We start from the raw sequence: 72,089 nt of genomic DNA, 5'->3' as shown, positions 1-72,089 counted from the left end.
GAAGGAAGGGATGAAGTGTGTCTGGTAGGAGACTTGAGAGGCTGGGTGAAGTAGTAATGGATAGAATGGGAGGGTTAGGATAGCCAGATGGGTGGAGGAAGGATGGAGCAGGAGGAGGAGGAGGGAGATGAGGTGAATGGAGGGCTGAAAAGTGTGAGGAAGGAGAGAGGGCGGGATTGAGGTGAGAGGCAGCCTACTTGAGTGTGTGTGTGTGTGTGTGTGTGTGAGACCGCGTTGCATAAATGCTATTCAAACTCAGGCAGGGAGGAGGGGGCGTGCAGTCAATGGAGGGTACAAGAGGGAACGCAGGGGAATGAAAGGAGAGTGCAGGAGAGGAATGCAGTCGAGAAAGGAATGAAAAAAAAAATGGAGGTAATTCCTGGAAGGTGGGTGCGTTTAAAACAGTGCAAGAGGGGAACGCAATTCAGTGAGAGAGAGAGAGTAAAGATGTGGAGAATGCTGACGGGAAGTAAACCGGAGAAAGCGACGAAAGAAGAATGTGTGGGGAATGCATTTTGAGAAGACAGTGCTGGGAGGGGAATGTGGCTGGGGAAAAAGGAATGAAGGGAAGAAGTGCGGGAGCACCTTGCAGTGAAGAAAAGAAAATGGCAGGAGAAATGGAGTGGGGAAAAGGATGAAACGAAAATGGGGATATTGCAGTGAATAGATTGTACTAGTGGAATGCAGTGAAGGAAAAAAGCTATAACAGGAGGAAGTGAGGAATGCAGTGAAAAGGAAGTGGAAGAAGGGAATACATGGAGAGAAGAATGAAAGAAGATGGAAAAGTGCGTGGTAGGATGGAGAAAAAGTGAAGAAGAAGGGGGTGAGAAAGGGAATCAGAGAGGTAAATGGAGTGGAGAAGGGGGGTTGGAAGTTAAAACTGGAACACTATGCACCAAAAGGAAAAAAATATATGGGTTGGATGTGGGAATGTAGCTAAAATATGGACAGAATGGAGAAGGGAAGTGAACAATAGAATGTAGAGTAACAGGAGAGTAGATGAAAGGAGAGAAGGAAAAGATGAGGGATGGGTAGAAGGAGAGGGTGTGAAAAGGGGAACGGAAAAGAAAAATGGATGGATGGAACTGAGGGTAGGGTGTGGAGAGTGAAGAATAACAGAAGTATGAGGGAGAGAGAGAGAGGCTAGCAGGTTAAGATGAGCCTGTAGATGTGCTAGTATGTGAGGTGTGGTGGCCTGGGTTACGTCACCACCTGTCCCTCACCTTCGCTACCTGTGTGTGTGTGTGTGTGTGTGTGTGTGTGTGTGTGTGTGTGTGTGTGTGGTGCTACCTGCTTCGGTACCCTATTCATAAAATCTCCTTAAGCTGTGTGTACGTTTGATTCTGATTGTACTGAGCCTGTGATGGTCGGGTCCACAGAACTTAAAACACCTTACAAGGAGAATGAATATGAAAGTGATAAAGTGCGTCTCAAAATCATTTCTGTTCATTGCTAAGGAGAATTTTTTAAAAGGATGGGTTGTTTACTCTCCATGGCCTAGCATCCACAGCCCTGGTCCTGAGGCAGTGACCTACATAGGGGTGGAGGACACGAATATAAATGGCAAACTTCCCTCGCGTCTGTGTATGTGCAAGGTGATAGAGAGTGGCTATACATCATACCAAGCCTCATGACCACCGTACCGCCCACTAGATACATTAAACATCAGTGGATAGTGGTTTGTGGAAAGGTTTGAGATGGTAGGGCAGGGAGGGAGAGGGAAAGGAGTACAGCATCGGAATATGGGCGTTGTAGAGAGGGCGGGATGAATGGTGTGGAAGGCGAGGGAGAAAAAATAAAGTCTACGCTGTTTTCATGTACCTCTCATCTTGTGTTGCAGTTATAACTTGAAATTGGCATAAAATAAGCTGAGTATTACGCCTATGTTCACCTAGGAAATATAACTCTGCTTAGTACTATCGTCTTGTGGATTTTCTGAACTGTCTCTTAAGTTCGTCTGTTGTCTGGGGAAGTGATTAGCCGGTTCATCTCTAGTGTAAATTTTTGAAACTTTAAATGTGTTTGAATTTCTAAACGTGTGTGATGAGTGAGGTTACAAAATTTATGTACAAATTTTCGTTTTAAAGAGTAAATATAATTGATAACTATACATGATCACTGGTCGTCACTCTGTATGAGTTTGAGGTGTAGTGTGTAGAGTGTAAATACGAGGGTAAACTAACAGACAACCAGGTGAATACAGAATAAAGTGTAGTATACCTAACACAACACTGCCCTGATATGGGGTGTAGGAGAGGCGTGTGTGGGATGCAAGAACAGTACCAATATTGCAAGAACAACAATATCAACAACAGCAACACACCCTTTCACCCCGACGACTTTCCTTGCTAACGTCACTTATATTGTAGGAGCTAATGAAGGCTTTATAAGTAGGTGTAAAGTAGGATCTTGAATTTGGCTCTCTATTGTACAGTATTTTGTTTTTCTCTTGGAGGGAACTGTTATTGCGGAGTTATTGTAGGAGTTAATGAAGGCTTTATAAGTAGGTGTAAAGTAGGATTATAAGTAGGATCTTGAATTTGGCTCTCTATTGTATTTTGTTTTTCTCTTGGAGGGAACTGTTATTGCGGGCTCATGGCCTTTGGTTCTTTTTATAAGTATGGAATCTAGGAATGTCATATGAGGTAACTGGTAGGCTAATCTCCCTAGCCCCTCCACCTGAGCGATTTATTTTTAGATATGGCCGGTTAATATCCCTGTGCACGTTATTTTTGCAGAGCTTGGCATTGTTAGAAGGATTTATATATAACAATAGGACACTAAGGTGTAATGAGGAAAATAAATCGCTTAGGAGAAGGTGTTAGAGAATAATGGTCATGGTGTCCAACCCTCCCTCTTCCCTCACCACCACATACATTACCATCATCACACTCATCACACTACATAGGATAATTCACTATGGAAATTATTCATGACTTTCCGTGTCAATTATTTCGTTTATGCTAATGACCCACGAGTGATTAGAACGTTGGTTTATTATTATTATTATTGTTGTTGTTGCTATTGTTGTTTTTATTATTATTTCTACATCTGTAGTCACACCATAACTATGCTGTCATCACCATCATCACTACACTACACCATCCCGTTACTGTCATCACACTTACCCTACTGCCACCATCACACACACACACACACACACACACACACACACACAATTTAATTTCTTGCTAACCTTTTTCTTTCATTCATTTCTTTCTCTGCACCTGACCTGAGGGGGGGGGGGAGACGACCTGACACGAGATTTCACTTAAGTGGCTCTGATGGACTTGATTTAAATACAGCAGAGTTGCCTGATTTACTTTGAAAACCTTAAAATCTCCATGACTGTCACTTAACCTTAAATTTACCACTTAACCTTAAATTTACCACTTAACCTTAAATTTACCACTAAACCTTAAATTCACCACTTAACGTTAAATTCACCACTTAACCTTTAAAATACCACTTAACCTTTAAAATACCACTTAACCTTAAATTTACCACTTAACCTTAAATTCACCACTTAACTTTGAATATACCCCTTAACCTTTAATTTACCACTTAACCTTGAATTTACCACTTAACCTTTAATTCACCACTTAACCTTGAACTTACCACTTAACCTTGAACTTACCACTTAACCTTAAATTCACCACTTAACCTTGAATTTACCACTTAACCTTAAATTCACCACTTAACCTTGAACTTACCACTTAACCTTAAATTTACCACTTAACCTTGAATTTACCACTTAACCTTGAATTTACCACTTAACCTTAAAAATACCACTTAACCTTAAATTTACCACTTAACCTTAAATTTACCACTTAACCTTGAATTTACCACTTAACCTTAAATTTACCACTTAACCTTAAATTTACCACTTAACTTTGAATTTACCACTTAACCTTGAATTTACCACTTAACCTTAAATTTACCACTTAACCTTGAATTTACCACTTAACTTTGAATTTACCACTTAACCTTGAATTTACCACTTAACTTTGAATTTACCACTTAACCTTAAATTTATCACTTAACCTTAAATTTATCACTTAACCTTGAATTTACCACTTAACCTTAAATTTATCACTTAACCTTGAATTTACCACTTAACTTTGAATTTGCCACTTAGCCTTGAATTAAATACAGGGCTTATGTAGGCTAAATAAACACTGCAGTAGGGCTTAGATATTATTATTATTATTATTATTATTTTGCATTCATTTGCCACGTCATTTCCCACTATTAACGCCTTTCATCTCTCTCTCTCTCTCTCTCTCTCTCTCTCTCTCTCTCACACACACACACACACACACACACACACACACACACACACACACACACCATTATTAAGAGGCTCCAGTATGTCCAAATAGCCCATTATCACTTAGTATGAAAATGCCCGGACAAACACACTCTTCCGTGTATTTGTGTCCTTACCCCCTCCTCCCCCGCCTCACCCTGCAGGGGAGGGGGGAGGGAGGGGAGAAGGGGGAGTTGGGAAGCCGGGGAGTTAGGGTAAGGGAAGTGGTGGGTGATAGGGAGGTATGGGGAGATGGAAGAAGGAAGGAAGGAAGGGAGGAAGAAGAAGGAAGGAGAGAATAGAGGGAAGGAGTAAGGAAGGAAGACAGGGAGAATGAGTACGGAAAAGTTGGGTCATGTTCAGGGAGTGTTTTGTCTTTGCGAATCACCTGACTTCCATTTAGGGCTGGACCTAAATTAACACCTGACCACACCTACGCCCTTACCTGTGTACTGTTAGTGTTGTGGGTAGCGTGTGTGTCTTGCATCCAGCCTTCCTAACTCTCCATAGCCTTACCCTTGATGTGGGGAAGGGTAGGAGTGGGAAAGCCGCTTAGTATTCACAACTCCATTCACCCATCAAAAAAAACCCTACTGCCCTTACTTAGCTGAGAGACTTTATACACGCGACTCAAGAAATAAATTTGACAGTAAAACACGTTGAGGATGTGAAGGAGGGAAGAAAGATGGAGAATAACAGAGGGGGGAATGTGAAGGCGTGGTGGACGGAGGAGGAGTAGGGTAGTGTGTGGTGAAAGACAGAAGAAGGAGGAGGGTAGAGTGTGGTGAAGAACTGAAAAGAAGGAGGGTAGAGTGTGGTGAAGAACACAAGGAGGAGGGTAGAGTGTGGTGAAGAACAGAAGAAGGAGGGTAGAGTGTGGTGAAGAACAGAAAAGGAGGGTAGAGTGTGGTGAAGAACACAAGGAGGAGGGTAGAGTGTGGTGAAGAACACAAGGAGGAGGGTAGAGTGTGGTGAAGAACAGAAAAGGAGGAGGGTAGAGTGTGGTGAAGAACACAAGGTGGAGGGTAGAGTGTGGTGAAGAACAGGAAAGGAGGAGGGTAGAGTGTGGTGAAGAACAGGAGGAGGAGATGGGGATGTGAACGAGGTGAAAAAGAGGGAAATACAGACGAGGGGAGGAAGATGAGGAAAACAGAGGAGGAAGAGAGGGGAAATAGCCTATAGAGAAGAGGAAGGAAGAAATGTGAAGGACTGAAAAGAATGAGTATAATAGGAAAATGAAAGTTGTGTGTGTGTGTATGTAGTTTCCCCTTCAGTGGGTAGCCTTCTCTCCTCCCTACCTCCCTTCACCCCTCCCTACCCCTCTCCTCCCTACCTTCCCCCCTTCCCTGCCCTTCTTCCTACCTTCCTTCTTTCCCCTCTTCGTGCCCCTCTCTTCCTCATCCATCTCTCCCTCCCTCTTCTACTTCACTCCCTATCTATCTCCTTCTCTCTCTTCCCCCCCCCCTTCTTCCTACTCGTCTCCTTCCTCCCTACCCTCTTTCTCCCCCTCCCCTTCCCCCTCCCTACCCTCTTTCTCCCCCTCCCCCTCCGTCTCCCCACCCCTGTGCTCCCCCCCTTCCTCGTGCCTTGCCCGAAAGCGGGTCATGGCTTCGGGGGGGAGGGGGGATAATGGTGAGAGAGAGAGAGAGAGAGAGAGAGAGAGAGAGAGAGAGAGCATATTTGAATATCGGTACTGAAGATAAATAAACAAATCTCCAAAATGAAGGTTGGGAGTAATTAGAGAGAGTGAGAGAGAGAGTCCAGCTTATTAGAGCACTGAAGAAAAACAAACTAAGCTCGGCAGAATGAAGGGCAGTAATGAGAGAGAGAGAGTGAGTGAGTGAGAGAGAGAGAGAGAGATGAAAGAGGGTGTAGAGTTCGGAGAGGGGGGGTGAGAGAAAGAAGAGAGGGGTGGATGAGGAAGAGAGAGAGAGAGAGAGGATGGAAGAGGGTATAGGATGTAGAGAGAGGAGTGAGAGAGAGAAGAGAGGCGTGGATGAGAATGTAGAGAGGGAGGGAAGTAGAGAGAGAGAGAGAGATGGAACAGGGTGCAGGATGTAGAGAGAGGGGTGAGAGAGAGAGAGAGAAGAGAGGGGTGGATGAGGAAGAGAGAGAGAGAGGATGGAACTCGGTGTAGGATGTAGAGAGTGGGGTGAGAGAAAGAAGAGAGGGGTGGGTGAGAATGTAGAGGGGGAGGGAAGTGGAGGAAGAGAGAGAGAATGGGAGTGTAGGTGCAGCACAGGGATCATCAGTACGTAGCCATTGCCGTGAAAAGCACTTTTTTGGAGCGACAGACAAACTATACATCCACCACCGACCCGCTTCTCATAGGGGGTAAAAAAGGCACGCTTGGGGGAGTTCACGGGGAGGAGGGAGGGGGAAGGGGAGGGGAGTGAAGGAGAAGGCTGAGAGGGGGGTGGTTAGTAGCATAGGTTAACAGGATAGGTTGGGGGTTGATACGAAGGTGGGGAGAGGGTTGGGAGTTATAAAAATGTGGAGGGGGAAGTAGGCAGAATAGGAGGCTGGAGTAGTGGGGGAGGGGAGAGGAATGGGAGGAGAGGGAGGGGATGGAGGGAGGTGGGTATGGATGGGGGAGGGAGGGACTTATTAGGAATATGACGGAGGGAGGGAGAGAATAAATATATAGTGTCAGTAAATATGTATAAATGTTGCTGAGGAGGCGAAGGAGACAGTCAGGAAGTAAGGGGGAGGGGAGACATGTTTGTGGGGGGAGTTGGAGGAGGGGGAGGATGGAGGGGGTGGAGGTGGTGGTGTCTGGGGAGGAGGGAGCAACATTGAGTCGTAAAAAGAAGACGAGAAAGCTGTTTTTTTTTTTTTTATTGAGCTAAATGTAATCGCGCGGCACTGTTTACAATTATTTTCTTATGCATGGAAGAAGGAACCAAAGGCCAGAACACCCCTTGATTGTTCCCTCCAAGCAAGAAAACAAAAACAAAACAAGAGCCAAATTCAAAATCGGTGGAGTGCCTTGGTCGGAAAGATATGGGTTGGTATTTTGTAACCCTTTCTCAACGACGGGTTAGTAAAAAAAAAAAATGATTCTGAATTTAAAGGGCAAATTAACGACCTCGGGTAAGTAGGTTGGTAAGTAGCTTAATTGGTAGGTAGGTAGGTAGGTTGGACAAGGAAGAGAGGGTAGGAGTTAGTAGGTAGGTTGGTCGATAGGTTAAGCGCGTTGGATAAGTAGGAATGTGGAAAGAGGAATGGTAAGTAGGCGTAGTAGGCTGGGTGGTAGGTGTGCTGTAAGTAGGAAAGAGGAGAGTTAAGCATTGTAAGTAGGAAGAGAGGTAGCGAAGAGGTTGGTTGCTTTTGGTAGGAATAGTTGAGTATGTGCGAAGGGATGTTGTGGAAAGTGGCGAGGTTGGAGATGTTAGAGGTATTTATAAGTGTGTGTAACCCGGAGCCAGGATTCCGGGGGCTTGAAGGACGTGTGTATGAGCGTGTGGCCCGTGTGGATTGGCAGGTTGGTGGTAGTTTTCCCAGTTCCGTACCTTCTCATTCCACCTTTCTTGGTACAAAGATATCCCATTCTTAGTTGAGTAAAAAGGGTTAGGATGATGGTGATGTTGAAGATGATTTATGATGATGATGACGATGATGATGATTGGTGATAACGATGGTGATGATGATGATGACGACGATGATGGTGATGATTCAGAAATAATTGACGTGTAGGTAGGCTAGACTGGCACATGGTAAGTAGCTGTGAAGGTAGGAACGTAGGTAGTCAGGTAGGTAGGTTAGAAGTGTGTAGGTAGGTAGGCAGGTAAGTGCTGTAGCTGGACAAGTAGGTAGGTAGGAAGGTAACTCAGTAGGTAGACAGGTAAGAAGGTAGATGGACAGGCAGGTAGGTAGGCAGTTAGTAGGCAGGCAGATGGTTAAGTAGGTATGGTAGAATGGCAAAAAGGTAGGTAGGTAGGCAGGTAAGTAAGTAGCAAAAGTAGGGAAATTCGACATCACGTTGAAATTGTGGGAGGGAATGGGGAAGAAAGGGGAAAGGGGAAAAAGGAAAGAAAATGGGGTGAGGAAGGTTGAGGGAGGAGTGGAGTATGAGGAAACAGACAGCTGGAGGGGGGAGAGAAGTGGGGGGAGGGAAAACGTGAGTCAGAGGCGTGGGAGAGGGGTAAGAAGGGGGAGTTTAGGTCACCCCGTGTTATGAGGTGGGGTGATAATTATTCTCCCTTACGTCCTTCCTAAGATACTGTTCATTATCGGGGAGACATATAGATTGGAAGGGTGTACAGGCTTCATTAACCCCTTCACTATGAGAGGGGAGGTTTCCAAGGGTGATTTAAATAGTTTGACGTTAGCAAGTCCCCCCCCCAAAAAAAAAAAAAATAATAATGATAATAATAATAATAATAAAAAGTCCACGAGGAAGAGGTGGGTGGGAAGAGTCAGAGGGGATAAAAGAATTAATTTTTTGTCCTAGTTTTATCGTGACCTTGTTGTTGTTCATCCTGTTTTTGCGATTTTATTCAGTCGTAGCGAAGAGGTTGAGAGAGGTAGAGGTGTCGAGGAGGAAGCAGGTGTGTGTGTGTGTGTGAGAGAGAGAGAGAGTCGGGGTGGTTGGGAGGAAAGGAGGTGAGGGAGAAAGAGAGAGTCGGGGTGGTTGGGAGGAAAGGAGGTGAGAGAGAGGGGAGGGAGGGAGGTAGGTCAGTGTTTCCTCCCCGGTCACGTGAGAGAAAGTTGACCTTCTTGGTGACTTGATGCTGCCCCGCCTCACCATTATCATCATCATCATCCCCATCACCAGCATCACTATCACCATCACCAGCATCACTATCCATCAACATCACCAGCATTATCATCACCATCACCATCATCACTATCCATCAACAGCATCATCATCACCATCATCACTATCCATCAACAGCATCACCAACATATCATCACCACTCCTCACCAGCATTACCATGACCGTCATCATCACCATCACGATCACCACCCGTCACCATCATCACCATCATCAGTTACATTCATATTAAAGAAAGTGACACTACATTCATCTGTCAACCAGCACTTTCACCATCTTTCACCATTAGCACCATTCTCTATCCCTCACCATACCACCGTGATTATCATATTCACTATAACCACCATAACACCAGCTTCCATCCCTCATCATCACCACCATCACCACTATATAACCATCCTTCATCCCTCACCATACCTTCACCCTCATTGTAGCACCACCATACTCCAACCATACCATCACACCATCAGCCTCCATACCTCACTGTAATTACCTTCACCATACTTGAGCCATCACTATATTTCATCACAATACATCACAGCACCACACTACTCTCACCATAGTCACCTTCACCATTCCCTACTAATCACCACCACCCTCACCATACCGCCACACCTTCCAGCCGTCACTATACAACCCCCCCTCCACTCCTCACCACACACACCCTCACCATAGTACCAGCCTCCATCCCCCACCATATCACCACATCACCCTCCATACCATTACCCTCACCATACCACCACCCTCACCCTCCACCCCTCACCATACCACCACCCTCACCCTCCCTACCGTGGCTTACTCACCATCACACACACACACACACACACACACCTGTGGAGGAGGGCCAGCCACCTGTCTCAACACAGGTGCCTCAAACACCTGTCCTCCGCTCTGACCAATCCTCACGCTGCCCTTGACACCAATACACAAAATATTAAGGGAAATAAAAATATATATATATAGATGAGGCAGGGAATAGGGAAAAAAAAAATCATTGATGTTAACTTCTTCCATGTAATTTCTTCCTCATTTTATTCATGAAAAAACTCACCGATGCTGCCTCCTCTTATGTGATTTCTTCATTTATTTATTTTTGCTACCTCCAGACGCTTTTATTCAGCTACGGAGGCTTTTCTGTGTTTCTTCATGGATTCAGACGCTTTTTCTCAGTTTAGGAAAGACTTGGATCCAAAAGAAGTGCCTACAACCTTCACTGATCCTTTCGCTACGAGAGGGTTTTCGTGTGATGAGGAAAATCGCTTAGAATTAGCAGAAATGAACTCAAAACACGCCACCTGATTCAAATGTTTCTCGTTCCCAGTTGTTCTGATGGCGGGCGTGGGTAGAAAAACCAATGAATGGATCTTGAATTTGTCTCTCTCTTTTTTTTTTTTTTTTTTTTTGAAGGAACGGTTTGCGGGCTTCTGGCCTTTGATTCCTTCTTCCTTGCATTAAAAAAAAAAAATGATTTAGCATGTTTTAGTCAACCAAGAGTGCGTCATAACATTCTAGGTGTTAACTCGTGTGCCTATCCTTGTCATGGCCAGAACAGAATGTATATATATTTTCCCGTACCACAGCAAGATTTATTCAGCTGAGAGTGAGAAATGGAGGCCTGAGAGTGTTAATGATCGCTGCTAGTTCCTATGATAGTGGAATTGTGTGTAAAAACAGGCACTGATTTGGCGCGTGGTGTCAGTATATGAGGGAGGGGGGTGTGAGCTGGGGGCAGGGCAATGAAATGACGTTGGAAAGGGCGACATGGAGGCGATTTGTTTGTGGCCACCCTTTACGGGATTAAGGTGTCTGGCAATAGATAGTGTCAGATACTTGACAGCGTGTACGTGCGTGGATCTGAAGGGACGGGTGCTGATGGAAGTAGGTTACCTGTACGGAAGTCAATTAGCGCTTTCTACACCTGTCACCTGTTGATTCAGGTGTGCGTCTACCCCTTGTGAGTTAGGTAGGTGAAATGGGTACCTAGAGTGACGCTGGTGAAATGGGTACCTAGAGTGACGCAGGTGAAATGGGTACCTAGAGTGACGCGGGTGAAATGGGTACCTAGAGTGACGCGGGTGAAATGGGTACCTAGAGTGACGCGGGTGAAATGGGTACCTAGAGTGACGCAGGTGAAATGGGTACCTAGAGTGACGCGGGTGAAATGGGTACCTGGAGTGACGCAGGTGAAATGGGTACCTGGAGTGACGCAGGTGAAATGGGTACCTAGAGTGACGCGGGTGAAATGGGTACCTAGAGATTTTTTCCTTACTGGAGGGGTTATGGAGAGACTTTTTCCTGATTGGAGGGGTTGTGGAGAGACTTTTAAAATTGGAGGGGTTATGGAGAGAGTTTTTCCTAATTGGAGGGGTCATGGAGAGATTTTTTTCACGAGATAGATACAACCTTCCTTTAATCCTTCAAATCTCTAAGTCTTCCCTCAAGGTAATTATAATAATTGTAATTATCAGTAAGAGGCACCAGTAATTACAGGTACAGGTGTTAATTAGGTATCAAAACATATACCTGTATTTTTGAATTTTGTAATGTTATAAAGCTGGAGTTATTTATTTATTTATTTATTTATGGATTTAATTTCGGATTGTCGTTAGGAAATTAGTCGTCTTGAATTTAGTGGTTATTTTTATTATTATTGTGATTTTCAGATTTTGCTCATTTTAAAATAGGTTTGTAGTGTAGTAGTTAATAAAGACTACGATATTCACTACTTAGAGATATACCGTACTACTACGATATTCACTACTTAGAGATATACCGCACTACTACGATATTCACTACTTAGAGATATACCGTACTACTACGATATTCACTACTTAGAGATATACCGTACTACTACGATATTCACTACTTAGAGATATACCGCACTACTACGATATTCACTACTTAGAGATATACCGTACTACTACGATATTCACTACTTAGAGATATACCGCACTACTACGATATTCACTACTTAGAGATATACCGTACTACTACGATATTCACTACTAATTCACTACTACGATATTCACTATTTCGATATTCACTACTACGATATTCATTACTACGATATTCACTACTATGATTTTCACTACTACGATAGCCTGTTCACTACAACAATAATCACTACTGCGATATTCACTACTGTTATATACACTGCTGCGATATTCACTACTACGATATTCACTACTGTTATATACACTACTGCGATATTCACTACTACGATATTCACTACTACTATTTTCACTTTACGTTTAGACAAGATGACTGTGTGTGTGTGTGTGTGTGTGTGGTGTTTTTATGTATATTTTTTATGCTTGTGTGAGTTTGTGTAGCTACTTAAAATGGATGTGTGTGTGTGTGTGTGTGTGTGTGTGTGTGTAAAGGTGAACGGGGTGGGTGTGGGTGTGTGAGCGGTGACTAAGGCAACTGTGTGGGCGGGGAGAGGGTGGGTTGGTTCTTGTGTGGGCGTAGTCAAAGGTTGTGTGTGTGTGTGTGTGTGTGTGAGAGAGAGAGAGAGAAAGAGTATAGATATGAATATGGCAATTCTTTTTTACTAGGGTGAAGGGCGGTCAAATGGTAGGTGACAGCGACTTGGAGGCGTTTTGTCTGCGGCCACCCTTTGCTGGATTGGGGCGTCGGGCTGTAGATAGATAGATAGTGAAGGATGAGGAGGGTAAGGGGGGATCAGGGTGAAGGATGAGGGGGGTGAGGGGTCAGTAGGGTGGCAGAATTCACCTCATACTTTGGTAACGGTTCGCTGGCGCCCTCATCCCTACCCCCCTACCCCCACCCCATCCCCCTACCCCCACCCACACCCCTTCCCCCTATCCCCACCCTCACCCATCCCCCCAACCCCCCTCCCTCACCCCGGCCGTCCGCTCTTTCCTTTGTCCACAAGCTTCTGTTTTTTTCCGATTTATTTTTGCCTTAACATTCTCCTTGGTGGTACTTATTCACGTCTCATTAATTTTAAAAGCTTTAAATAAGACATGAGAGGGTATTGGTGTCTTAGGAGCAAGATAAATCGCTAAAGAAGAGGCGTTAGGGAGCTCTAGGTAATGTAGTACTGTCACACACACACACACACACACACACACACACACACACACACACACACACACACACCTTCATTATTGTTTGTCTGTCTGTCTGTCTTATATCCTTTTATCTATCTATATCTATCTATCATCCAGTCACTTCCACAACAAGCACTACAGTATAACTTCTATCATTGGAACTATTGAAGGCACTGTGAAAGCTGTCTATCTATCTATCTGTCTATCTATCGTTTTTACTGCCAAGAAGAGATTATTTTTTTGTATAATTGTTTTGCTTTCGTCAGACTCTCTCTCTCTCTCTCTCTCTCTCTCTCTCTCTCTCCGTGTGTGTGTGTGTGATTTGCATGAATGTATATGCACAGGAGAGATTTTAAGAACTTACACAGTGACTTTCCATCTTCCTGGTATTTAAACACACACACACACACACACACACACACACACACACACACACACACAGCCTGTATTTCCTAGCACAACTTCCTTAGCGATTTGTCTTTCATGTTCTTTATGCCCTTGTAATAACGACATAAATAACATAAAAACATAATTAGTGCTTACTGTGTTATTTATAGTCTGTAATATCGCCATAAAAACATAATTAGTGCTTACTGTGTTATTTATAGTCTGTAATATCGCCTTAGACTGGATAAGTATATGTAGATTAATAACATGGCATATGCAAAAATAAATAGCTAAGGAAGAGGTGTTACGGGACCCTCTTACGCCGATGAGAATACGGGCAGAACCTTCAGTTTTTTTAAATCTCACTTCTTTCCAACGGTTTTATTCGTTTAGAAGATTCAAAATGGAGAGGGTTAAATAAAATCAGCCTCATAGATAATAGTCAGTCTAAATTAACATCATCATATTGCTCTTGTAATTTTTGTTTATTATTATTATTAGTAGTAGTAGTAGTTTAGTAACATTATCATCATTCCTGAATCCCATTTCCATGTTCCCATAATTTATTTTGCGACCTCCAGGCGCTTTTAATTGACCTTTAAGAAAACCTATCGTAGTGAAGGAGTTAATGAATAATATACGTAATCAAACCACCTTGACAACTCCCCTAAACTGAACAAAATGAAGAACACACCAGGTCATCGATTTGAAGGGGTTAACTTCTCTATTTCTGCAACCACAAGGCAATTTTTTTCAGTAGATGGATTGGGCTTTGCATCGTCCAAGAGTTAATTAATAGAGGGTTTAATTAAGTGTTAAAAATAGTAAAAATAAAATGTGTGGTGAGGTTGGCCTGATAACGGAGGAAGGCCTGTTTATCTGCGCTGGTCAGAGTGCCCGAGCTATGAGTCACGAGAGAGAGAGACTTTTATTATTTATTTTGTGTTATATACTTTCATCCTTTGTCGAGTCTCTCCTTACATAGACTTATAAACCATCAAAATCAAAAAGAGAGAAGTAGAAAATAGCTTCTGTTCTCATTCTCATTTTTCTCTATATATTTTCCATAGTTAACCCTCAGATTATTAGCATTTTCCCGTTGTGCTCTAATTTCCTTGTACTGTATTATAATCTAACAGTTTTCCCCTTCACTCAGCATCCAAAAGTTACGGTTGCGTTTTTCGTTTTGCGTTCGTATTCTCTGCTATATTACGTGGCATCTTTTCCTCATCGTATATCTTTCAGTGTTAGCAAATCTCTGCAGTACCCTCATTCTCTTATATATATATATATATATTTTTTTTTTCATGGCTCTCCCAATTTAATATGGCTGTTAATAGATAGTCTTTATTCACATTAGGAAACGCCTTCTAATGGGTTAATGGGGACGTCCTAACCCCTTCATTACGAATATCCCTTTCTCAGCTGAAGAAAATCGTATGTCATTAGAAATACATAACGAAAAGTGTCATTGTGGTCAAGGGGTTAATTCTGTCCACACATGATTGACCCTTTCCCTAGTCATTGTTATTTCCTCTCACTCCTTTTTATTATTATTTTCTCTCCCCTTCTTACTGTTCTCTGTCTTCCTTCCATGTTATTTCCTTCCTTCCTACATTGGTCTCCCTTCCCTCCATATTTTCCCTCCCTTCCCTCTATACTATTCTCTTCGTTTACTCCTTATCATTCTCTCCCTTCCCTCATTTATCTCTCGGTTCCTAATTTCCCTCCCTGTCTCTGCCATCCCTCCACCTCTATGTCTGTGCAACGGTACAAAGCCGCCTGGTTCTCGGCCTGACATTTAAAGTTTGAACTGATCCCTGACTCATGAGATTACTTCACACCATGTTTTCTTTCACCCCTCGACACTGTCCAACTACCTCCTTTCTGGTCATGCATTTTTCAGTTTAAACAGCCCACCATTAGACGATATTATTGACGTAGGAATGATGTTGTGAAGGGGTTAATTATGTAACTCCTCCAGTTGAAAATCTCCCCCAGTTTGAGTAAAGGTGTCTGAAAGTAGCCTGAATAGAAGAAAAACATCATTGGATTGAAGGGGTTAAGGTTCAGTTGGCAGAGATACTTCGAGATTTTTTTTTTTTTTTAGTGGGAAATTTTCAGTGTTACCTTTTTTTTGGAACTTGGAAATTTTTGGTCATTGTTGTTATTATTATTATTATTATTATTATTATTATTATTATTATTATTATCATGTATTGGTGTTGTGATGAGGAGGGGTAGATTGAGATGGTTTGTACTTATGGAGAGGGCGTTGTTAACTTTAGGAGTAGGGTTGCGAGAGGCAAACCGAAAAAGACCTGGGACGAGGTCATTGAGTGTGACCTCAGGGATAAGGGACTGAGGATGGAGGCTGCTAGAGATCGAGCAACATGAAGAGCCGGCATTAGGTGACCAAGGCTGACGCATGCATGGATGTTGGAGCCTTTATAAATGAAAACGAAATGAAGCAAACCTGCTTAACTAAATTCTTTGCTGTATTGGATCATATTTTTCACTTCAACGCTCATTTCAGTATAGTTGTGTTTAGTGGGTGTATGAGAGAGGGTCAGAAAGTATAAACACGCAGTCTTAAACATGACTTCAGCACAGGAAATCGTATGACTGTGGCCTTTCATTTCCCTTGTTGTTTGGCATTGGTGTGAGTGCCGAATTTTGAGTAACTTTGGAGGTTTCCTAAGACAGTCACTAATTTCTTCTACACTTCATCTCAGTATCCTCTTGTGTGTTACTGGTGCTAAATGTATTGATGTTGATATATAAGCAGCATGCAAGGGAATGCCAGACTGTAGTATGCATAAAAATAACAGATAGAGATGTTGCAAAGCCTCATATGCCATCGCAAATCCAGGCTCAGGTGCGACGGATTTTTTGTTCCCCTGTACGAAAGTGTTGGTGTTATCTAATCTTAAGTTGTGATAGGGCTGATAAACTCCCTCCCTCGGTGACACTTCTTAGCCACCAGAGCTGCCTCACATACACACACACCTGTACCAGAAGACTCTAGCTGCCAAGACTTGACTCCTTTGCCCCTATGATGTGTTGATTTTGCTTTATTTTTTTTTCTACACCCAAACCATTTTATTCATCTTAGGAAGTTCCTCCAGTACTAAAGGGATTGATGAAGACGACATCAAATCCTTGCTGTCTGAAAAGCACTTAAGTGTAATAAAATTGTCTGGAAATAGTAAGAATAATGTAAAAAGGATGTCACCAGATTCAGTGGGTTAAATTGTTTTGTTAATTTTCAGGTGATAATCTAAAACAGTTATGTTAATGGTGATATCAAGGTTGTGATCCGAGTGACCACTGAAACAGTGCAGTGACTGATGGTAGTTGGATCTTGTGCAGTGTGATTGAAAGCATTTGGCAAACCAGTGAACAGCAAACATGAGCAAGTTGTTGCCAAAGATAAAGAAGAAGTTGAAGGGGAAGGAGGAGGAGATAGTGCATGAGTTAAGGAAGAAGGGGAAAGAAGAAGAGGATCAGGAATCAAAGAAGAAACGTATCAAAGCAGCCAAATCACACAAAGAAACAAGTCCATTAATTGGTGGTCCCCTGGCCTCGTCCAAGCATGACAAGAAGAGGAAAGCGGGCAAAAGTAAACCCTCTAATGACAGGGAGCGGCCAAAGGAATTTTTTGTTGATGGTGGTATTGTGAGGGAAGGCTCAGCTGGACTCTACGTGGATGAAAACGGAGCATTAAGAGAAGGACCTGGAGATCAGTTTACAGACATAACATTGGACGATGATATCAGGAATAGACAGGCCTCGGTGACAATGGTTGACATTCTGGAGGCTTCATACAGAGAAGGTTTTGAAGCTGAAACACAGGATTCTCAGGCTGATCAGAGTGTAAGAAGTGAATACAGCACACTGGACTTTGATGTTGATGGATTTAGAGTTGACAGCCCTCATGATGATGGTGAGAGTCTTGCTGATGAGGCAGTGAGTGTGGAATCAGGAGAGGCTGTATGTGAAAGTGATAGTAGCCATGTTAAGGAGGAAAGCAGTAGTGATAATATCAACTCCTTGAAAGATAAACAGTCTCAGATTAATGACGTACGAACTGATGAGTCAGAATCATTTGCACCCACACCAAGTGATTTAGTGATGGAAACTGAATCTGTAAACAGCACTGAGAATATTAATGATAACTGCCTATCAGAGGTGACGGTGTGTCAAGATGAACAAGAGTCTGTGAGGGTTCAGGATGAAGAGGTAGGGCAAGAACACATTCCAGCACAGGATATTGTTGAGGGAGATTTGAACATACTAAATACTAACCTGGAAGATGCAGAAGTAGGTGATAAAATTAATTCTGACATTCCAAGTGAAGCAACAAAAGATTCAGTGCATTTATCAGGGAACAAAGATGCTGAAGAGAGTGAAGATGTTGCTGGAGAAAGGTTGCTTGAGGATGAGGAGGATGCTAAGGCTGATAAGGCTGAAGAAGGAATAGTTAGTGTGAGTGAGGAAACTGAAAAGGGTGATGAGGAAGACATTGGCAGTAGTGATCAGCAAATACTGGAGGAGGTGAGTTCTCCAACCAGCCAGGACAGTGATGATGACTTTGACTCTGCCCAGGAGGACTGGGATGATGATGATGATGAACATGGTGGCGGTCCACAGTCACCTGGCATTCACAGTTTTGGTGAAAATGAAACACCCCAAGGAGAGTCAGGTGATGCTGAAGTGGAACTGATTGAGACCACAAATACAGGTATTGTCAGTGGACTGGAAGAAAAGGATGATGAGCAGGACAGCAGAGGATTCAGTACCTCCTCATCTAATTACCAAGATGCAGCCATGAGCAGAGAAAATTCTGAAACACTAGACATCAGTTCTCTTGCAGAAGCTATTAATGGAGAGCTGGAGCCTGAGGAGGATGGTTCACTTGAAGGCAAGAAGGCCTCAAGTCAGCATAGTAAGCTCACACGCAAAACTTCTAATATTTCGGTTGCCTCAAGTGATGTCTTTGATGAGGAATTGGATGAACTGCTTGATGAAGAATTAGATAGATTGTCAGAGGTGGAAGAGGCTGAGGCAGTCCTTGTTAAAGAGATTCCAGCCACAGGTACTGAGGCTGTGTCTGAACATAAGGATTCTGTCAGTTCTAATGATGATCTTGTGAAGGGTAAAGAAATTGTTGACACAAACAGCAGTCAGTCAGAGGAGAGGATACAACAAGAAATTGAAACTGGACTAACAAAGACCAAGGTAGATGACATTGTTCCATCAGCATCTGCACCTTCTACTGATTTGGTAAAAACAGATGCCACTTCTGTACCTTCACCGAGTGAGCAACCACTTTTAATTGATGATGCTAAGTCAAGTACAAAAGAAGACCACAGTGTAAATGAGGACATTGCACCACCTGTGACAAATAATTATGATTCTCCTTCTCTTGAATATGAAAGAGGCATTGCATCTCCGGTGGTGGATAATGAAGCAGGAAACTCCCAAGAGGACAAAGGACAGAAGACTGATGATGTAAAAACATCTCTGCTGTCTCCTGATGACACTCCAGAGGAGACCAAGGACAGTGGGTACTACAGTCTGCCAGTGTCCCCTGCTGTGGCCAGGGGCACTGACCCACCTTCCTCCACCCCCATCAACCCTGATGACTCCTTTGGTGACAGTGAGGAAGATGGTATGGTAACACCTCCAAGTGAGGTTGCAGCTTCACCTGCCAAGAACAATGTTCCCTCAGAAGCTGTAGCATCATCAAGGGATGAAGACTCTTCCTCTGATGAAGACACTACAAGTGAAGCAAAAACCATTGAAGAAAGTCCTGCTTTGGAGAAGGAGGAAGATCTGCAGACTCCTGAACAAGAGGAAAAGGCAAATGTACCGGGTGAAAAGGAAAAGAAAGTAATTGAAGAATCTAAGACTATTGGTGAAGAAACCTTACCGAAACTTAAAATACCTAAACAGCCGATTGCAATTGATTTAAAGGATGGTGGTGCATCACCCAGAAGTGGCAGCAGCACACCCACACATCACCCTCGACACAAGACTTCAGTGTCTGGCAATGACCACAGGCACCATAGAGATGAGGGTGCCCTCAGTCCTGACCCTGTGGGAGAAATGTTCCTTCAGCAAGCAGTGTGCCAGTCACATGAAGAAGTAAGTCACCAGTCAACTTGTACCTGTTTGAAAAAGGAATAGGCTTTGAATGAAACTGTGGATCTGTTGCTCATACCACTGTTTTATGGGGATACAAAGGAATGTTCTGTTTGATGTTTAAGCTTTGGTAACCTGCTAATGTTTTAAAGTCTATAATGCAAAATCTTTCACTGTATTTGCTGATTTGTGTTGGGTTCAAGTCACATTTACCTGACTACACTGATAGGCTACCAGGTAAGTACAGTACATTTATGTAGTTCTCTCATTTGGAGCACTGGATGTGGGATCGTTTACAAAAAAGTTGTTTATTGAATTAGAGCCTAATGGTGGTTCAAATAGTCTTTCATCAAGACTAGAGTGCATTGCCTGCCATTTTTTATTTGGCAGTCATGACAGGCACTGTGGCAAATAGGTCAGTGTATAAATAATACTTCACAAGAAACTTTCTCATGAATCACACTGTAACAGCATAGAATTATCCAGGAAAATGTTAGGCCAGTAGTTTGAAATTATTATTTTTAAAGCCCTGGCAGTTTCAAGTGAGATTGCATGAGGTTACCCAGAGATCAGAGAACTGAACAGGTTTAAAACGGTTCAACTGAGAAAAATGGTGGTGTCCTCCACCTCACCTAATGGTTCCCAGTCCTATGTAGAACCAGTTATAGCTTGCACCTTGTCATACTTGCAAGAAATTCTGTGAGTCATAGTTTTGTTCCAGGAATGAGTCTCTTTGGTTAATCGTCAAATTGACCCACTAGTTTGACAAAACTTGGCTATTAACTGAGCTGAAAGGGGTTAAGGATCTTCATCTGGTTACAAGAAATGTGCTAGTGTTGTGTGAAGTTGGGACTAATGTTAATGTTACTCCTCAGGCAGAGGCGCGGCTGGCACAGCGTCGGGCAGCACGTGCAGAGGCAAGAGAACTGCGGCTGCGGGAACTGGAGAAGCAACAGCATGAACAGGACAATGATGATGACAAGCTTCCCTCCACACCACAGGCATACCCGGGTAAGGCAGCTTTACTTTGTAAGGGTACATATGCTTAGTGTAATCACTGAGTTTGTATTCATTCCGGGTTTAATTGGCGAAGTTTAATTCACTTTGAGTTCCCCACATGGTATATTAGTCATACAGTACATGTTTTGTATGCAGCTAGAACACTGTACTGTATTAAGTACAAAACAGCAATAAGCCTCCTGTAATAATTGTCTTATCCTTATATTCCAGTTTTTACACCTGGATGCAGAGTTTTCAGTTTTTACTGACTACAATACAGGGCTGTACTGTATGTCACAGTGGTAAACTAAATTTCTAACTGAAGTGTTGCAACTCACTTTTTTTTTTTTTTTTTTTTTTAAATATGAAACTTAAGACAGGCATAGTAGTTGAATAAAACCCAGTTAGCTACCTGTGTAATAGTATGGAACAGCACTGCCTTTTAGGAATAACTGTAGTACACCTGGTATATTTGTGAGGAACTTCTGTTAGTGTGGATGGTGTAGCATCTTTTGAAGGACAGTTGAGGGATGTCTTGAATGTGTGGTTACTGTCATATGTTTAATTTCTGCCATCTCCAGATAGTTTTATTCATTTTGGGAATGTTTTGTGTTGAAAGGCATAATGAAAGTTTGCAGTATCTAGCTCCTTCTGTTTAAAAAAGTTTGCCCCAACTAAATAAAATCATCGGGATATAACAGTAATGTAATATTGACTATAGTACATCAGCTGATTATGTTAGTTAATAAATTTGATACTAAAATTGTGAAGACTTAGACATTAAGATTGTCAGTTGATGGTGGGGTAGGAAGAATTGTTATGGTATGTAAAGCGTAAGGGAGCAAGAAACATGGGTGACAGTAACAGTGCTCAGCAGAAGAGCAAGTCTCAGATACAGGATAATAATGAGTTTAGACCAATTTAACCATCACTGAAGTAACATCTTGAGAAGTTGAGAATTTGAGAAGGAATTCATCAGTATATTTTTGCCATGTTGTAATTTTGCTTTAGGTAAATTGTAGAAAAGTGTGTGGAAGAAGATGCTTGGAAGTACATAACAACATTTATATCCAGTCTGACCCCATAGCTTCCAGCATACTGTGGACAGATTTTTAAACTCAAGGACTGTTTCTGAAAAACAGCTAACATCGGCAACATGCCAAAAGAACTCAGGAACTAGTAAGATCATGAGGTTTGCTGTACATCAGCACTGGATGACCTGTTGTATAGAAACACATTTGGGTTTAACTCACCTTCTGATCAAGGTGGGTCAGAAACTGTGGATAATGATCATAAATGGCAACCTGAGAGTGGAATTTGGTTGCGCTGTGAAAGAGAGTGTTCCATTCTTGCCGGTGTCAGCCTTGTGTCTGCTCAGTCACTGCTGCAAACTCAGGGGTGGCCTCACCACCAGGTACTCTGAATTTCCATCACGCATCAGTTGGTGTGTCTGGCTACGCTGGTACTAACCCACTGTAAAATGGGGGGGGGGGGGGAATCAGGTTGATATAGTAAGACTGAGAGGGTCTCAGCTTATAGCAGACCATGTACCTGTGGCAGATTTGTATGTCCAATAGTGATGATTATAGTGCTAGTCACAAACATGCCTTGACACATTAATTTGAAAAAATAGCTGCTGCTCAGGGTTGGTATTAGCCATGTACATACTTCCTGTAAAGTATGTAATGTAAAGCATTGATAGGCATTGTGGCAAACATTTGGTATCTGTGGGGAATAATTCAAAGGCCGGCACTATACATCAAATAAGTTAGTGGTTGTGTAGGGGTTTATTTCACTTGACTAGTAAGATGTCCCCATGAATGTCACCAATGTGAATGAAATACACCACAAGCTAATAGAATGTGTCATACTGACTTCTCTACAGTATATCATAGTTTCATAGTCAGAGTGAATTTTGTTGTATGTAGGTTTAGATGTTAACAGCAGTGAGTGGCAGCCAACTGCAATCTTCATGAGATCTTATACTTAAGGTGATGATCCACTGTCATAGCCTGTGGTAAAGGTTTGAACTGGATTAGTGTTGGCCTATGTCTTAAGAAACAGTGAGTATTAAGTAATTGCTTTTATGTAGTAACAGGCATAGGAAACATGGTTTGGATTATACTGTATTAAGCTTTCTGTTCTTGTTGTGTCACATTAGAAAGCAGGTGCTGTATTTTAAACATTGTTGCTTAGTTTGGTTTGAAGAAAAGTTTTTCCTGGTTCATATTAAAAGTTGTGTCATATATCCCAGCGTGCAATCCTTTTCTGAACATATAATCCTCCTTACCCTTGGATCCTTAATATTTCAAAGCCATACTATGACTGAAACCAGAGAAAACTGCTGTTTCTTTTGTTTCAGATTAACTGAATTACATTGACAGGATTCATGAAAGCCATGCTTTACGACACAACATTTGTGGCTGACTGAACAGTATTACTGACCACGTATGCCAACCCAACACAACACAGTTGTAGTGCAGGCATTCAGTACTGTGTATTGCTGTGCATTGACTTGGTAATGATCACTTATAGGTTATAACCTCACCACAGGCGCTGAAGGTGATGATGACTACGAGGATGAGGAGGAGGAGGAAGGTACTGGTGAGGGGGAGCGGGAGGGTTTCTGCTACCCACTTAACTCCCAGGGTCATATTCTTGTCGGCTGTGGTGGCTCGTTAGCACCCCTTCCATGTTGTTGTTATTATCGAAGCCCCAGGCTCATCTGTGCATGAACCTGATGGACTGCAGGCTGAAGTTTCCCTTTATGCAGTCCATCCTCCTTTTGTAGGATTGGGAGGCAGGTGAAGGATGTTCATATAATTATGCGGCAGAGCTGCCTTGTTATATCAGTTCCATCATGAGACAGCATCCCTCTCCAGGCTGTTTCTGCATTGGCCACATTAATGTTTATTTCTCCATATTTAAAAGCAATAAATAACATAAACTAGAATACTGTAGTAATGTTGATCAAGGAAAATGTAATTAAGTGCTAGAGAGGTCACCAAGCCAATGAAAATACTGACTCCAGCTTGTTTAACACACCCCTCATGTTGCTAGTCATTGTCCGTGTCTTGATTGTTCCTGGGTTTTATTGTAATCCTGCAAACTGATCCTTAACCAGTTTCCCTGCTCTCCAGTGTTCCTGGTTATCTTGCTTAAGATCCTGGCATTGTTCTCATCCCCTGTGATCATTTTCAGAATGATATTTGATTTCAACAGAATATCTTGTCGTGCAGCGGGTGTTTTGATTTATTATTACATAAATATACATTTTAGCAGGTTTGCAAGCACTTGCGTAGAGCATTAAAAGGGTGAATATGCAGTATTTTTAAAAGACTTTGCTGGCTATTGTATGGGTTTCAGATGTGTTTGGAAGTGTGGCACAGGTAATTATTTGCAGTGTGGTGATAGTTTGTGTTGGGATGACCGTGTTTGGTATATTTGATAGAGCTAAATTAGTTGAAGTAATGGGTAGTTCAGTGATCATCTGTGTGAGGTTAGATAAAAGCTTTGATTAGTTGTTAAGATTGCTTGTTACTCATGTAGTCATACAAAGCAAATGTTAGCGTAGAAGTTCCAGTTAATAATTATCAGAAAGCATAATGGTGAAGTGGTGAGTTTTGATGTGTATGGGATATTAACTGCCATTGAATTTCATTTATTTCATTGAGCCTGGGGATTTCTTTTAAATTTTATTCTTAGCATCTCTTTACAATGTTATGCAGCATAGGTTGGAATTTTTTTGTAAATGGAGGGGTTAGTGTAGCTTTAATAAACCTTTTTCTGTACGTGATGTCTCTGTAGTTGAGTAAAGTTGCCTGGTAGCAGCATGATTTAAAGTAAAAGGATATTACATGGATGCAGGAGGTTAGATTTGTGTAGACTTTTTATCGTTTTAGGTTGAAATTGATCACTGCAAAGAGATTTGGCACTGTTTTTAAATTAAGCTCAGTTGAGTAGTTGATATTTTTTCAGTTTGTTCCTCCTGCCTCCAGACATTTATTCAGCTTAGGAAAGAGCCTATACAGAAGGGACCGATGAAATTTACATCAAAGCTTTTTAGTTCAAAAAGTCCCATCAGAGCTAAATATCGTAAAATTTTGGGAAGGTAGCAAGAATAAGCTAATGTACAGCTTCGGCCAAGTGTAAGTATCCACCTTCTCCCAGCCAAACCGGACATTTGTCACTGTTGCACTCATGGATAGGAGAAGTGAAGCAGCGCACGAGTCATCAACCTGAGTCGGATCAGCGTGTGTGTGTGTTTTATCACTTTGAACTACTTTCGTCGAGGTTCTGCAAAATGGGAACCTAGAGACAAAATATTGTTTATGGTATGCCTGAAAACGATAGATATTACAAGATTCCATCTGCTACAAAAATGGCATGAGCATTAAATGGCACATAAAGATACCGCGTGAATAGTATAGGTGACAGTATAATTATGAGTATTATATAACAATAATGTTCTGTGCCCATCTCTGTCATAAATGAGAAACACTGCCTTTTATTACCATCTCGCTAGCTCAAGTAACTGATTTGACTCTGGTTGATGAGTCTTGCCCTGCTTCACCTGTCAAATCCATAGTTGCGACGTTGCCACATGTACGGTTTGGCTGGGAGAGGCTGGATACTTACACTTGGCCAAAGCTGTACATGTCATCATATTGAAGTGCTTAACCCGTTCAATGTAAGGAGGGATATTAGGAAAGACTGTTCATACTGAAGGGCTTAACAAAGACTATTATTATTTAACTCCTCTTGTTAGATAAATTTCTCCTCACCTGAAGGAAGCCATGTACATGTAGCAAGAATAAACAATAAAAGGTTTCACCAGGTTCAAGAAGGTAATGGGCTTCCAGAAATTATAATTGTGGAGATCATATGAAAATTTATATTTTTTGTTTTTATGTAGCCTGAATTTTGACCTAGTGTGTGCCGGGAAAGAGTGTATCATTTTTGTTTTTATGTCGCCATGAATTTTGACCTAGTATGTGCCGGGAAAGAGTGTATTATTTTTGTTTTTATGTGGCCATGAATTTTGACCTAGTGTGTGCGGGGAAAGAGTGTATGGGTACCAGGTGGGATGTGTGAGCAGTGTTTTGGTGTGGGTAGTGTATCTCAAACCTTCAGCCCCAGAATGTCATTTGTATTTTTAGTCTTGCAGCCACCAGATGATTATACTCACATTAAGAGCTTTGTGAAGGTTTACAGAATGTTGGTGGAGAGCTGGGCCTCAGAGAAAAGGCCATCAAGTCAATGCCCAGAGCTGAATGCACAAGAAAAGAAAGAAATATTACTAGGACGAGTTAATGAAGTCTGTATCTAACACATCCGGTGCAAAAGGTCTCCATAACCTAACAAAATTATGTGGAGATAGAGAGAGTAAATAAGTGTCCTAGGGCTGAAGGAGTGACAAGATTGATTTTATCACATAATATGCACATCCTTTTGTATAGTATGTGTCTTAATATTTATAAATACTGAAGTTATGGCCTCCGTGCTTTGTCTTTTTAGACACTAGGAGCAGCTTAGCAATGCATCTACTTTATTTATAACATAACTTAGTGAATAGAGGGTTTTCAATGCATTTTGCATGATCTTGTCAGTGTGATTGTCTAATGTGTGTGTTACTTAGTTTTATTAGTAGAATTAATACTGTGTAGAGACATAGAGAAAGTAGTGCAGTATCTTAGATGTTACATGAAAGAATACTTGAGTCTGACATGAATTATCTGCACAGAAATTACAGTATGCTGTAGAATGTTATGGTAGTGAACTCACTCTTTCCTCAGATACATTTCAAACTTACTTATAAACATTTCCACACTTATGGTACTGCAGGTGTGGATCCAGAGAGGATGGGTCCAGGTGGTCACTTTCCCCATTCTTTAACTGTCCTATATTATCCAGGCCTTTAAAGTGAAAAAATTACCATTTGTTAGTACAGGTAACACCCCCCCTAATCAGAACTATTGGCTTGAAGAAGTAATGCATATTTTACATTTTGTATGATTTTAATCCTGCAAATGAAGCTTAGTCAGTAGTGGGTAAAGAAAGAATATATAGTACTATACTATTTATTTACTAAATGCTGGACCCACCCCTGTACTATGATTCTGGTGCATCTGGGTTGTGTCATTCTTTTACATCAGTTAGCTTAGATTATATTGCTCCTGTTGATCCAGGAGCATGTTTAGTTTAAAGAATATACATTTTATAACGTGTGGATTGATTTTATTCAGATTTTTGCACAAAATTGTGCAGTGTCATAAAGCCATGAAAACATTGTATCTTATTATTAAGGTACAAATAACATGTTACATGTACTTTATGAAATATTGAAAATGATTTGAAGGACATGTATGCAGTTATTGTTAATGTTCTTGCCAGTGCAATAGTGGTGTAAGCTGTATTGCCTATTGTCAGGTGTACAGTATTCTTAGTCAGTAGAAGTAGCACAGAAGTTAACAGTTTGCTATAAATGTGGGTTTTTTGTGATGTATAGTTGCAGACAAGCTGAACCTGCCACACTCCCACTGATAGCATGGTTGTATTTGGCAACCTTCGTGTGGTGAGATATTATATATAAACTCTTCCATGTCAAGAGGTGTTTCTGACTGGTTGATAGAGTGAGTGAGAGAGAGTCAATATTTATGTCCAGAACTTGAATGTAAAAATTGCTAATTTTTTAAATAGAAAATCCAGCAGTTTCAACACGACTTACACCAGTTTCAAGTATAATGATATGAGTGAAGTGTCCCCTGCTGAAATTGTCCAGCATATGCTCGTGACCCAAACCTGGGTTTTACTGGATGACACGACAAGGTAACTTTAGATGCATTAGGTTCCCTCGATGAGTGACACCTCAGTTCTTGCAGCTGAACAATCCGCTGTGAGCCTTAGACATGACCATCACCAGGCTAATAGTAGGGATGTGGTAGGTTCAGTTGTCCACAATTGTATACTGTATATTTATATTACGTGTCAGACGGTGATGGTGTATGTGTTGCAGAGCCTGGTGGAGCCAGACTGGGAGGAGGCGGGAGGACTGGTGCAGTTGGTCGAGGGTCAGGCGTCAACTGCATTGCTGGGGGTCAGTACTCTCGCAGGTCCTCAGAAGACTCCACCACCGATGAAAGTTTACCTGCCAATGTCAGGGAGATGAGGGTAGGTATACCAGGTATTACCACTCAGCCTTAAAGGGAGATGCCAAACACGTAACATATTCACTTCCCTAATTCCGTAATTTGTGCAATCATTACATTAATAAACATACATTTATTGTGGGGCATATGGCAGTGAAAATAAATATATCAGTCACCATTTGGGTGTAGCAGCGTGAGTAAGACTACATAAGTGAGTAGGCTTGATGTCATTGGACAAGGATGTCATGTAACAATCCTTCATGGCATCTGGAGTGAAACTGGAACTCTTGTGGGTGGCAATGTAATGAGGAGACAGCTTGTACTGTAAGATGACAGTGCATGTTCTTTGCTCTAGCTGGAAAATTTGAAATGCAGATGTCAAGGGCATAGCCTGAGCTGTTACATAGATGCCCTGATAAACACAGCTGGAACTGTGGCTCATACTCCACAGGTTACATAGGAGGACTTGCTTTCTTGGTATGTTCTTGCTTCTTCCAAGTGGTTTTATACAACTTAGGGAAGGCCTTTGTTATTGAATGAGCTAATGAAGACATATCAAATCTCTCAAGTCTGAAATGTCCTTTAAGTGCAGAGCCGAATCATCTGAAAGAAGTAAGAATGAACTAAGAAATTTTTGTTGTGAGTTGGTTAATTTTCACATTGTTGTCTTGTTATGCTTTAATCTTACAACCACCACACACTTGTACTTGGCTAAGGAGGGTTCATATATAGCCCTCATTAACCCTTTGAGTATGAGAGATCCCTCCTAAGCTGAATAAAATAATATCAAGGTACAGTTGTAAGAACCCCCCTCCCCCAAAAAAGTGATAAATTTGTCAGTTATATATTCAGTTGCCAGTTAGTCAGCATGTTAGATAATCGCATTGCCCTTGTTTGCTATCTGATCATCCTCTGCTTCATCAATAAGATTTCTTTGAGAAGCTTATCTTTAAGAAGAAGAGAGTCATGGGTTGTAATGAATAGCAGCCATAATTCTTTATGTTTTGACAAACCATGCCATTGTTAGTGGCTGAATAGAAGAAAATATTTTAGTAAATTGTCCTACAGAACAGAAATATTAACTACTTATGGAAGCAAGTACAAGAAATGATTCTGTGCTGTCTTTATACTGTATATGCTTTATGTTACAGTATTCCTTAGTTTAGGTATATTATTAATGGTGGATGCTGGGTCTGAGATGGCTGGTGGTATGTTGGCTTAACCCTTGTAAGGTAATCTTGATTTTATTACTATATTAGGTAACGTGGGGTCTAACAGACCCCACGGGAAAAAAAAAAAAAAAAAAAAAAATCCGTTTGAGATATTTCAAAATGCTTCAATACACAAATAATTCAACCCCTTATCTGTAAATAGAGCCAGAAAAAATAAAGTTTAATCGAAAAAATATATATTTTTTTAAAGTTTATACAAAAATGGTAAAATTTTAGGTATAAAAATTTTAAAATTAAATCTTGCAAAATTGAACAGTAATATCTTGATTCCTTGGGTGGTCTGCAGCAGACCGATGTTGGGACCTTCTGTATACAAAAGGAGAAAGACAGCAAATTGAAATAAAAAAATCACGAGGGCTCAACTAGGTTACATTATAGGTAATCTGGGGGTCTAACATACCCCAGTGGCTCTATAGAGCAAAATCAGAGCCAGGTACAGCTATGACCCCATCATCCCCATGAAGAGCATCACTAGGCAGGAATTAATGAGATGGACAGATCTGTAGACCTTATGCTCATATTTTTTAAAATTAAATTTCGGGGACTGGGGTTTCTGAGACCCCACATTACCTGTCTAGGGTTAAAACATGAGTTAAGATTATGTACAAAGTGCATTGGTTTGAATCCCCAAGAGGTGACTGGTGGTTAATGTGTCATGCAGTGCCAGAGGTAGAGATGTAGGCTGATCACCAAGCTTAAAGTAGTGTGGACTGTGGTAACTCAGGCTCAGACCCTTACACCTCACAGGAATATCATGGTCCTTGATGTTACAGTTTTAAAATAGACCCCAGTGTTCTTAGATTATCTTTGCAGCAGAGGGTCAAGAGTTTGTGGCTGGAATCCCCCATCTTTGTTTTGGCAGAGTGGTGTTCAAGTGACCCTGTTACTCAGCACTTGCATATCAAGCAGGTCTATCCCTGTATGGTGCAGGAAGGGGAGACATTGTCCTTGAGGTTTCCATTCTCATCAGATTCATACCTCTATTGAGATCAGACATAAGTTTTGGATCTCCTCATCCCATGTGCACATGAGTAATTAATTAAGAGTGGTGATGATGTAAATTTTTTTGGCTCACACAATACTTCATTACAGCACTGATACTTGAGAGTATCATATTCTCTTGTAAGTATGTGGCTTTCATGGATTTGGAGAAAGCATATGTATGCGGCTTTCATGGATTTGGAGAAAGCATATGACAGGGTGGATAGACTAGGATTGTGGAAAGTGTTAAGAATATATGGAGTAGATGGGAAGTTGTTGAATGCTGTGAAGAGTATGTACGATGGTGCGAAGGCTGCAGTGCGTGTGGATGGTGAACTAAGTGAATTTTTCTCTTTGAAAGTTTGGTTGAAACAGGGATGTGTCATGTCTCCATGGTTGTTCAATCTGTACATGGATGGGGTAATAAAAGAGGTACAAGGTAGGGTAGTGGATGTTGGAGTGGCCCTGGTGAGAGAGGATAGTGTTTGGAAACTCCCTGTACTGTTGTTTGCAGATGATACTGTGTTGTTGAGTGAAGACGAAGGGGAGCTGCAAGGCTTGGTGGATGAGTTTGAGAGAGTGTGTAAGAAACGGAATCTAAAGGTGAATGTAGGGAAGAGTAAAGTGATGGTCTTTGAGAGAGGTGAAGTCAGTGAATGTACAGCGAGGTTGGATGGTGAGGAATTGGAAAATGTGAGTACGTTTAAGTACTTGGGTAGTGTGATGAGTAAGGATGGAGGTTTGGAGGGTGAAGTGCTTGAAAGGGTACAGCAGGGAAGAAAGGTTGCTGGTTCTTTGAAAGCAGTGATAAGAAACAGGGAAGTGAGCATGGAAGTGAAAAAGTTACTACATGACAGTATTGTGATATCAACTCTAACGTACGGAAGTGAAGCTTGGACGTTGTTGGAAGGACACAAGTCAAGAGTGAGAGCAGTGGAAATGAGTTATTTAAGAGGAGCCTGTGGAGTCACATGGAGAGACAGGCTGACGAATGAGGATATAAAGGAGCGTTGTGGTGTTGATGTGGATGTGATAGGAAGCGTTATGGGGAACACACTGAGGTGGTTTGGCCATGTGGAGAGGATGGAGGGTGAAAGACTGACGAAGAGAGTGTATGTGAGTGAGGTGGAGGGGGAAAGAGGGAGGGGGAGGCCGAGGATGAGATGGAGGGATGGGGTGGAGAGGTATATGAGAGAGGGGGGTGTGAGTTGGGAGCAGGGGAGTGAAATGGCGGGGGACAGGGCGACTTGGAGGCGATTTGTTTGTGGCCACCCCAAACGGGATTGAGGCGTCTGGCAATAGAAAATAGTATGTCCGAATCCCAGCTTCTTTCAAGGGAAGATGGTAAACTATGTTTGAACCTGTGATTATAAACCTCCAAATGAAATTCAGCATTTCTAATCTGGGTATGTATTTTTTTTTTTTTTTTTTTAAGTGCTCCCTGTTAGAGAAAGAATAAAGACTGTATCTAACCCCATCCATTCTGAAAAGTTTATCTTGGGATGAATGGAAGCTTATAAAGACAGCAAGAGTAAAATATAAGTAAAGTATCTGCTGGTGCCACATCATACAGCTTCTTTTTTGTGCATGACCGAGCTATGATAATAACAGCAGCAAAATCCTTAACCCTCTCCATTGCAGGCAGAGTTGAAGGAACTTGATGAAAAGTTCCGAAAGGCGATGATAACCAATGCTCAGCTGGACAATGAAAAGGCCACATTAACCTTTGAGGTGGAGCTGATGAAGGACCGATACACCGAGCTGGAGGAGACGCACACGCAGCTTACGGTGGGTTGTGGTCAGGTGGTTAGAGGAGTTGTATGCTGCATAGACAGACACAGGTGGATCCCAGGTTAGGACAGGAAACAATTTAGGAATTTGAATTTTTATCTACAGAATTTATTAAGCTTCCACATTGCCCACTGATGCCATAAAAAACAAAGTAGAATAATAGAGTTAAAGAATGATGATATTTAAAACTTTTGCAAGTGGTAGGTGGGGGTGCTCGCCATCTACTCACTTGATGTAGTTGCTCTCGGGTGTCAGCCTTTTCTCCTCTTCCATCCTTCTTTCCTTCCTTCCTCTTCTGTCTTTCTTTCCTCGTCCTTCTGCCTATGGGTGACTTTACATTCCCTCTTCTGTCTTTCTTTCCTTCATTCTTTCCTCCTCCTTCTGCTTGTGAGTGACTTTACACTGAGTATCAAGCCAAATGGTTTCCTGTACACCAGGAAACCATTTACTATGCTGAATGGTAGCCACATGACCAAATTTTGGTGCCTGGTGGTTTAGTGGGTAATTACGGCACTCCAGTCGGATTGAGCCGGTGAAGGTTTATATCCAAGGGGTGGTTGGGGTTTATTGCTCACGTAATGCCACTCAGGGATGAGTGCGGCTGGTTGCTCTCATGTTAAATATCAGGACCAACTTGCCTACCCCTCGGCTCCTATGTTCCTCATGGGGCAACATAGGATTGGATGATGAATGGATAGATTAACTTAAACAGAATTGGAGAAACTTTCAGGCATAGAGGAAGCCTGAAAATAATTAACAGAGAACAGGCATAGGCAGAAGCCATGTGTTTGCACTCAGAGATTGTAACAGACAAAACAAGCAAATGAAAGAACATGTTCAAGTGAGTTGTTCTATGATGTAGTAGTGTCATTATTTAAGAGTGCATTTCAGATGGAAAGATAGTTGGCACAGTTATTCTCAGTATTAGAAGACATAAAGAAAGCAGTAAACTGCATGGATGAAGAGGGGTAAGGTAGTGGATGAAATTATTCTCATCATCAGTCTTGTAAAGAATCAGATAGCTCTACTGTAGACAGAGTAGTCACAATGTTTATGAAAAACTTGGAAGTCAAAGCATTACTGCACTGCATTTGTAAAATATGGGTATAATTTGACATGAAAACTACCATCTGGCAAGGTTATCTCTGGTGTGTAGTTTAATATTTTTATGCAAAAATCCAAACAGAATTAATCTGACATTCAGTACAAGCCAGCCAAGAAACTTTAATTTGTTGTGATGTTGGGTATTGAAGATTATTTGTAAACCATAAACTAAAGTTGACAGCAGAACTCAGTCCCAGTCAACCTGCCTGATACATTGATTGGAATATCAGATCAGTAGTTATGTATCACACAGGCTGATAGGGACAGACTTCTGCTGTCAACTGTACATGGGTTCCCACCTATGCTGAATAACCTCATCTGGTGTTGGAAGATGCATAATGGCTACTGCATAATTTTACTGATGGTATTTATGCAGTAATAGGTAAATATCCATGTAGATTTGGCTGGTAATTCAATTCCTTTATCCTGCAGAAAGAACATCGCAGAAAATGCACGGAGTATGAGCAACTAAGAAAAGTATCAACCAAGTTACAGGAAGAAGTGAAGATCCTGCGTGGCCTGCTGCAGGAGAGAGACCAGTTGATACAGGTTAGTTTGCTGAGCTTCTCGTTGTCCCAGGTGTAGGTCTGGTTACTCTAGGATGGTTCGTTCGTTTTTAAAGGCTCCAACATGCTTGCATGTGTCGGCCTTGGTCACCTAATGGCGGCTCTCCATGCCGCACGATCCATTGCAGCCTCCCTGTTCAGTCCCTTAACCCTAAGGTCACACTTAATGACCTCGTCCCATGTCTTTCTCGGTCTACCCCTCATAACCCCACCCCCAATATTAACACTTCTCACCTTCCTCACCCAACTATCATCCCCCATCCTCTCCACATGTCCAAACCACCTCAATCTACCTCTCCTCATCACAACACCAATACACTCCAGTCCCATCCTACCTCTCAACTCTTCCATTGTAAACCCAGCCCCTCCAGGCCTTGGACGCAGGGACGCACTGCACATCCACCTAATCATTGTCATTTCTGTACGTCTGAGCCGGCGAATGTCTTCCTCCTTCACTGCCCAGGTCTCACTGCCATACAGCATTACACTCCTAACACACGCTGCATACAAAGACCCCTTAGCACGTAGGGAGAGCCCCCTCAGTGTCAGGAGAGGCAAGAGCTCCCTGAACTTCTTCCAACCACTTCTCACCCTAGCCACAGAGCTAGCTCCAACCCCACCTCCAGCACACAACATGTCTCCTAAATAACAAAACTCTTCCACACACTCAAGAGATTCACCAGCAAGTTCAATTCTTTCACGTCTGACGATCTCCACCTGCTCACCCCGGCACGCCGTACACATAAAATCAGCATTATCTCGCAGTCTACCTCTGATACCACTACATCTCTTATGCACCCATTTATCACACACACCGCACAAGATGGAATTACTTCCACGCCCTTGTGGCAAACTGCACATGGCCACTCTCCCTCGTCTTTGACAGTACCGCCACCAACCCTAGATATCATCACTTTTGTTTTATCTGCATTTACCCTTAAACCCTTTTGCCCCATACCATCTCTCCACTTCCTAAACCTTTCCTCCGCCTCCCTTTCATTCTCTGCAATCAACACCAAATCATCAGCATACAACAACTCCCATGGGAGTCCGTTTCTAAAGTCACGTGAAAGGGCTTCAAGTACCATGATAAACAACATGGGACTCAAGACTGACCCCTGATGCACACCAACATTCATGGAAAACTCATCACTCAAATCTCCATTCACTCTCACCTGGGTGTGAGCACCCACATACATGGCCATAACCACCCTAACCAGCCACTCCTCCAAGCCAAGCTTTCTCATTGCCCACTTCACCACCTCTCTAGGGACTCTGTCAAAGGCCTTTTCCAAATCAACAAAAACAAAATAAAGATCCCTTCTCCTACCAATATATTTTTCCTGAAGCTGTCGAACAATGAATATGGCATCAGTGGTCCCCCTACCTGGCATAAACCCAAACTGCATCTCATCAATATTCACTCTTTCTCTAATCATACCTTCTAAAACTCTCTCCATTACCTTCATTATCTGATCTAAAAGCTTTATACCTCTATAATTCCCTCTTTCCAGGGCATCACCCTTCCCTTTATACACATTTACAATTACACTCTTCAGCCAATCATCTGGGACAACACACTCATAAATAATCCTATTTATCAGGTCAGTGACTAAACTCACCCCTATATCGCCTGAGGCCCTTCAACATTTCGGCAGTCAACCCAGACACACCTGCTGCCTTCCCCACCCTCATCCTGCCTATTGCCTCACTCACAGTAGCAGTATCAATCAAAGGCCAAGGGCCAGACACTGGATCTGCTGGCTCCAAACCTTCCTGTCCCAGTCAAACTCCTCATTCAACAACCGGTTATAATGCTCTCTCCATGCATCTTTAATATCCTCACTGTTCACCACTACCCTTCCTTCATCATTCTTCACACACTGCTCACCTATGATATCCCGATTATCCCTCTTCACCTGACCTGCCACCTAAATATATTTTTCCTTTCCCCATGATTTAGGTTATCAAGTAATTGTCTCTGTGACTCAGACTTTGCCTTGTATCTCTCTCTCCTAGCCCTACGCTTGGCAGCCAAATATTCCTCTTTGCTACCACCCTTCTTCCATTCCCGGAAAAGCCTTCTTTTCTCCTTAATTGCAGCTTCTACACCCTCATCCCACCACCAAGTTACTTTATGTCTTGGTGGTCCTCTTGTCCAGCCGCATGTTACATCAGTAACTCTCAAGAAATTGTTCTTGAGGGCTCTGTACTGTTCATTAACGCCTCTGTCTACAGCTCCCTGTTCAGCCACCACTCTCCTCAACTCGCTATAGAAGGCATCCCTTACTACTTGGTTTTTCAGCTTCCATATTTTCCTCCTAGGTACATAAGTCCTCTTTTTCATCATTTGTTCTTTAAGCACCATATCACAAATCGATAGTTTGTGCTGCTGCACACACTCCTCACTTCCTATAACTTTAACATCCCTCACTAACCTCCTATCGGCCCTCCTAACCAGAAAATAATCTATCTGACTGTTATTTCCCCCAGACTCATACATAATTAACCTACTGTCTCTTTTCCTAAAATATGTGTTGCACACAATTATGTCCGTTGCCTCCCCAAACTCGAGTATCCTTTCCCCTTCTGCATTCCTTAGACCATATGCACATCCCCCATGCACTCCTTCATAACCTTGGGCTGCTTCACCTACATGACCATTTAAGTCCCCTCCCAAAATCACTATCTCATCCCGCATACCACCCACTACTGTACACGTATTAAATCATCCCAAAATCTATCTTTCTCTGATTCATCCAATCCTGCTTGTGGAGCATATGCCGATATAATCACAGCTATCTTTCTTCCCAACAGAATTTTCACAACTAATATCCTATCGCTTACTCTCAAAACATTCATAACATATTCCACCCATTTCTCCGCAACCATCACACCAACACCTCCATATCCGTCTGTCCTCCCCTGCCAAAACAACTTATAGCAACAGTCCTTCCCAACAATCTTTCTGGCTGATCCACCCCTGTACCGGACTTCCTGCAAACACGCCACGTCCACCCACCTCCTACTGAATGCCTCAACGACTTCCCCTGCTCTTCCCCTCAAACTTCCCACATTCCATGAACCCACCCTCATCCCCATGGGTGATTTACTGTCCTCAGGCTTGCTTTGAAACCTTTTTTGTTTTGTCATCTTCAGTATTAATAAATGGGGACAGACACAGCACAGGTCCCACTCACCGCACAATCCCAGGTCCAGGCAATGGATCTGGGACCCCTATCCCACCAGCTTACCAGTGGCTGTGGTAGTGGCCTCGGGGCACCCTGCCAGGACAGCTGCAGGGACACCCTCCAAGCGCGTCTTGGCACTGCAACTATCCCGCCATTATACACCCACTGATAGGGCAGCCTCCTGGGACGCTACTCCCAGGTTCGGGCCCCTCTTTATTGGGCGGAAGCGGCAGCCTGGGAACCGCAATGCCCTGTACCCTCTAGCACAGGCCCGAGCCCCATCTCGCCCTGGACCCATGATCTATGCCGGCGGAACCCCCGCCACGCCTCCCCCCAGAAGTCCGCCACTAGGTAGCGGGGGCAAAGTTTTCTGGCCGCATGCCCTTGCTGGCGCCAACCCCTGTAACGTAGTGGGATACGTTGTGTGAAATGTAAAGTGCATGTGGTGTAGTGCATAGATAGTTAGAGGAAATGTTTGGGAGAGTATGCTGGTCTACTCTCCATGTTACTGTCACACTGAAAAGGTCAGCAAAGGGGGATGGTTAGATAGCTAGTGAAACAGGAGCTCCAGCTCTCCCTATCACCAGCATTCCCATTCCCCTCGGGAGTACTACCCTGTTCGGCCCATGCTACGGCCTCCTCCTATCAAATAAAGCCCCTAAATCCCTCCAAATTTGTCTTTGGCCGTGGAGTAGAGCTGATTCAAGTCATGCTGTCGTATAGGGAAACAACCGAAGTCAACTTTTGTTGCAATGGTTGCAGAAAACTCATATTTGCTGCAAAGCTTCCAACAAGTACTAGATTCCATTTATGCAGCAAATAAATTTGTGCCTATTGTCACGGTCACTACAACTGCCTAGCAATGTTACAAGATAATCCACATAGCGGGCGTGATAAGTTAAGTATGGACACCAACAGAGTACTCAAACTGTTCATAATATGCATACAGAAAGAGGTATCCATAATAAAAGGGAAGGAAACACCAATAATAAAATGGGAAGGAAACACCATGCAGTCATCACAGGACTGTAGTGCTAAGTGAACAATCCAGTAATAATTAACTGATAAGTGAAAATAAATTTAGTACTTAACCAATTACTCGGTATTAACAAATGAAAGATACACATAGTTAGTTAAGAAATAACAAACTTAAATAACAATAAATTACAATTAAACCAGTAATCATACCTCATCCCATCATCAGATACAAATATATATATACCTTTACCACACTCCAACACCCCTGCACAATATTTGTTATATTACCCTATTTAGGCACGCACTTCTAGGTCTAGTCCATTAGGTTGTTACTAATGAATACAAATATACTCAGCCCATAGAAAGAAGCGACAGGGAACACGTAGTCAGAGGATGTCTAAAAACACCCCACACAAACTCTTGTCCTTCCTCTTCCAGTTGGAATTCAACACTGACGAACGCAAACACAAATAACCCTCAAGTTACTTCCTACAGCCAATCACAAACACTCCACACCACATGTTGGGCCAGTCAGCTGCAGGCAGGGCCATGATGCCAGAGAAGAAGAAAATGAGTGAGAAAGCTTGTTTAACAGTAGTAATTGGGCCGATAGTTTGCCTTGTTAAGCGGTAGAGGCAGGTTGACTTTGGAAGCAGCAAGATAGACCACGAATGGACCCGTGAGTCTACTCGACCCCAACAGGAAGACTAGGTCGACATTGCTGGCGATACCATTACACTATATTATACCTATATACTGTACAGTGCTTGTATACATTGGCATGCAGTTGGGTAAATATGATTTGGAGCAGATGGGGGAGGTGGAAGGTGTATGCAAGATTTTCACAGAAGAAATCTGTGCAGTATGTGAGGTGGTGTTTGGGGTGAAGAGGAGACAGAAGGGGGTGCAAGGAGCAGCATGATGGAATGAAGAAGTGAGGCAGGCTGTGGCACAAAAGAAGAACGCATATAGTGAGTGGATGGGAAACAGAGGTATGGATGAAGTTGAGAGCCAAAAGAGAGAGTTATATGTAGAGAGGAAGAGAGAGGTGAAAAGATTAGTAAGAGAGAATTAAGAAGAGAGTGGATGAGGAATTTGGAAGGAATTTGACAGTAAAGTGGAGAGAATGTAAGAAAATGTTCTGGAAGGAGGTAAAGAGAGTTAGACAGGGTGATAAAGAAGTTAGTAGGGAAGTGAAAGATAAAAAATGATAGATTGATAGTGGAGATTTGAGAAAAAGTAAGCAGATGGAGAGAACTTTTTAAGGAACTGTTAAACATAGAGAAGGTAAGTAATGCAAGTATCAGTGGCTGGGAGAAGGAGGGAGGTGAGCAGGAAGAAAGAGATGAGTAGGATGGAAGTAGTGAAAGCAGTGAAGAAAATCAAAATGGGAAAGCCTCAGGAATTGAGGAATTGTGTGGGAAAGATGACGCATGGGGGAGAGATATGTGGAAGATCTGCAAATTGGCCTGGGAGGAAGGTAGAGTCCCAGAGGTTTGGAAATCAGGTATAATTATTCCCCTGTATAAAGGGAAGGGGGAAAAGAAGTGTGTGGTAATCTTAGGGGCATTTGTTTTCGTAGTGTAATAGGCAACGTATATGGTAGGATACTTATTGAGAGAGTCAGGGAAATTGCAGAGGAAATAGTTGGAGAAGAACAGGGAGGTTTTAGGACGGGAAGAGGTTGTGTAGATCAGATATTCATCCTTAGGTCTTTATTGCAATAGTTTTTAGAGAAAGGAAAGAAGCTGAATGCAGTCTTCATGGATTTGGAGAAATCACTGGACAGAGTGGACAGACAAGGAATATGGAAAATACTAAGAATATACGGGGTAAATGGGAAGTTCTTGAATACTGTGAAGAGTATGTATGAGGGTGCTAAGGGTGCGGAGCATGTGAATAGTGAATTGAGTGAATTTTCCTCTCTAAATGTTGGATTGAAAGAGGGATGTGTCATGTCTCTATGATTGTTCAATCTGTATATGGATTGAGTTATAAAAGAGATACAAGGTAGAGCAATGGATGTTGGGAGTGTCCCTAATGAAAGGGGGTAGCATTTAGAAACTTCTGTATTGTTACCTGCAGATGATACTGTATTGTTAAGTGAAGACAAAGGGGAGCTGCAAGGCTTGGTGAATGAGTTTGGGAGAGTGTGTAAGAAACAGAATCTGAAGGTGAATGTAGGGAAGAGTAAAGTTATACAGTGGGTTTAGATGGTAAGGAAACACATTGAGGTGATTTGGCCATGTTGAGAGGATGGAGAACGAGAAACTGACGAGGAGAGTGTATGCGAGTGAGATGGAGGGGGGGGAGGCCAAGGATGAGATGGAGGGATAGAGTGGAGAGCTATATAAGGGAGGTGTGAGCTGGGAGCCGGGCAGTGGAGTGGCAGGGGACAGAGTGACATGGAGGCGATTTGTTTGTGGCCACCCCTTATAGGACTAAGGCATCTGGCAATATATATACATATCTGTCTATCTATCTATTGCCAGACGCCATAATCCCTTACGAGGTGGCCATTTGACTCTGAATTATTTGTTTTACAGGGATGGGCACTAACCCTCCACCAACCCACTTGTTGACATGTAGGGAGCATGTATGGTTTGGTTATATGGTTACCACCCAGCATTGTAAATGGTTTCTTGGCTTACAGGAAACCATTTGGCTTGTCACTCAATGTAAAGGCACATGTAATGGAAAGAAAAGCAATAAGTAGTGACAGGAAAGATGGGAGAAATAGGAAGAGAGGAGGGCAGGCACAGAAAAAGAATGATAAAGGCTAAGGAAGAAGTAGGCAGCACTACATCAAGTGAGTGGATGATGGTTGCCACCACCTACAACTGTATATATATATATATATATATATATATATATATATATATATATATATATATATATATATATATATATATACACAGTCGACCCTCTGTCTTTGCGGGGATTAGGGGCCTGAGACCGCCGCGAAGATTGAAAATCCGTGTAAAATTGGTGCCCCCCTAAAAACACCCCCAGCCCCCCATTTCCTTCTTTAATGAAAGAAAACCCCTATGTACATGTCAATAAACACGTTATTTATAATTAAAGTATGAAAAAAATAGTTTAATTGTGTAGGTGGATGGCCGCTGACACCGCTCGTCACAGCTACACTCTCACCCTCCACCACCGTTACCAGGATTTTCCCTCCCGTAACTTGTCCAGCAATTCTACCTTCTCCAGCAGGGTCATTACCTTCTTCTGGCTCTTTGGGGTCCCTTCAGATGTCTTGGCTGCTCTCTTAGGGCCCATGGTAGATAAAATGATGGTGTCACAGAGAGATCAGCGAGTACAAGCACACATAAGCATGGTCACAGTGAGAATGGGTTTCGGGACAATTTGCTGTCAAGTCAGTTCGCAGTCACAACAATAACAAGACAATTCGCCATCAGGACTTTTCGCTGTCAGGACGATTCCCCGTCATTTATTTACATACTATAATAGTCTTTTAAATATACGAGTTTTAAAAGTGGTTGTGGTTTATTGTTTTTATAATAAATGTAGTGACATCTGTTGAGGCTCAGCCATATCTTTCCCCACGGTTTGCGTCCACTATGGCCGATCAGAATAACACGTTGGATATTGTCATTTGAGATGAATATATACTTGTACCTCATCAGAGTTGTTTTAAAATATACCCAGGATGTTGCAGTACCAATGAAAATTAATGAAGACAGCTACGGGTGACGCTAGAATATAATTCAAAGTCGACTACAGCGAAGTAGAAACACGTTAATTATTGGCTGAAAGTGTAACTTATAAATGATATCCAAAGCCTATGCTATTGAATGAACATAGACTTTGATAGATCCCCCTGAAAATTAGTTATTAAAGTATTAATTATTCAATAATAAGTATATTTATAGAATGACAGGGAATCATCCAGGGTGCGAATTGTCCTGACGGGGAATCGTCCATGTTTTGACGGTGAATTATCTCGGAACCTGAGAATGAGAGAGCCTGCAGTGAGAGATTCAAAACATTGCAGGGGTGGCACTGCAGTCGGTATGCACTGTGTGGCGCGCGATTTGAATGTGTTTCCATTTTTCTCTGGACTTCAGAAAAGGTGATTTGGTTTCCCTGGTCACAAACCGCGAACAATTGAAACCGCAAACAGAGGAACCACGAGGACAGAGGGTCAACTGTATATATATATATATATATATATATATATATATATATATATACCGTGTTTCGTTTTCGTTTTTAAAGGCTCCAACATGCTTGCATGTGTCGGCCTTGGTCACCTAATGGCGGCTTTCCATGCTGCACGATCCATTGCAGCCTCCCTGTTCAGTCCCTTAACCCTAAGGTCACACTTAATGACCTCGTCCCATGTCTTTCTCGGTCTACCCCTCATAACCCCACCCCCAATATTAACACTTCTCACCTTCCTCACCCAACTATCATCCCCCATCCTCTCCACATGTCCAAACCACCTCAATCTACCTCTCCTCATCACAACACCAATACACTCCAGTCCCATCCTACCTCTCAACTCTTCCATTGTAAACCCAGCCCCTCCAGGCCTTGGACGCAGGGACGCACTGCACATCCACCTAATCATTGTCATTTCTGTACGTCTGAGCCGGCGAATGTCTTCCTCCTTCACTGCCCAGCATTACACTCCTAACACACGCTGCATACAAAGACCCCTTAGCACGTAGGGAGAGCCCCCTCAATGTCAGGAGAGGCAAGAGCTCCCTGAACTTCTTCCAACCACTTCTCACCCTAGCCACAGAGCTAGCTCCAGCCCCACCTCCAGCACACAACATGTCTCCTAAATAACAAAACTCTTCCACACACTCAAAAGATTCACCAGCAAGTTCAATTCTTTCACGTCTGACGATCTCCACCTGCTCACCCCGGCACGCCGTACACATAAAATCAGCATTATCTCGCAGTCTACCTCTGATACCACTACATCTCTTATGCACCCATTTATCACACACACACCGCACAAGATGGAATTACTTCCCACGCCCTTGTGGCAAACTGCACATGGCCACTCTCCCTCGTCTTTGACAGTACCGCCACCAACCCTAGATATCATCACTTTTGTTTTATCTGCATTTACCCTTAAACCCTTTTGCCCCATACCATCTCTCCACTTCCTAAACCTTTCCTCCGCCTCCCTTTCATTCTCTGCAATCAACACCAAATCATCAGCATACAACAACTCCCACGGGAGTCCGTTTCTAAAGTCACGTGAAAGGGCTTCAAGTACCATGATAAACAACATGGGACTCAAGACTGACCCCTGATGCACACCAACATTCACGGAAAACTCATCACTCAAATCTCCATTCACTCTTACCTGGGTGTGAGCACCCACATACATGGCCATAACCACCCTAACCAGCCACTCCTCCAAGCCAAGCTTTCTCATTGCCCACTTCACCCACCTCTCTAGGGACTCTGTCAAAGGCCTTTTCCAAATCAACAAAAACAAAATAAAGATCCCTTCTCCTACCAATATATTTTCCTGAAGCTGTCGAACAATGAATATGGCATCAGTGGTCCCCCTACCTGGCATAAACCCAAACTGCATCTCATCAATATTCACTCTTTCTCTAATCATACCTTCTAAAACTCTCTCCATTACCTTCATTATCTGATCTAAAAGCTTTATACCTCTATAATTCCCTCTTTCCAGGGCATCACCCTTCCCTTTATACACATTTACAATTACACTCTTCAGCCAATCATCTGGGACAACACACTCATAAATAATCCTATTTATCAGGTCAGTGACTAAACTCACCCCTATATCGCCTGAGGCCTTCAACATTTCGGCAGTCAACCCAGACACACCTGCTGCCTTCCCCACCCTCATCCTGCCTATTGCCTCACTCACAGTAGCAGTATCAATCAAAGGCCAAGGGCCAGACACTGGATCTGCTGGCTCCAAACCTTCCCTGTCCCAGTCAAACTCCTCATTCAACAACCGGTTATAATGCTCTCTCCATGCATCTTTAATATCCTCACTGTTCACCACTACCCTTCCTTCATCATTCTTCACACACTGCTCACCTATGATATCCCGATTATCCCTCTTCACCTGACCTGCCACCCTAAATATATTTTTCCTTTCCCCATGATTTAGGTTATCAAGTAATTGTCTCTGTGACTCAGACTTTGCCCTGTATACCTCTCTCCTAGCCCTACGCTTGGCAGCCAAATATTCCTCTTTGCTACCACCCTTCTTCCATTCCCGGAAAAGCCTTCTTTTCTCCTTAATTGCAGCTTCTACACCCTCATTCCACCACCAAGTTACTTTATGTTTACAGTATATAATATACATATAGTAATACCCCGGTTTAACAGTGTAATAGGTCAGGAAAAATCCATCGTTAGGCAGGGTATCGTATCTCGGGGTGGTTTTAATACATAATGAGATGCATTTTTCAGCCTTAGGTTTCCCCCTCAACCAAGTCCAAAACCCACCCAAATGAGCCCAAAAATAAGTTTCAAGCCAATATAACTGGTCTAACAGCTGTAAAGGAAGCTAACCTAAGCCTAACTCCTGTAAATAACTCATTAAAACCAACAACAAAAAATCGGAAAATTGCCAAATATATCTGGGGGAAAAAAAATCAAGCTTAGTAAACTGTACCCCCAAATGACAATGCTCACCCCACCTATAGGTAAAACACATTAATCTAAGTCTAAAAACAGTTTGTAAATCAACCGAAATGCACAATTTTGGTCTAAAATATAATCAAAATCAGTAAAAAAATCAAAATCCATCATTAAACCGGGGTTTGGCCATCATTAGGTGGGGTATGGTGGTATTTCTACCCCCATCATTAAGGCGGGGTAATGCATCTAGGGGTATCATTTATCAAGGTACACACACACACACACACACACACACACATTAAAACTTCTATTTTCATAAGAAATGGAGTAAATCATAACACTTGTATCATTGCAGGAATATGGACTGGTTGTAGTAGGAGAGGAAGAGAATGGAGAGGACGGTGATATAGATAGGGAGGAGGAGGACGACGACGTAGAAGATCTGTCGCCACGGAAGATACTGGTGAAGAAGGCGCTTATCTCGCAGGAGGCTGCAGACTTGCTCTCTAAGGGTGCCGCAAAGGGCTCACTAGGTATGTTGGTCATTGTTTATAAACCCACCACCCACTGATTTCACGTAGTCAAAGTGTCAAGTGACTGTGCTCTGGGGAGCAGGCCAAATTGTGGCTAAATATCCTTATGTTGTTGCTTAAACCTAGTCTCTCTGGCTGGGCAGACCTGTCAACCACAAGTAAGCAGCAGCTTCTGTGAGACCGTCCTATAGATACAGCGCATTTTAAACATAAGGCATGGGAATGTAATTCCAATTTTTCCAAATGATCCATTCTTTGTCCCAACACGATCCTCCTCCCCCTTCCAGACACCACCTTCATGAACATATCTACAGTACTGTGTTAAGAAAGGTCAAATGTAATCACATCTTTGTCACACAAAGTGCACTTCAGATAAGGGTGGATTTTTGTGCAGTTTGGGATGTTGGGAATGAACCAGTTTTTTGGACATGGAACAAAAATAGTTGTACTGTTGGATACCAAATAACTTTTTTGTACATTTCAATACATCCTAAACAGGAAATGAAAAGAATGATTAGTACTGCACTGATGCTACTAGAAGTTTTGTAAAACTGAAATACAAAGGCAAGTGATGGAGTGGAAGGAAGGTGGTGGGTGCTGTGGGAACCTGCCTGCTAAATCTGAGTGTGCTGGCTACAAGAATTTTACATGAAAGTATTGAGTGACCACGCTAATATAAGAGTACGAGACTTGAGTGAGGCATAAGAGCAAAAAATCAAGAATAAGTGTTGTGGAAGTGTGATTGCTGATGAATGTGCATGAAGTATGTAGAATGGATAGGATTAGAAACATGGTGAACTCTCAATTATCGCAATATTAGGCCCAATGCAATATCTGGTGCTGCTGGCTGGGCTATTAAATCAATATCTGGTGAAATTATGTAGCATCTGGTGCTGAAACAGGACGTAACCGGCGGTTCTGTGTAATATCCAGCATTGAGGTGTATCTGCTGGCTTGCATACGGTAGCTAACTGGTGCTTTACTACTGTATTACTGTACTGTATCATTATATTATTGTATTTTATGCTTAAATTTCATCTTTTACTCATGAGAGAGTTGTTAGGATAGAGGTTCGAGACAGATAGTAACGCAGGATGTGGCAGAGTCGAATATTGAGCCAATGGGGAGTACTACGCAATATCCAGCTTTTTTTTTATTTAACTTGCATTGGGCTTGGCTGAATTTCAACAGATAATTAAGAGTTTACTTTATGTTATTCACGAAAGACATAGAAGTGGGAGATCTGTTGATTATAGGGGTCAGACGGAGAGAATGGATGTAAATAACGTGGTGAAAGGGGTTTATGTGATTGAAAGAAAGAGGAGGCATGGTAGGCCAAGATGAAGGTGGGTGGATGTAATGAGTAGGTTGTGAGATGTGAGACATGGAAGTTGATGAGACCAGTGATCTGACTAGAAATTTGTGTTGGGGGGATGAATTATGTAAGAAGGAGCACATGATAAGGATTTGGTGCCCTTTTTAAAATGCTCAGCTAGTGATGATCTTCCTGATGTATATGAAGTGCATCTTTAACAAACAAACAAAAAAAATAAATAAATAAACATGGTTAGGCTTGTGGAACTACAATTCTGGAAGTGTGAATATTGTATGAATAAGTGTCAGGTCTGTTTCAGTGGGCATGCTGTTGATAGGTCTCCCTTATTCATGCTTTTTCTCTCCTTGTTTTTAGGCCCACCTTACCCCATCTTTAGGTGGGTAAAACAGTATGATGATGAATTTGGTGGTGGTGGTGTTGGTGTTGGTGATGGTTATGACACCCTTTTGGGAAAATCCTCAGGAGGAAGAGGCAAGGCATCGGTGAAGTAGAAACATCAAATCCCAAAACTTTTTGTTTTGTTATGTAATATTTATTGTTCTTGGCAGATGTAAGTTAAAGATGATTGTTGAAGAGAAGAAATGCAGAAAAATTAATTACCAACTCTACATTGTTCTTTCGTTTAATGTTTTCCATTTTCCTTGGCAGATGTAAGGTTAAAGAAGTTTGGTGAAGAGAAGAATGACCTTGAAGATCAAGTAAGACGGCTGAAATTAGAACTTGAGGAAGAGAGAAGTAAAAACCGAAGAAGAGAGAATGGTTTAGACTACGAGAAACAGAGTAAGTGATGCTGGGTATCCCCTGCATGCGTTTTGTGTTTATAAGCCTGCTGTTTCCCCATTTTGCTGTGATTAATCTATTATAAACTGATTTTGATTCTTATTCTAAACTTTTCAGAGGAACAAAGCAAAACTGTAAACGAATATAAGTTTAGAGTTCAGAAGGCGGAGGCCGAAGTTTCTACGTTACAAGCGAATGTGAGTATGATATTTTGAAGATATTTTTCTCTTTTTTTTTTTTTTTATGTTATTCTACATTTTTCTTTTTTTCTTTTATGTAATGATTTTTATCCCCTTCTGTCATCTTTCCATACACCAGAGAAGAGCTCATTTGGCTCATACGAGAGACATAGAAGTTGTATCAGGCTCAAAATTGCTATGAAAAAAAAAAAAAAATATGGATATAAATCCCTGCTTTGAGACTGGACATTGAATTATACTTAACACATTTAGTCAGAAGATATGTTTTATACTTCATTTATCCAAACACTGGATGTTTTTACTCAGTTTAGGAGAGTTTTTTCCACACTGTAGAGGTTATATATGGCCTTCATTTGCCCCATCACTACAAGAGATCTTTCCCAAGCTAATTGAAATCATGTGGATGTAGCTGGAATAAAACAAGAAATGCATCATTGGAGTGAAGGGGTAATGGCTGACATCATCATCATCATCATCATCATCTGGACCTCCTTTCCCACCCTAGGGCAGGGTTAGGAGTAGCAATGTCAGGACAGCCCAAGTTTGCCCAATCCAGTGGGCCATGCTTGCATTCACTCATCATTCAAACCCCTGGAATGCTGGCTCTATATGTTACACCAAGAGACATTCACCACATTCTGTAGCTTCACATAAATGTATCCATTGGAGTCAGTGGCTGACACAGAACCTAAAAGATGTGCACAGTTGCCATATTTAATCATATTATGATACAGTCTGCAGTACGTATCTTCTTATTAGGAAGAATTCAGCAGCGATATAGGGCACTTTTGAAGATGATATTGTCGCTGTATGTAATATACTTCAGTGACCCAAATATGGCCTAAAAGGGTTTAAATCCTAATGATGGTTGGGATTTATTGCTCACCTTCCACTCATGGAAAGGTAACTGGTCACTTGCCCTATTTGTGTGCATGGACTGAGTTGCCTTGACTGGGCCTTTGTACTCCTGATGGGGCAGTAAAGAATGAAGGGAAATATAAAAAAAAAAGTAGGTGAAACGAGTAAAGGAATCTCAGAGAGCTGATGTTGGTGAGTAACTGAGCCTGATTTTTCCCACCCTGACCCACACACTAACCAACACCACTGCCTCACACCTCTCTGCCTCCTGCTAAACCACCTTTTCTGCTTAGGACCTCATAAATATATCTTGATTTATACTTGTTTTACTGAAGTTTGAATTTTAATTGGTTGTAGATAGATTTATGTTGTACTGAATTGGTGCTAGTTAACATTTTGTAGCTCTGTAGACACTTATAACATGAAATTTCCTTTTTATATGTAATAATACTTGTACTCTAGTATGAACTTATGCTTAACTAAATCCTATGTAGTTGAATGTGCCAGCATTTGGCTAAGATCATAGAGAGTGCAGGTTATCTAACAGAACCCTGTGGTTGTAGTTGTTAATAATCTATAGTGATAAAAGCTAACACTGTACTGATAATTGTCTGCACAGGTTTGATGAACATAATCATTCATACTAAGGCTCATTGCTATACTGTAGGTACCTTGCCTCATGTTCTGCTTTTAAAGTTTAAAGTCTGATAATTGTGTAGTTGATACATAGTCTACTAGCTTTACCAGGTTTACTGTAGAAGTGTTCAAGTAGCGTTGTGTTTCTCAAGTTATGAACTTGGAGTACACTGGCAGTATTCTTATCGGTTAAGGAAGCTTCCCAGTACCTTTTTCTTACCTGCTTGGATATTGTCTGTGACTCGTTAATATTCATGTGTGTATTTATGTCTTTTTTTATAATCAACATATTCTGTGTAAGACAACATTAATGCACGAGATGCAAAACAAACTGGTGGAGAGGTGCTTGGGAGCCTCCTGAGCTGAAGAAAATATGACCCCCATCTATTATCCTCCATGTCATTGTCACCTATACAGTCAGCTGTATTTTCTTTGGAAAGTATTTTGTACAAATTAAGTAAGTTGGCAACTAGAGTGTACTATTTTAACCAACACCATATTTCAGATGAAGTGCAAGGAGTATGTGAAAGAAGATAAGAGAAATTCTTAGGAGCAGACATTAGTTTCTAATCAAGCTGCAGTTGTAAAGTACTGTAATCAGTAACTGTATGTAATAAAGTATAGTATGTTTACCAACATTTACTGATGGTCAGTTGATGTGTCTCAAGTTTGTTAGCATTTGAGTGATGGTTAGGTTATTTGTCTTAATACTAGTAGGGTTGAACAGTTGTTCCTAATTATTGTATGAAACCTTTGAATGATTATTATTTATTGTTTACAAGAACATCGTGCAAGTGATGCATACTTACAAATACCGTAGGTGTGTAAATACACGTGCAGTAATTTACTTTGTAAGCCAGACCAAGAATGTAGTTTACACAGATTTTGCAATAGTGACATAGAGGCAGCATGAGAGTGTCCTGTATGTTTAAGATTTACCAGATATAAATAATGAGTACAGGTAGGTGTATTTTGTGTCAGCATTAACTAAAATTATCATTGCAGGTAGCGAGGCTGGATGCTCTGTCGGCTCGCTATAAGTCTCAATCTGAGGAGTTGGAGAGGAGTGAAGAAGAGTTAAAAATGGAAAAACGCAAATTACAGAGAGAGGTGAGGAAAGCATTTTTCATCTTTTGCATCAGTATGATAATGATTGATGTGGGACTTACTGTGTATTGATGTTTCACCTCATGGCATCCTCAGATTACAGTTGCTTAATATACACCATATTTCCTGTGTACAGTAGTCCCTCATAGTACACTAGTATGCGGGCGGCAAAGGACGTTGCGTACTAGGAATTCGCGTACTCAGAATACATAAACTAATGGGAAAAATTACATATGAACGGCACCCCCCTTCATGGGCAACCCTTGAGACTCCTTTCAGACCTAAGTATTGTACTGTACAGGGAAACTATCCTTTTTTTTTTGTGTGTGTGTGTGTGTGTGTGTGTGTGTGTGTGTGTGTGTGTGTGTGTGTGTGACCGACTCTGGGCATAGGCTTCACAGCCTGCTTTCAAGGCCCAGTAGTCCTCCTACATACCACACACCTATCTAAGACATATTACCTAAGATAAAGTAAACCAACAAGAGTATGGCTTTACTAAATCAACAAGGATGTGGCTTAACTAAACCAACAAGATTATGTCTGCTCACCTAAACCCAAGAGGACAATAGGCTTAATGGAGATAAGAAGGGGATCCGAGGCAGGGTGAGGTATCTAGCGTGGGTTTTGGGAGATTTAGCCATCAAGTCAGTTCGCCGTCACAACAATAAGAAGACAATTTGCCGTCTTTAATGAAGACAGCTATGAGTGACGCTAGAATATGTATTCAAAGGCGACTACAGTGAGGAAGAAACAAGTTAATTACAGTAGAACCTTTTTATCCGCGGAATTTTCATCCGCGGATTTAAGTTTCCACGTACCAAACGTATTATAATATTGTTGTACTATACACTATAACTTAATTTGAAATTGGCATGCAACTCACACTTCTTCTGTAGCTACAGTTAGCATACCTGCACCCACAGGCATTCCTGTCACTCCGCCAGTCTTATTGTAAACACCAGTCAGTTCGTTACTTACGTTGTCGTCGCCCTTCTCGTGTTTACAACTCTATTGTACTTCATTGTGTAAGTGAAAAATGGTTCCCAAGAAACAAGTAAAGGATAAAAGCAATCCTTCTAAGCCGAAGAGAGAGCGTAAGGTGTTATCTGGCGTCATGTCAGAAGGGTCATACTAGGCTCATCTCGTCACCTCACCACATTGGCACTGTAGGAACTGTACTACAATCATCGTCGTCATCATACAGCAATCATCGTCATCTATACAGCAATCATCATCATCTATACAGCAATTGTCCTCATTGTACAAAGGTTATGAAGAGAACACACAGTCATTTGGTGAGCGTTAATATGTATTTGTAATATTTTAAAGGACACAAGTCAAGAGTGAGAGCCGTGGAAATGAGTTATTTAAGAGGAGCCTGTGGAGTCACATGGAGAGACAGGCTGACGAATGAGGATATAAAGGAGCGTTGTGGTGTTGATGTGGATGTGATAGGAAGCGTTATGAGGAACACACTGAGGTGGTTTGGCCATGTGGAGAGGATGGAGGGTGAAAGACTGACGAAGAGAGTGTATGTGAGTGAGGTGGAGGGGGAAAGAGGGAGGGGGAGGCCGAGGATGAGATGGAGAAATGGGGTGGAGAGGTATATGAGAGAGGGGGGTGTGAGTTGGGAGCAGGGCAGTGAAATGGCGGGGGACAGGGCGACTTGGAGGCGATTTGTTTGTGGCCATCCCAAACGGGATTGAGGCGTCTGGCAATAGATAGATAGATAGATTGAATATTTTAAAGTATGTTTTTATTTTTTCAGGGATGTGCCTAGCTTATGTGAAAACAGTATACCATTTTGTGATGATGATTTGAGTATCCGCGAAATTTGCCTCCGCGGGGGTCTCTGGAACCTAACCTCCGCAGATAACTAGGGTCTACAGTATTGTCTGATGGGGAATTGACTTGATGGCGAATTTTCTTGGAACCCTAGCATGCACCTGCACCACTTGACACATCACTCGTCACTAGCACTTTCAACATCACTAGCTAATGCACTCACTTCGTTCATAAACCCTTCAAAGTGAAGTCATCACTTCCTCCATTCGCAACTGACAGTGTTCAATGTTTTTTAATTCTTCCTTGAATTTATCTGGGGCACAGTGTACCCGGCTGAGCTCCATCATTGACAAGTCTCCACTCCCCATCATTGGTGGTTGGCGCTTCTTGGAGTGGCAGTGTCGTGTGCTCAGGGTAAACCCCAGATTTGGACCACTCTTCACTGCCGTCTTGCTTACAATGAGTTCAATTCACGTACTAATAAAAGATACACTTTAATTTGGGGGGGGGGGGGGAAGGTCCTCACATACAATGAGGTTCACATACTCAGAACTCGCGTACTATGAGGGACTACTGTACATAGCAGAAGGCGGTGGGGGGGGGGGTAAAGATATTGGTAGTGTGTGGTAGGGGGGCAGGTAGGGCAAGGAATATAAGGTCCCAGGGGGAAAGAGATCATGGCACAAAGACAAAGAGAAAGAAAAGAAACAAGGGACAGATGAAGTGGGAAGTCCTTTGGGAGGGGAAAGGAAAAGTTGGGTAAGGAAATTGAGGAAGCGATGAGGCAAAACGTCAATACACACTAAGTCCCACATCAGTGTTTCTTTCTCCAATTTGTCTACGAACAGTGAAGCATGATAATAATGAAAAAAAAAAATAGTCTGATAAGATAAATGTATCATGATGATATGTATTGATTTGTTTATTTTAATTAACTTTTTATTTGTTTCAGTTGAGAGATGCACAAAGTAGGCTAGAGGAACTGGAAACCACTAATAATCATCTTATAAAAAGGTTTGATAAGTTAAAAAATGCAAGATCAAATTTGTTGAAGGACCTGTCCCAAGACCCAGCGTGAGTGTGGGTGTCGGCTGCGGCCTCACCTTACCTGCTGCCAACCTTCGACTTGTACGTCAACACACCATCTGCCACACCTAAAACAACTCACTCACACAGCCACATTCTTATCAATAGAAAGCTCACCCAACAATGCAGCACCACCACATTAGCCTCTGGCATACTTCATCTTAAACATCACCACATTAAATATTGGAGTTATAATAACTGGATCCACATTCCTTCTCTAAGGAAGGAGGTAATCAGGATCCATTATAACAGATCTGTTTTGTATGAGAGTTGAGCAAATCATTACAGATTGCCAAATCTACTTTGTCAGAGAGGTAATCATATGTACTGTACTGTTGCCACTCAATCCTTCTCATCAGAGAGAAGGTGAAACAGATCTGTTTTATACAGAAGTTAGCAGAACAACTCCATAGTAGGTAAGTGGAAGTGTGAGGCAGAGATGTTTACACTTCACTATCAGGAACTTGTATAAATTACACATCAATAAATAACTCTCTTCCTGATGTCACTGAGTAATTAACTGAGCATAAGGTGTATAATATGCAAAAATTTTGCTTCATAATACTGTAATCCTATATATGATGTGCAATGGCATTGCTACAAGTTGAAGAACTGAATACACCACAGTTACTACTTAACCACCTCGTTTGCTGTGATGGTTTTGCTATTAAATACTTGTCCTAGGTACTGTAGACTGTTTAGCCAATGAATGCCTTGGTGCCTCTTGCCTCATACAATCGGCCAAGTTGTATGAGGTGTTATGACGTAGGGGAAGCAGGTGAAGCTGCGAGGGTAGCACAGCACCATGTTGTCATGGTGTCCAGCCTTGTTCAAGGTGTGGTACTAGGCATGGCATCTGTGTACTGACAGTTAATGCTGGATTGATGTCTTGGCAAGCATAAATGTACTGTCTGGAGCCATAGTGTAGGATCACCCTCATATCCTGCTGCAGTCTGAGGTTAAGATGTAGCCAGGTTTACACACTGAATTAAGATATGTTGTCCAATATTAGGGTGGTGGTTCAAAGCTTTACTAGACTACATGAGGAGCAGTTTACAGTGACACCAGTACTTCTGCAGTGTGGAAGAGCTTTAAATTACCAGCAGTGGTACTTTATCATTGTGAAGCCCTGGCTGCAACCTCCTATTAGCTGGTGACAGGGAAAGGGGATGAGCAGACACTAAGGCTTAGATTGTACTGACAGTGCTGTGCTTTGCTAACAAACTGATAGCCATTGCGTTGTGCTGGCCAGGTGTTTGTGATGACAGTTAGTAGTGGACTGGATTCTATGTGCTGGTGTTAACAACTTTCTGACCACAACACCACCAGCAAGAACAGCCATGTGCAGCCGTACCCATACTCGCACATCATCAGCAAGTTTTTTTTTTTTTTTTTTTCTTTAACCCATTGAATCTGGGTAACTTCCTGTCTAGTTTAATGATATAGCTATCAGACAGTTGTAGTCGGCCTAGAAATGACTTAAGTGTTGAAGAGGTTTATTAAGGCAGTACTAACCTCTCCAATTCAAAGAGCCTTTCCTAAGCTGAGTCACATCATTTGTTAACAGTAGGAATATACTGTACTAGGAATGACGTCACGCAGACTCGTTGGGTTGATAACTATTCTTGTATACCGGTATGAAAGTTTCCAAAAAGGGTCATGATCTTGCTTTTTATTTGTACATTTTATTTTATAGCCTCTGGCCATTTCAGTCTAAAACAGCTTTAGGGATGTTTTTTAATAGAAGTTTAGGTGTGTTAAATTATTATACTGTATAATCCCTTTCTGAGTACTTCAGCTGCTTTCTTATAACCAGCTCTAGGGTAACACTCAGTGGAGCTACCAGAAAATGCTAACTAAATTTAGGTGTTTTCTCAACTTTTCTAAGTTCTGCCCTCTTCAGACCTTTAGATAATATATTTTTTCTGTTTAATTATTACAATATATATATTTAGTTCCTGTGTGGAGTGTTATGATACTGGGTGGTGCTCACTTCATGCCTTGAATATGAAGTGTTTTTTTAGTTCATTTTTGCTGTTACCAGATGATTTCTTCTCTAATTAGGCAGGATCTCTTGTAGTGAAGGGGTTAATTAAGGCTGTGTCATACCCCTTCAATTTGAAAGGTCTCTTCAAAGGTGAAAAAAAAATCATCTGGAGGCAGCAAAAGTAAGCTAAAAAGACCCCATCATATTGCAGGGGATAGCAAGTGCTGCACCAAAACAATGCATCATTATGAGTATACCTTCTGTTTGCAAGTGTGGACAACAGTAAATGAGTGCACCAGCTGTTTGGTGTGTGGTGAGAGAGAGAATGAATGTGCCACGTGTTTAACCACTGAGTAAAATTGTCTGGTTTTAGCCAGAATGATGAAAGCCCTTGTTACATGTCATATTTTTGCTCTTAAGTCTAGAGTAATTTACAGAAAATTTGTCCATGTGTGTTTCATTTCTGCCTGTAAAGCTGATTTGCTAGTTTCCCCTTGTTTACAGCTCAGTAAAAGTGTTATGGAAAAAGTGATATTTTCGGAGACATAACCGACATATAACAAGGACTTAACCTTTTACTTCCTTGGTGTACCAGTAGCAAAGAAGGGGTTACTTGAAATAGTCATTGAAGCCTTTGACTGCTAGGATATCTTTCGGTCAAGCAGAATCGTCTGGAGTTCACCTGAATCAAATGGCCAGGTGCACCACCACAGCAAAAAGGTTAACCCCTTTTTCCTTTGGTCATGTATTTTGTAGTTGATTCTTGTTATTTCCAGGTATTTAATTGGCTTCTGACCAACTTTTTGAAATCCTGGGGTTAGATACAGCCTTCATTCATCCCTTCAGTACAAGAGGGTTATTTTTTAGGTTGGTATGTCTGGAGACTGCAAGGATTAAATGAAAACTGTCACTGGATTGAAGGGGTTAAGAAGGTAATGAGTACAGCACCTGTTTGTAATTGGTGTAAAGTGCAGTATTATAAGCCTTGTTTGTGTCATTGACCCCACCAGTCTTCCCCCCACCCTTTTCTAATACACATATTGAAGTGGTTGATGTAGTCTGTATCCAACTCATCAGATTTGAAAGGTCTTTCCTGAGGTTAATAGGGGTGAGAATAGGATATTAAATATTTGACGGGATCGAAGGGGTTAAAAAGGGTGCCATCTGTAGAAGAGATGATGAACAGTTAATGGCTGATGTTTAGTCCACTTGGGAAGTGTTTTAACACTTCATTCTTAGCTGTTTACATCTTTATACAGCATGTTGATATGCTCTTGCTTGTATTCAGGCAGTGTTTCTACATGTGTTTCTCATCCTACACACCAAAAGCCATCCTAACCAAAACCCATGCATGAAGCTTTGGGTGGAGGCATGTCATTTCACCAGTAACAGAAAGTGTTATTTTCAACCATATGGGTTTTCAGAACCCCTGATACAGTACAGCCACCCACCCATGTCATGCTTGTGCACCTGGCCATTATAGTATGAGTACATATAAATGTATGTGAATTATTCAAAATTTCAAGCTTACCAACATTCGGAGAAGTTATTAGAATGACAACAGTTTCAGTCTAGGTCAGGCTGAAATTGTTTTATCTTCTCAGTTGGTAACTTTACTAGATGTTGGTAAGCCTCCCCATTCGCTTGTATGAAATCTTTGTTGATACCAAAAACCATATCAGTAATACAAACGAAGGAAATCTCTAAGGAAGATGTGTAAGAAAGCGTCCTAAGCTGATAAGAATAAAAGCCAGTGTTCAGGCAGTCCTTGTTACTGTGTAACTTTGTAAGATACCAAGTTCTCAGTATATTAAAGAAGAATTGCCTATCAGAGTTCCATTTTTACCTGTAAAGCTAATATACCCATTTCCCCCTATTTGCAGTACCTGTTGTGTGTAAAGCCTTGTATTTTGGAACACATCACCAGCATAAACAGGGACTTGCTGAACTGTAGGCCAGGTGTTTGTACATCATTAATGCAAGTGCCACAACTTGCTGTGCTCTGGTGCGCCTTTCACCCCTTCCTTCTGCCTCTAGAACACTTAACACTTTCAGTCCAAGAACCTACTTTCCCTGTGATTCTTGCTGCCATAGATGATTTTATTTTAGTTGGGCCTTTTTGAACTGGGGGGGTTAGGTATAGTCTTCACGAACTCCGTCACTATTAGGGGTCCTTCCTTAATTGAGTAGAATTGTCTGGAATTAGCAAGAATGTACCAGTAATATATGTAATTGAACTGAAGGGGTTAAGCCAGTACTGGTTATATCAAAAGGTGGTTTAGCATACTTATTTATATATATCAGAATCCGTTCGTCTTGTTACTTTGTTGTTGTTGGTTTTAGCGAGATATGTACATTATAGACGACAGAATGTTGCCGTTCATCCCTACCCCACCCCTGTGTCCCCCCTCAAGCACAAATTATTATACTGCATGGTGTACCGTACCTAATTGTTGAATTGTGGAAGTTTTGCACTGATTACATCCATAGTCATAGCTATTATTTATTGTTGAAAGTCCCAAGTATATTAGCATTTTGACATAAGCCATACTTCTCCGTCTGGAATTCACAAATCTGTCCCAAGTAAACTGATCAAATGGTGTAGTATATGTTGATCCCAAACCTCTGCAAATCTCCCATGAAGAAACTTGTCAGAAGAGAAACGTCTGCCCTACTGAACCAGTCACTGCACAAACCAGCCATACATGTATCCTTTTTGCTTTAGGTAGGCTGTACTGTAAAGTACATGTACTGTTACACCACTTCTTCCTACTGAAATGTAAATATTTCACTGTATATTTGCATCACCATCCAATAACATCTGTTACCAAATTCTTTTGTTATGTCACCTTTGTGTGATATGGCACAATGAGGTAATCATTGCAGAGGCGAGTCCAAATAGAGAGTTATTTAGTAAGGTGATAGTACTGTTGTAATTACTATTGTTAAGCCTTGTGCAGTCCATCTGCCTCTGGAATTTGTACTTACGAGGCCTTTGGAGTCAGAAGAGAGACGTGTGTGTAGCTGATTGAGGGTAAAGTTTGTGTTGTGTTTTTTTTATGTATCTCTGTAACCAGTCACATGATTTTTTGATGCACTGGTATGATTGGCAGATGGGAAATGTAGTCTGCAAAAGTATTCAGTGTACTAACTGGCCAGCCTCTTGCCATGTGAAACCCGTAGGCTGGTGCTTGGTCAGTTTACCCTTCTGATTAGAAGAGCCTCGTATTTAAAGACTTTCTCTCCTGCTGCAAGTAAATTAATTGTTGAACACTTCAGCACTCTAAATAATTATTTATCGGTAATCCAGTTCATATATATATATATATATATATATATATATATATATTGTATATATATTGTATATATATATATATATATATATTGTATATATATATTGTATATATATATATATATATATATATATATATACATACATACATACATACATACATACATACTATGCCATTTAGCTCTGTTCAGGCACGTACTGATTTATACAGCAGAGTACATGTATGAGGTTTTTTTTTTTTTTTTTTTTTTTTTTTTTTTTAACCCTGTTACTTGACAAGGTCTGGGCTCTCTAATTACAGTTTCCATTGTACAGGTGAGAGTTTTTGGTTTAACCTTAATTTTTATTTGGTGTAAGTGAGGAACTCCGTTACTGTATTTTACAGAGTTGTGATATAGGAATCACATTTATTATGCTGTTCATTTTATAGCTGGAATGCATCTCACAGCCTGTGATTGTTAACATAAATGATAGGACAGGAAATGTAGTTCATAATATTTGGAAGTGTATGAATTGGAGAAGACTTTCTTTTGTTAAGGTAATGCTTGTTAGATGTTCAACCTTATCAGAACAATATGTAGTTGGGAACAGTACAGTATTATTGGAACTATTTTCTATAGCTCTTCAGTTGAATCACAGTAACTAAACCAAACCGTTTGTAAGTAACCGAACCATGTACAGGTAATCAAAAACGTAAATGTAAGTCAGTGAAGATGTTTTGTACAACAATTTAGGTGTGAACAAGCTAGTTTTGTCTTCCATTTATTATTTTCACATGGATTTCTATCAAAATTCAATACTTTTAGTGTAGAAGCACAGTACGTAATATTGTAACACGAAAGTTTAGAATGCACCAAAATACATATGTAACATGTACGCATGTAGTCAGAACTTCACTGGAACAGAACAGTGCAGACATTGAAAAGTGTATTTATGGTGATCAGTCAAAGCAAAACAGTTTTATAGTCAACCCAGAAATTTGGTATGCCAGGAAGTGTATGAGTGTCAGCCAGATGCAAGTGATTACTACTGTTACCTTTGTTGAAGCCTTTCTTTTGGAGCATGTGGTCCTAGACTTCAAAATAATTTAACCCCTTCAGCCTGATGACATATTTAGTTTATTCCGCATACCATCCAGCTATTATAGTCAACTTAAGACTGTGAGGGGGTTTGGTAGTATCCTTAATTAACCCTTGCACTAAGATGCTTTGTCAGTCCAGTAAAGTTGTCTGGTGATAGGAATAAGATAGAGAATATGTCATGGCATTGAAGGGGTTAAGCTACAGTACTGCAGGGATACCAGTGTTTCACAATTAACCGTACAACAAGCCAATTGATGTAGTGGGAGTCTGGTAGAGAGAGGGGATTAGTGAAGAGTAACTCATTGGTTTGTTGTTGTGGCCCCAGCTTTGACTGGACACGAACCTGGTGGACTGCAGGCTGTAGTTGTGCTTCTGCAGTCCACCGTACTCCTTTGGGAGACAAGGAGAAAGATGATGGACATTTGTAAACAGGGTAGTGGAGCAGTTTGCTTATGTCAGTTCCACCATGTGAAGGCATCCCTCTCAAGCAGCACAGCGGATGGTTGCTTGGTTCTGATAAGTTTCTGGCCTACAGTGTATGTAGTGTTGGCTCATTGGTGGAGCTTCTGACAATCAACATAGTAGCTCACTCCAAATTAAATATACACCTGCTTGTGACAGCCCTTCCACATCAGCCCCAACTACCTTCACTCAAATTCCATTACTTGTAACTACAATTTTATTTGGAATGAACTTCAAATTATATTTGATGGGAGTTGGGAAAAGGGAATATGGACAGGTGTGGCAGGGTGAATCACAACAGAGTTTAATTGTATTCTGGAATGGACTATAAATAAGTGATGTAGGTCAGCTCAATGGTTACGGGGACATACTAAAATTTTTGCTCAGGTAATATTGCACTTGAATGCTGACCCAGTTAAATTATTTCACTGCAGTATATTTAAGAACATTGTTTGAGGTTGTCTCATATACCAGAATATTTTGTACACTTCTAAGTGATGATTTAAAATAATAATACAGTAATAATTAAAGTAGAAGTGTGGTATGTTGTGTTATACACAATTTTCTTTGCAGCCACATCATATTGGTATTTGTGCCGACTTCTGGCGGTTACGGTACTTCACCGTCTGTGAATAGAGAAGGACAGGGAGGGAGGGAAGCTTGACATTTGAACCATCCATTTTTGTGTTATCGCTAATTGTCCTGTGTTACAGTTGACAGATCTATTTATATATATTTTTTAGTGGAGGCAACTCACCCGCCAACATAAATCTTTGTGATAGCAGAGCTCAAGAAGGAGTGATGCTCTGTGCCTGCCCACCAACTGCTGGGTGGGGCAGGGCAGTTCACAATAACTGTAAGGTGCTTCGAGGTTTGTGCCGCTGCCACCTGCCTCTCAGCGTCTCTCTCTGGACAACTTGCCAACCGCTCACCCAACCTGCCAGTTATTGTAAATTTTAGGTAGTTGTATGGTACTGTGTGAGGGTTTAAGCATTATTCTCCTGTAGCAATACTGTGCAAAGGTATGTGAAGTGTATTGTTGTTGAGGAAGACTGTGGGTTATAAATACATAGGGAAATGGTGAAAGGAAAGATATACTGTAATAAAGGATAAAGTATAAAGATTATTTATTTGTTTGGCAAGGTTTGGGTGCTCAAATGGCTGGTGTCCACGGTGAGCCTGTAGTACCATGGTTGACAGAAACCTTGTTGCAGTGTTTGGTTTTGTGTATAAACTGTGAATGGCTTGAATGTTGTACAGAGTTGAAGAAAGCAAGAAAGAGGTGTAAATAATGCTCCTTATTTCATCTTGTGTAAAGAAAAAAAAATAAATTAATACTGACTTTCCCATGATTGTTTGTGAATCCAGAAACCTGTCATCATCATCATCATCTTTGCTGTCATTATAATCATCATCATCATCATCTTTGCTGTCGTCATAATCATCATCATCATCATCTTTGCTGTCATTATAATCATCATCATCATCATCTTTGCTGTCATTATAATCATCATCATCATCATCTTTGCTGTCATTATAATCATCATAATCATCATCATTGCTGTCGTAATCATCATTATTATCTCTCCTCCGTTTCCAGTATCATACGACACAGAATATTGTGGATAGACCCATCCATCTGTCATCCTTGTTATTGTTTTTTCAACCTCATGCTCAGGTGGACGAGATGCTCATGTTCATCCACGAGTTCCTCCCCCTTCTTGAAGACTTCCTCTGAGAATCGTCGTACTTTTCCTTCTGTAATATCATGTCCTTCCTTGCCTGTATTGGTATTCTTTCCAACTCAATTCTGTTCTCTATCTCAGTAGTTATGATTGTACAGTAATATGACGTATCTCTTCTGTTAATCCCGGTATGTTTCTTTAACCACGCCGCGTCAGAGTTCACGGCCTGCTCAATTTACACAACTTACAGCCAATGATCTGGCTCTGAGCTGGATTTTGGCACTAAGTTCTTACTGTTCTTCACGTTGATCCATCATCCAAAACCATTTCACTTTCCTTCACACTGTATGAGGAGATCCAGAACATAACTGTGATCTCAGAGGAGAAGGGGAATCCTAGGGTGGATTAAGGCACCTACTTGGAATGAGGCAGTTAGGAAAGCTATTAACCCTTCAAGCCAATGAAACGTGTTTTAAATTTTTTCTATCTCTAGCTGATTTCATTCAGCTTAGATGAACCCCTTGGTAGTCATAGGGTTACCGAAGGATGTATATAACCACTGAAAAAATAGCTCAATCTGAAATCAACTGGTGATATTTAGAATAAAATACAGATGTAATCATAGTGTATGGGTTAACACTGTTTACCATTGAATTTCATCCCATAGGATTTTACCTGTTACTCATAAACTTAACTGAAATACAGAATTATAAAAGATGTACAGACTTTGTCCTAGGCATCTTCTGAAACCAAGAGGTGATGAATTATTTCAGTTACTTAATGTATTGAACTACAGTAGTTCAACCAGTGTCCCTACAGTTCATAAGGGATAATAATGGATTGGGTGTTTCATTCTTTGTTTGCTCACCTCCCAAGTTTTTCAGATTCACTCTAGCCATGTCACCTTTTCCCTTGATCTGCCATGACTTTTTACCTCCAATTTCATTTACATATACTGCACTTTATTCATCACAATAATCAATCCATTCTCTCCAGGTAATCACACTGCTTATCTTCATATCTCTGGCCTTTGAGCCTGTCATAGGTTATTTTCCCAATATCCTGGGATATCCAGGTTACCACAGTTGTCTCTGAAGGTGTTATCCAAGGCACTCATTTTACCGACTAACCCACAAAGGATGGATGACCATCACAGCTGAGTGGCACCAGCTGCCAACACTAGGATTTGAACCCAGGTGTTTTTGAATTGGCAGCTTCAGGGTTAGCAATGCCCATCACTCAGCCGCCATAGTAAGAAAGGGTTAGAAAATACAGGACAGTCCAAAAGTGGGAGCATCAACAGCCTACCCAGTGAAATGGGCGACATTCACACAACATTCAGATATCTGGAATCTTGGCTCGCATATAATGTATTGCTACCACTACACCCTCGTACAGCATTGTTGCAGCATGCATACTTTTATCATAGCTTTTTAACACACACACACACACACACACACACACACACACACACACACACACACACACACACACACAGTCACACACACACCGTGTTTAGGCAGAAATATCAACCATGTATACACAAAGTTTGCACACATACCCTAGTGGAGCTGCAACAGGAGGATGCCAGGAGTGTCTCAGTACAGTACTATTCACTTTACTCAGGTGACACTTTCATTTTATTCTCTTTTCTTCCAGATTTATTCAGTTAGGGGTTGACTTTTTGACCCTGAGGGGTTAGATACATACTTTATTAACCCGTTCAATATGTGAGATGTTTGTAGGCTCAAACGTACAGAAATGGCAAGTATTAGATAGAAGTGTGGTGTTTCCTGGAATGTGAGGCCTGGGGACAGGGCGGGGGGAGGGCTAGGATGACGATTGAAGAGTTGAGGGGAAGGATGGGACTGGAATGTATTGATGTGATGAGGAGGGGTAGTTTGATGAGGTTTGGGCATGCTGAGAGGATGGAGGTGAGATGTGAATGTCGGGGGTAGGATTGCAAGAGGCAGACCAAAAAAGACCTGGGACGAGGAAGTAGTGTGTGACCTCAGAGATAAGTGACTGAATCGGGAGGCTGCCAGAGATCGAGCAGCGTGGAAAGCTGCTATTAGATGACCAAGGCCGATGCATGCAAACATGTTGGAGCCTTTATAAACGATATGATGGGAGATGTTTCATAAGTTGATGAAATGTATCTGGAAGGAACAAGAGTTAAAATTATGCTCTTTGGTAGATGGGGTTAAAGGGTCTGATACAATTTTAGCACGAGAAAATCAAGGAATGTTTATCATTTTCATCCAAATCCTTCCCATCCCAGAGAGGGTTGAGGTGCGGTCTAGAGAGCCAGAAAAAAAAAAAAAATGAGATTAACCAGCTTGCCCAATTGCATGAGCTTCATTAATTCCTTCAGTATGGGAGGTAATTAGGAAGTACTATCCTCATAAGGATATGTTAAGCCTAACACCAGACGATTTGTTGAGTTAAGGGAAATCCTAGCAGCCAGAGGGTCAAAAGCTTGGAAAAACAGAAATTGTGAATATACTTTGCTCGAGAGATTTGATAAACAGGACACTTCGATAGCACTGAAGAAGGCGGGAGGTGGGTGGAGCACTGGAGCCTGGAACTGCAAGACAGACACGCCAGTAACCGACGGGCGGCGGTGGAGGGAAGTACGGTGCCGCTCTGCTTGGGTATGTGTATGTGCCGTGTAAATGAAAACCCGATTGCACTACTTCTTGTACTATTAACGGAAATGTAAACGCAAAAGTTTAGCTTCAAAGAACAGCAGAAGGCAGTGCAGACGAGTGATGTGAAGGAGGGATGTGTGCTTTCAGGGTGGTGGTGCGGTGATGAAATGGCAATGTGCTGCGCTTGTGATTCCGTCTCCTCTATGTACACCGGTGATGGGAAAGGAATGATACCAGGCTTCCAGAGTGTCCTATTCCTTGGAGGACTTGAGGAAGAGGTGAGTCAGATGTGGTGTGGAACAAGGAATACTTTAGTTTTGTGGAAGATAACATTGATGGGATAATTTTAGATTTTATCAGTAATCGGATGAAAAGCCACGCCGGTGAAGTAAAATAAGCTTTACTGAATAGGCTGGAAAAAAATCAATAAAGACGTATCGTAGTCCCATCTTACCAGGATGTTGTTGTTGTTGATGTGTTGTTGTTGTCTTTGCTTTTCCTACGGGAGTGGAGCGAGACCCCTTGAATTATTTCGAGGTAGCCTAGAGATTGGGACATGTACACAAGCAGAATGGACGACTGTACACCATAGGGTTACACGTATACTTTGTTCTTAGCTATTATGTATATCAGGTTTAGTTCATTCGTCATCATATCCTGACCATCCAACCACAGGATAGGGAGAGGTAGTGTTCAGAGTAAATAAATACCGTAAACAAAATAAATCATTCCGATTGGGGAAACCAACTGAAAGTTTTCTTATACTTGATCAAGTGGGCCACAGTCTCATTCGCTCACCATTCAAGCCCCCGGAACCCTGACTCCACCGCACAGAAACAGAAAAAAAAAAAAAAAAAACTACTTAAGCGCATGATACAGTCCATCAGGTGGAGTCAGTCCAACGACTAAGTCCATATGGACTTGGGAACGACTTGTTTCATCCGTGTCATGATAAACTCGTATTCTTGACCTGTAATATAAACGACAAGGGTAGGGCTTGGCTCCCTCCCCCAGCCAGGAATAACAGTAATTTTTATTTTCAAAGTTAGCTTGAGCGGCGATTCTAGTTGGTAAAGATTATGAGGGAGGAGAAGGGTGGGAGCTTGGACCCTCACCCCAGCATGCCTAGCGCAGATTTGGTCATTTATTTCGTAGAGGTTAGAAACTTTGCATGATATCAGGAAACAGTAGAATTGTCAGTCCTGTTTATACAATCCGTACACAGTTCTTTCAGTCATCTCAATCTTTCTGGTCTGTTGCGCCTCCTCCCACCTTCAAACTCCCTCCGATAGACCCTGTACACCACTTCATCTAAGCACACTCGACTGCGCCCACTAACTTCCAATTCCACATTTTACGAATCACAGTAGTCTTCATTCTACCCACTCTCCGCACTAAAATTTTAGGGAGGCTAACCGCAAGATGAGCTACCAGTATATCCTATCCCAGTGTTGACAGATTGGCATGCTTTCGTTGCCTACTCAGTAGGCTCTTGAAGCTTTTCCTTTGCGATTTTCCATATAATCTTTTCACTTTAACTTGGTCCAGATTTTCTTCTTGACCACCAAGGAGGCTATGTTTTGCCGGCGTTGGTTTGTTTGTTTGTCTGTTAGCAGGATTACTAAAAAAAAATTATGAACGGATTTTGCTGAAAAATTCTGGAGGACTAGGATATGGCCCAAAGAGCAGTCCATTGGATTTGGATGGTGATCCGGATCATCTATCTATCTATCTATTGCCAGACGCCTCAATCCCGTTCGGGGTGGCCACAAACAAATCGCCTCCACGTCGCCCTGTCCCCCGCCATTTCACTGCCCTGCTCCCAACTCACACCCCCCTCTCTCATATATCTCTCCACCCCATCCCTCCATCTCATCCTCGGCCTCCCCCTCCCTCTACCCCCCTCCACCTCACTCACATATACTCTCTTCGTCAGTCTTTCACCCTCCATCCTCTCCATATGGAATTATTTAGAGGATTCTTTACCATTGCGGGACAGTGGCATTTTCAACATTTTTGCTTCTTGCTCGGTAAGTAATGCGTATAATACTTGCACTTCAGCCTTGGCGGAGGTTTGCAGCCAGATTTTTGTCATTTTGCATATTAGGCTATTCCACGAAGCCCAGTAACAAAATGACAATGCAACGGCTCTACATCCTTCCCATAGCACATGTTCGTGACTAGCGTTATAGTCTAGTGTTCAGCCCCTGTAGCTTAGCACTAATGATGGATTGATCGCAGATTTAGGCCAAGCTGAGTAAAAAGAGTATAGTGTACCTTAATACGTTTTGTATATTCTGTGTGTTCTTTTAATAGTGATATTATTGCATACGTGAAATAAACTGACATCTGGGGTGGGAATTACACCATAAATTGTTCTTGAGAAATGCTTCGTCTAGAAAAGTGAAAGACGCCGAGTTGAATAGGCTTTTATTTGTATCTTTATCTGCATGGAAGGGAATATTCACACGCCATATGCGGAAATAAAAACCATCAAGTCATCCAGGCTTACAAGACTACGAACTTTGTAGCCATAGAGAGCTTGCAGATAGTTATAGCCTGTTGTCGTGGGCCATGGAGGCTCTTGCACCACTTACTATGATCAGTTTGTTTTCATCTGATGGGACTGGACTACATTTACAATTTGAATACTCAGTTGTGGTTGTATGAAATTCTGTCTATAGCCGGATTCCTTGATCGCGTAAAGGGTGGCCACAAACAAATCGCCTTCATGTCGCCCTGTCTCTGCCATTTCGCTGCCCTGTCCCCAGCCCACACCCTCTCTCTCATATACCTCCACCTCATCCATGCATCTCATCCTCGGTCACCCCCTCCCTCTTCCCTCCTTTACCGCACTCACACACTCTTCTTGTTAGTCTCTCGTCTTAATAATGAGGTACGGATGAGCGTCCTTGGTTACTGAACTGCTTTTACTCCAACTTGGCCTAAAACTGCCGTCTGTCCATCTTGATTATTGAGCTGGCGTTACAAACACTAGAATATGGCGCTAGTCACGAATAAGTGCTATGAAAAGGATGAAGTGCTGTAGTAGTCTTTCAGCCACTGAGCTACGTGAAATAGGTTACAAAAGGAAGAAATTCTGTGCCAAATTAAGGTAAAAAGAGCATAGTTAAATTTATCCTCCAATCTGAATACACCTGGCCATCAACTGAGCTGAAAGGGGTTACAAATTGGATATAAAAGCACTTTACTCATATTTTCACGTACAGCTGTTTAGTAATTGTTATTGATGCACATTTGGTCAGTAATGGAATGATATAAATAACACGGGAGATAATATGCAGGCGTTACTGGTGAAATAAAACGTTCAGGCTATTATTATTATTATCATTATTATTGTTATTATTATTATTATTTTAAACTGTAGATGTGGGAGCGGAGGGGGGAGATTCTCCAGCGCTTATCTTCGTCTCTTATCGCATCTCCTTTAAAATTAATGTTAGGTTAGCTTAAGTTAGATAAGGATTGGTTCAGTTAGGTTAGGTTATTTTGTTTTTAGGCGTGGTTCAGTTAGGTTAGGTTGAGTTAGTTTATGTTATGTTAGGTAAGGCAGTTCAGTTAGATTTGGTTAGGCTGGCTTCTGTTAGGTAAGACAAAGTTCATTTATATTAGGTTAGTTTATGTCAAGTAATGAATGGTTCGGCTGGGTTAGGTTAGCTTATGTTAGAAAAGGCTTGATTCAGGTAGGTTAGGTTAGGTCTTAGGTTAGGTTAGTTATTTATTACTGAAGATGCGGTAACACGTAGACGGAAATAGGAACTGGAGAAGTACGGTACCACTCCCAATTGATAAGCGTAGAAAAAAAAAAATGCATGTCCGACGAATGTTAACAGAAGAGAAATTGCTTTGAATTGCATATACTAAATGGTGAACACAAAAGCTTCAGTGTGCGGTAGTTTGAAATGAAGCCGAGAATTACCAGTTGGGTTTAAATTTAGGAAACATCGCAGTGGAGGGTGAACCGTTGGAGCAGCCTCGTAAAGCCCCTCCACTGGGAAAATATTTATCAAGAAGTATATTATGGTCGTCCAGTTTTAGTGAAAATGATATAAAAGTGGTGCTATATAAAAGTGGTGCTATCGTGGTGAGGGGGTTAATTTTGAGAGAGAGAGAGAGAGAGAGAGAGAGAGAGAGAGAGAGAGAGAGAGACTGTGACTACTAAAAGTGTAACTTCATATTTTCGCAGTACGGTATTGATGTATAGACGAACTTTCCGATCAGTATCTGTTATGCCACAGAGAGAGAGAGAGAGAGAGAGAGAGAGAGAGAGAGATAGTAGTAGTAGTAGTATTAGTAGTAGTAGTGAGAAAGGGGAATGGAGAAATTTAGTTTGTGTTCATTTATTCCCTACAAAAAAGCTGTATTTACGACGGAAGGAAAAGCATCGTAACAAATCAAAATACGGTATTTTGTTAAACCTCTCTCTCTCTCTCTCTCTCTAATCCATACTGTATGTTTGAAAGATAAGGTGGGTTGGTTGTTGATTAGGTTCAGTACATCACAGTTATCCACACGGGCGTATCCAGGCTTGTAGGATGAGGGGGGGGGTCCACTAGGATAGGAGGGGGGGAGGGCTCGTAATGGTGGAAAGGAGAGGGAGAAATAGTGTTATGATTCTAAAGAAACTATTTCAGAAATTTTATAATGGGATATATTCGTATGCCCATTGAAGACGAGGGATGTGCAGTACCGTATTGTAATTTTTTTTCTAATATATTGTTTAAGGCCTGCTACTAAAAGGTACGATTATTTTGCTAAATATTATTAAACTTGGATAATAATACCTTAATCAGCCGTGCTCAGTCTGACAAAGCCACACTGAATCTGTATTGATAATTAGTTTAGGTCTGTTTTGATTACTGTGCTGTATTGGTCTGTTTTGATTACTGTGCTGTATTGGTCTGTTTTGATTACTGTGCTGTATTGGTCTGTTTTGATTACTGTGCTGTATTGGTCTGTTTTGATTACTGTGCTGTATTGGTCTGTTTTGATTACTGTGCTGTATTGGTCTGTTTTGATTACTGTGCTGTATTGGTCTGTTTTGATTACTGTGCTGTATTGGTCTGTTTTGATTACTGTGCTGTATTGGTCTGTTTTGATTTCTCTGCTGTATAGGTCTGTTTTGATTACTGTGCTGTATTGGTCTGTTTTGATTACTGTGCTGTATTGGTCTGTTTTGATTACTGTGCTGTATTGGTCTGTTTTGATTACTGTGCTGTATTGGTCTGTTTTGATTACTGTGCTGTATTGGTCTGTTTTGATTACTGTGCTGTATTGGTCTGTTTTGATTACTGTGCTGTATTGGTCTGTTTTGATTACTGTGCTGTATTGGTCTGTTTTGATTACTATGCTGTATAGGTCTGTTTTGATTACTGTGCTGTATTGGTCTGTTTTGATTACTGTGCTGTATTGGTCTGTTTTGATTACTGTGCTGTATTGGTCTGTTTTGATTACTGTGCTGTATTGGTCTGTTTTGATTACTATGCTGTATAGGTCTGTTTTGATTACTGTGCTGTATTGGTCTGTTTTGATTACTGTGCTGTAGGGACCCTAAACAGGGTTACTGAACTCCAGAACATTCATTTGTTCATGTTGGAGACACTTGCTCTCGATGTAGCCTACAATTTTCCATAATGTAGAAATAATGGTTACTTTTAGGATTAGCCTGGAGGCGCTGCGTTTAGGCACTTATGTCTCCAGCTGATTTCTCTAGCACCAGAATAAGTGAAACAGGTTTTGAGGATGCCTTAGATTTTTATTTCACTGTTTTGTATCTTCACTGGCATCGGCTGGAGTTGGACGAAACTAGCTGCTGAGGTTAGGTTTGGTATGTGATAATTGGTACCGGTGAGTGTACAAGAAGTAGGGGCGAAAGGCTGTAATGTTGTTCATGTTATTGTTCTATCTTGTGGCTGTAAATCACTCCATGGATGAAATTGTTTGCAATGTCAGGTTTCTCCATTAAAAAGCGACTTCATGAGCTAAGTTTGATTTGTAACTAACGGAGATGAATGTACCGGTATGTTCAGTTAGTGAAAAATATTCATCGTTTTCACAAAATGACCATTTTTTTTTTTTTTCTTGCTTTTGTGCGCTGTCAGAACTCTAATATAGTCTGTGTTGACCAGAACCCCTGGGAGCAGCCCCTCACTGACCAGCATCAAGGGGTCCCACCCTGGCAAGTACCTGGTCCAGGTGGAGGTCTGCCGTTGCAAAATTTAGTTTTAGATAAAAAGAAAGAAAGAAAGAAAAAAAAAACTGGCTGTGCATACCAGCACCACCCAGGATCCCTGGGGCCGCCTCCCCTCTTATGCTGGGTATCCCCTTGGGGTCCCTCCTTGCTTAAAACCTGGTGTGTGTGGGTGTCCATTGCTGCAGATTTTCGTTTTCCTAAAAGAAAGAAAATGAAGGAAAAAAAACTATGGGCGTGCATACCGGCGTTGCCCAGGACACTGGGGAGCCTCCTTCCCCCGGCGGGTGCGGTTCCCAGGGGCGCACCGTGCCTAAAACCTGGTCCGGATGGAAGCGACACACACACACACACACACACACACACACACACACACACACACACACACACACACACACACACACACACACACAAAACGAAAAAGTACGACCGTGCGTCGAGGAGCAAACTTGCACACAAAATACTGTGCAGTCAGGCACAATAAATATTCAATATTTTGTTTTATTTTTCGTTTCCCGACGGTAAAACAACTTCGTCTGTGTAATGTCGGAAGCTTCAAGTATGTCAGGATATCAGTAATTATCCAAAATTTGCTTGTTGGTTGAATTTTCGACCGCAAAACACCAGGCTACCGCATTAAAAGCCTCAGAACTACCAGTACAGATTATTTACCTTTACTACAAGAGGCGACTACCGGTACAGTTTACAAGTCCGCCCAGTATTTCATGTCTTTCAACTGGTGGCCAATACTTTAAGCTGGGAGAGGCGTGGTAGGGGTGTATTTCTCTGCCTGTGACTGGTTCTCTTTAATATGATGCGTCAGGGAGGAACGTGACGGACATGCCTTTAGTGGGAAGCGAACGTAGTGGAGTGGAGCTGTTGGTGATTCCCCCCCCCGTCTCTCTCTCTCTCTCTCTCTCTCTCTCTCTCTCTCTCTCTCTCTCTCTCACATACACACGCAGCTACCCGAGTCTAATGTAGGCACCGTATTTTTTGCTGTTCCGTTTTTGCGATAGACATTACTAAATCGTTTTGTTATTGTTGTACCCACTGACGAAGAAGAGATAACCATTTGGAAAACATAAATATACCCACATAGGACTCCCGGTACTGAAATTGTGTATAACAGATTTGAACAGGCATTTAAATTCAAACGACATTTTCTTTGACGCGATCTTGGCTTTAAAACATGACTGACTTTTTTTATAGTCGTTTCTTGCTACCTTTTGAAATATAGGATGAAGACTAATTACATCTACTAATTACTGGCCCACTATAAATGACCTTCTGAAATTAGGAGCCTATTCATTTCAGTTTTAAGACCCACTAAATCATTTGCCCCAGTTCGGTGTGACTTTGCCTGCCGTAGTTCTCGGTATTGACATTGTTACTGGGAAAATAGAATTGTTACCCCTAAATAGGATGAGGTACTTTGTGTGTGTGTGTGTGTGTGTGTGTGTGTGTGTGTGTGTGTGTGTGTGCTTACCCCTTCAACCCCAGGCATTATTTATATTTTCTTGCTATGTACTGACAATTCATTTTAGTTTTAGGACTGACTTTTTACACACGAGTTAGCTGAATACCATACATCCTTCATTAACCCCTTCATCACCAGGGGGCTCTCCTGTAAATATAATCCACTGGTGGCAGCAACGGTAGAGTAAAACGTGATGTGCAGAGGGTGAAGGCACGAAATTCCTCACTACAATGACGTCAGATTTTTGTTATCCTCGCTACCCTTCAGTTTGATGTAATGAAAATCTAGCACTGAAGGGGTTAATGAAGGCTGTCTCTAACCCCCCCAGTTTCAAAAATTCCTGAGCTGAATAAAATCGTCTGTAAATAGCAAGAATAAGATAGGAAATTACGTCATCTGATTAGGCGTATTAATGTTACTATACTCTTTTCGCTCTAACTTGGCCTAAAATTGTCCTCTCTCCGTCTTGAGTGTTGAGCTGTAGCATAAGGGCTGGAATATGATGCTAGTCACGAAGAAGTGGCATGTGTAGGATGTAGAGCCGTAATGTTGTCTTTTTCTGCCATTGAGCATCATCTATCTATCTATCTATTGCCAGACGCCTCAATCCCATTCGGGGT

General features: G+C 41.6%; 1 protein-coding gene across 1 annotated transcript; it reads left to right on the top strand.

Moving 5' to 3' along the window:
- The first annotated feature begins 16,876 nt into the window (after positions 1-16,876).
- LOC145398739 (uncharacterized) lies at positions 16,877-54,177 on the top strand. The gene is made up of 11 exons (XM_080271537.1): positions 16,877-19,699; positions 20,572-20,707; positions 23,249-23,317; positions 27,711-27,865; positions 31,698-31,844; positions 33,384-33,500; positions 44,657-44,834; positions 46,819-46,950; positions 47,068-47,147; positions 49,650-49,754; positions 52,489-54,177. Exons 1-11 carry the CDS (start codon positions 16,961-16,963, stop codon positions 52,612-52,614), a joined length of 3,984 nt encoding a protein of 1,327 aa, XP_080127663.1. The 5' UTR covers positions 16,877-16,960; the 3' UTR covers positions 52,615-54,177.
- Positions 54,178-72,089: the final 17,912 nt, after the last annotated feature.

The sequence above is a fragment of the Coenobita brevimanus genome, chromosome 46, assembly GCF_032717465.1.
Source record: "Coenobita brevimanus isolate Jiangsu-jjx chromosome 46, ASM3271746v2, whole genome shotgun sequence".
Taxonomy (NCBI): domain Eukaryota; kingdom Metazoa; phylum Arthropoda; class Malacostraca; order Decapoda; family Coenobitidae; genus Coenobita; species Coenobita brevimanus.
Note: the sequence above shows the minus strand (reverse complement) of the source record. Positions and strands in the feature narration are given on the sequence as shown.

What these genes read in the sequence shown, in the direction of transcription:
- LOC145398739 (XM_080271537.1), top strand. Translation starts at nt 16,961, where the DNA reads ATGAGCAAGTTGTTGCCAAAGATAAAGAAGAAGTTGAAGGGGAAGGAG. An exon ending in CACACCACAGGCATACCCGG is followed by an intron (nt 20,708 to 23,248) that starts GTAAGGCAGCTT and finishes ACCTCACCACAG; the next exon opens with GCGCTGAAGGTGATGATGAC. An exon ending in AGAGAGACCAGTTGATACAG is followed by an intron (nt 33,501 to 44,656) that starts GTTAGTTTGCTG and finishes GTATCATTGCAG; the next exon opens with GAATATGGACTGGTTGTAGT.